The sequence below is a fragment of the Taudactylus pleione genome, unplaced genomic scaffold (assembly GCF_031769625.1).
Source record: "Taudactylus pleione unplaced genomic scaffold, aTauple2 ptg000016l, whole genome shotgun sequence".
Taxonomy (NCBI): Eukaryota; Metazoa; Chordata; class Amphibia; order Anura; family Myobatrachidae; genus Taudactylus; species Taudactylus pleione.
The window spans coordinates 19,575,753-19,647,841 of NW_028284418.1; positions in this window are offsets into that span (position 1 = coordinate 19,575,753).

Here is a 72,089-nt window from a genome sequence, read left to right on the forward strand (position 1 = left end):
ATAATAATAATAATAATAATAATAATAATAATAATAATAATAATAATAATACATTTTATCAATGTGTATAACTTTAAATGTTGCTCTTTGAGTTCTATATGAATAAAATGAAATTACGTTGCACCCTACAGCTGTGATAACTTTTCATTTGGGTCATTAAATGGCATGTAAGAACAGTATTAAATTGTTGCAGCTTATCCATAAGAAGTGACAGAATTGGAACAATTGAGAATTTTTAGTAATCAGCAGGTTAGTGTACAATTCATTTGGCCAGGACATATCAAGAAACATTTAATTTTTAAGATGAACAATACAATGTGATTAATGAATATGTTATTACTCTACCTGCTATATTTATCTCTTCTATTCTTACCAATCTTGTTAATCCCTGATATTTACACACTCTGACCTGAGACCATCTACTCTTCCTGTCAGTAACTACTTAGAAGTGAAAGGTATGAAATACTAATTTCACACCTGTTTCTTCTACCTCATGCTCATTTTATCTGTCTCATGCTCTACTATTCAACTGTCTCACTGAACAGTATATTCCCAAGATGTTTGTCACTTCCCATGTCACAGCTTTTATCTACAGTATCTGCTGTTCCCTTTCTACAGCTTACTTAACTTACTAAAATATCAATCACTTTAATCTGTCACAGCTTGTTTTACTATTGCCAGTAAACTTTTCAGCACTTCCGGGAGTAGAGTGATCTCCCATTTTTTAACTGGCCATCTTTAACTAAATCAAATAATCACTTATTAAATGTCTAAACTTATCACTAAGAAATTCTGTTCCCTCAGCACTTACATGCAAGAATAATCTTTGTAACAATGTCTTAAGCTTCCACAGTCTTGAATAAAAATGCATACTCGTTCTTTCTGCACATTTCCTATGCACTGTTCCAAAATCACTAGTAAATAAATCATTATTACCAAAACATTCAACATACTTCTTTTCTCCCCGACTCATGCACTTTCTACTGTATATTAGCAGTAGCTCCTGATAGGCACCTAACCTCACTAATACCATCATTAACAAACCCTAGATTGATATATTTTAAAATACTGTAGCATCCCTTATGACAAGTTACCTAGATACAATGTACAATTGTTGGGAAAGATCACTGCTACGATCAGATTATAATTAATGATTTAATCAAGCACATTTGTTAATTTGGCAATGAGTGGCTGCTTCATAATGTATTGCAATGTGCAACAACTTTAATTGGTGAAGTATGATGAGCTATGATTTGTGGACATGAAAAGCATTGCTAAAAGTGTCTCACGAGTTGAACCAAGGGGGGGGGAAGATAGAGAGAGAGATAGGATTCCCAATACTGTACAGAGCATTTATAGAACTGCACTGTGACCTCATGTATCATGTAGGAACCACATTGAGCCTCATTGTTTCCTCTTGGACTGTAAAGGGCCCCTATAGAGCAGCATTGTTTTCAATCTCATATAGTGCAGCCCAGGTATTTTATCACTATATATACCTCTTGTATTGTATATAGGTCCTCCATTATATTTCAGAACTGTACAGTCACTGCAATGCTCCTTGTATATGTCAGTCACTGCAATGCTCTCTGTATGATATGTCAGTCACTGCCATGCTCACTGCAATATATTTCAGTCACTGCGATGCTCTGTGATGGGTGAGGTAGTATAGAACAGTGAGCAATGTTACCTTGCAAAGTATAGATACCTCAGACCCACCAAATAAATGCAGCAGGTACTGGCACCTTAATGTTATGGCAACTGCATGTGGCTTGCAAGGTGCCTGGAATGGCCTCTTCGGTCCCTGTTTCCACATACCTTTCCTCCACGCGAATGACTGGGGCCCATGTTTGCCCAGTCTTTGCAGGAGCTGCCAGTCAGCCTTTCTACTCCATAGACTTCAATGGTGAGAAGTCTCCATTGTAGTCTATGGTGGGAACAGCGACATTGTATCCAATGATGTAACCACAAGGTTCACCTCAAGTAACCTTGTGTGCGTGTTGTGTTTTTATTTTTAAGTACTTCTTTGGCTATGGAACTACAGGTACCAGCAAGCATGCAATGCCCCGCATGCTGGTACTTGTGGTTCTCCAAGTACCAGCATGCAGGGGAGGCTTGCTGGGATGTGTAGTACCACAGCTAAAGACAATATTAACACTTCTATTTTACACAACACATTTACACTATCAGCCTGGCACCCAATGGGCAGGGTTGCATGGAATAGCCCCAGGCTATCAGCCTAGGCATGGGGTGCCCTGGATAGGGGAACCCCTTTATAGGGGGCTTCCCACCTCCCCAGAGATCCCCAGTCTGGTCTGACTAGCGGTCAGGGGTAATGCTTTGGCTGGGGAAACCGGTGAAAGATTTTACCTGGCTGTGGCATTACACCCTGCTAGAAAGAGTCCAGTGCTGGTTATGGAAATTACAGGGAACCCCTACTCACTGGCTCAGCAAAGCCCTGTGCTGGTACTTAATATACAGAGGCCCCGTACGCAATTCTAGAGAATGGGAAAACATCTGGATTTGAGATGTTTTTTGCAAATTATAGTAAAGACTGAAAATTGCAAGTTTTACTATAGTCGCACCCTATTACATTTGTGAATGAGTAAAAAATGCGAGTTTAGCACAAAACTCGCATTTTTTACAAATTCACAACTTATTACATTTACCCCTTTGTCTTTAGAATTTGGACTCTTTTATTATAAAGAAGCACTCCATTCATCCTACTACTTACCTTGTTTTGGTGAAGGATTTTCAGAGACAATATTGCACTATTGTGTTCTTTATGTGTTTCATTTACATGTGATTGGAGAAACGGATAAAAAGCACCACATTGAAGGACTATGCTGATAAGTATTTTGGTTTTGTATTCGATTGAACATTGGTTTTAGTGTATGCTCTAGTCATATTTTCTTTGTCTGGGATTCTAACCTGGGAACCTGGTGTAGATGGATCAGTGTCCTGACTTACCTTATGATTTGCACCCATCAATGTGCACCCATCAATGGGCTAACTATTACAGTAGATTTCAAACCATGTTGACAGCATTCCTGAATTGGTGGCTGGTTACTCTTTGTTCCAGACCTTGCTTATTTAACTTTTCACATTTATGGCCTTGGATAGAGATTGTATATTCTCCCTGTACTTGCATGGGTTTCTTCCAGGTACTCCGGTTTCCTCCCACACTCCAAAAATATACTGGTTATAGGTTAATTGGCCCCCAACAAAAATTAACCCTAGTGTGTATGTGTGCGAGCTTGTGGTAGGGAATATAGATTGCAAACTCCACTAGGGCAGGGACTGATGTGAATGGAAAAATATTCTCTGTAAAGCGCTGTGGAATATGTGTGTGCTACAGTATATAAAGAACTTGTAATAAAAAATAATAAATGAATCTGAGCTTATGACCCTGGCCATTCTCTATTAATGCAATTTTGGATGACACCATTTTACCTCTTATCCTCCCAGCTAGTAGATTCCACACCTCAACACTGCCTGAGTCAACCCTATACTAATGAACATAATCCTTCCATTCTGTTACTGCATGACATTATTAATCCATATCTCAATGCCCAAATATCTATTTTATACAGTTTGATATCCTCCCCAGAGAAGGGCTTGTGCAAAAATAATAAAAGGCACTGTAAATTCTTCCTTCTCTAACCTACACTAGTTAAAGTAAATAACTATAAAATATAGACAGCTTGGCTGTCGCAGTCCGGGTCTCGCGCATGCGCACGACAGAGTTCCCTCCATCGCGCGCATGAGCAGTGGGGCAACATCGACCCGTTTGCGAGCGTCCTTTGCTCGCGAACAGATCTGAATGACCCCCAATGACCTTCCCGCCCCCATGTTCTTAGCAGGTTGTAGGGTTGCCAAATCCTCCCTTTTAATAAGGGACACAGATAAATTATACAGGTTCTTTGACTGATTAAAACCAGGTGAAATGGAGATTTGAAGTCAGCCAGCCAAGGAATCTGTGTAATTCATATGTTTCCCTTATTAAAATGATAAGGTGGCAGCCCAAGGTACAGGCCATTCGACTTGAGAGTCTTCCTTACCTATATGGTGGTTCATCGGCAATGGAAACCTACAAAGAAATTGATCCTCCCTGGACAGGCAGTATCTTTAGTCAGTGATCACAATTCATGTAAGAAATTACATGGTCCGGATACTTCGTGTTTGCATAGGAATAAAGCCAGTGGGGCTTCTGTAATAGGGTGCGAGCTTGTGCCGCTGCAGGAATACATGCGAGTGATCACGTATTTTTAAAGTGGCAACAATTTTAAAGACAAAACCAATTTGGTTTTGTCTGTAAAAAAAAATTTCCGCTTAAAAAAGACAGGAACACTTGTATGTACTCCCATAGCGGCACAAGCTTGCACTCTATTACATAAGCCCCAATGTCATCATCATGCAACAGGTTCAACCAGATAATACTTAAAAATAGAAGTTTTTGGGGCATGGCAAAATGTAAGTTTCCCTGATCAAACTATTTTATATTAAGAAAATATATTTGTTAGTTTGGTACCATTTGTTGGTAATTGGTGTCTTACTGAAGATTACTGTCCCCCTGCCTTTTTTTAATCCTACCTGTGATCCTACCTGTGTGTCTCCTGTACCTTCCCCAGTTTCTCTGCACCACATCCCGCTTGTGTCTCTTTAGTGCCATCCCCTCTGTCCCCAGCACCATATCCTGTGTGTCCCCAGCACCATATCCTGTGTGTCCCCAGCACCATATCCTCTGTGTCCCCAGCACCATATCCTCTGTGTCCCCAGCACCATAATCTGTGTGTTCCCAGCACCATATCCTCTGGGTCCCCAGTGCCCTATTATATTACACTGTGACCCATAGTCACATTTCTCTGTCTCACCCTATTATACAGTAACCTATCCTCAGTATCACTACATTATATTGTGCTGCAACTCACTGTAATCTGTCCCTGTATCTCCCCAATTTATTACATTGTAACCTATGGTAATCTGCCCCTGTATCACCCACAGTAAGTTCCCCCCAGCCCTTATATCACCCACAGTAAGTGCCCACTGCCTATGTCACCCACAGTAAGTGCCCCATGTCACCTATAGTAAGTGCTCACTGCCCATGTCACCCACAGTAAATGCCCCATGTCACCTATGGTAAGTGCTCTCTTCCTCTATATCACCAGCAGGAGCTCTGCCCCTGTATCAATCACAGTAATTACCTCCTCAGGGGTCTGCAGGAGCTGCTTGTGCCAGTTGATGCCGAGAAAGTCACGGTCTGGCTTGTCTAGCTGGGGCATATTGAAGAAGTTAGCGCAGCTTGGTTCCTGAACCCTGGCTGGTCCCGCAGCTCCTCGCACTGCATTCTGGGAGATGTTGTGAAATCATGACATCTCTCCCCATATAGTGTGGGAGAGACGTCATGATGGGATGTGGAGCCAGGCGGGTAGGTGTCACAGAACGTGTCACACCGTTATCATAACAGCGGGGCATCTGTCAATAAGGATTGCCGCAGTGGGTGCCGTCCTGTGCAATGGCACCGGCAGCACCACCATCGTTGCAGCCCTGGGAAAGCCTCTGACAGCTGCCTGATTGGTAGCCACTTTGCAGTCTGGCCGGGCAGGCAGGCAGTTAGTATGAGCCAGCCCGGCAGAGGGGGACATGGGACCGGCCCAGCGGGAACCCTCCCGCTGTCCCGGTGGCCCAATCTGCCCCTGATGGTATTTCATTCTACCTACAGTATCTTCCTCTCTATGTTGCTAGTATCATATCATATCTACTTGCATGGAGATTTCTTATGATCTCACAGCAGTTTGAGGCCCAGATTTATCAATGAGTGTTATTCTTGTTATCATTCATTACTAATCTTAACTGGTGCACCAACCAATCAGCTCTTAACTGTCATGTGTTTTAAAAATGAAGGTTAAGAACTTATTGGTTGGAGCACCATTTAAGATCAGTATCAAGTTATAACAACAAAGAGGTTCTTTGCATAAAAATGGCCATTATAATGGGCCTGCCCACCATGTCCAGGTGACCTCTATCAGGCAGGTAGCTAACACTGGAACAAATATAGGGCACGGGACCCCCCAGGCCAACCCGTAGATATAGAATCACACTATTATGAGATTTAAAGTGAGGGATAAAGAATAATAAAGAAAGCCTATGTGTTAAGCCCTACATAAGTAGGAGGTTATAGTAAAAAGTGTATAAAGTGCTACATATATAAAAAAACAAACTAGAGAAGTGAAAAAGTGTACATTATGATGCCATGAAGGAGTCCATCCACACCAGCCCATAGAGCCCCTCACCCCAATACCAGTCCCAAAACTGAAACAGCATACATATAACAGGTCTTACCCCCAGTGTGCCTCATTAGATGTGCAGTATTGGAGTGCAAGGACTCCTTGCTAATCAAAAACACCCAGGAACCGGTAGGAGGGGTGCTAATCAAGGTGGAAGGAGTCTCATACATACACACAGAATAAAATACAAAGGGGGAGGGGCCCCAGATTGCACACAGTAAGCACAATGTGAGGTGCTACCTGCTGAGACTTGTAGTGCTACAAGCATAAAGAGACAAATGCAAGTGCACAATCTAACCATGCTGAACCTAATAATATAATTGCTAAATAGCATCAAATAGGTTCTTTGCATAATAATTGCCATAATTATGGGCCTGCCCACTGCGTCCAGGTGACCTCTATCAGGCAGGTCCCTAAAACTCCTTTGGATCAAATATAGGGCATGGGATCCGCCAGGCCAACCCAGCAGAACCACCACATGGCATCACACTATTGTGAGTTTTAAAGTGAGGGTTAAAGAACAATAAAGAAAGTCTATGTGTTAAGTCCCACATAAGTAGGAGGTTATAGTAAAAAGTGTATAAAGTGCTACATATGTAAAAAACAAACTAAAGAAGTAAAAAAGTGTACATTATGATGTCTGGAAGCAGTCCAGCCACACCAGGCCAGAGAGCCCCTCACCCCAATACCAGTCCCAAAACTGACACAGCATATATATAACAGGTCTTACCCCCAGTGTGCCTCATTAGATGTGCAATCATGGAGTGCAAGGACTCCTTGCTAATTAAAAATACCCAAGAACAGATGGGAGGGGTGCTAATCAAGGTGTTACATAGCAGTGTTAGTGACCTGCCTGATAGAGTTCAACTGGACATGGTGGGCAGGCCCATAATTATGGCCATTATTATGCAAAGAACCACTTTGATGCTATTTAGCAGTTATATTATTAGGTTCAGCATGGATAGAGGGCCTAATTCAGACCCGCTCGCGAGCGCTGAGCGCTCGCAAGCGGGTCGAAGTTAGCCCAGTGCGCATGCGCGAGACCCAGATAGTGATGGGCAAGCCATCGCTTTGGGTCTTGCTACAAAGGGGGCCTGATGTCGATGGTGAGTGGCTGGCCAGATGGAGGCATTCCCATGGGAACGCCTACCGTCTGGGGCCAGCCCCACTGACATCACAAGTGATGTCAGTGGGAGTGCTCTTGGCTCTGATAGAGCCGAAAGCACTCCAGGGCTTGCGGCAGATGAAACCCTACCACAAGAGTCTCGTCACAAGTCTGGTGGTCGTGATGGTCTTGACCATCGCGACCATCTTTTTGGCCGCTCGCTATAACTGTGGCTGGTCACACACAGCTATGCGAGCAGCCAGGAGGCCGCTCTAAAATCAGGAAGGACGGCCCTGATTAAGAGCAAGCACTCTGTCAGAGCATCCGGCTCTTAAATCAGGGCCAGAGTGTGCACTTGCAATTGTCTCTTTATGCTTGCAGCAATACAAGTCTTAGCAGGTAGCACCTCACATTGGGGTAGATGTATGACAGTGGCACTTAACGAGCTGCTATAATGCTTCCCTCTTCACCTCTTTACTGAGGCAAAGCAGGAAGCATTACCATTGAGATGTAATAACATCTCATTGGCCGGAGAGGGGGAGCATTAACTCCCCCCTCCGGCTCTACCCGTTAGAGACCACAGCACGTCAGCCTAGTGCTGATGCCCTGTGTCTCTGTCCCGGCTAGCTCCACTGAGAATGCCCGGGATCTTGCAAGTATCGCGAGATCCCCGCATGCAGCCTGGACCCGGCAGCAGAGACAGCGCTGTACCTGCTGTGGGTATAGGGCAGCACCAGGCTGTAGCTGTCGATAACGACAGCTACAGCAGGCCGAACAGTCAGGTGATCTCCATTCGTACATGGCCCAGGCTATCGGTGCTGCTGTCTTGTACATAGCAGCACCGATAATGACAGGGGTGCATAGCATCGGGGAGAAGCGATATAGCTTGCGCTGATACCATTTCTGGGCTTCATGCATCTCCCCCCATTGTGCTTAAGGTGTGCAATCTAGAGCCCATTCCCCTATGTGATAACAAGAATATCACTCATTGATAAATCTGGGCCTAACTTTGTGAAAATGTTAAGCAAGACAAACTTCCTAATCTTAAATATTACCTCCATTAATTGTATTTACAATTAAAATCTAGTGTAGCTTAACATTTTCACCTACTTTTATAGAAATGAAGTATCAGGGCCATTTATTATAAAGGTAATGCATGAAATATCATGAATATCTCCTACTTACCGGTAAGTCCTAATCTGACCTGCTGTCCCTATACTATTGTATGAGGAGCTAAATTTACCAAGCTAAAAAAAAATACAAAATTTTTGGAGCTTGACAGCAGGAGCCTTTCTCATCTGCAGAAGGCATTTGTTTCTTCACCCCTGCTCCTACCTAAGGGATAGAGGGACTGATTCAGACCTGGTCACAAGCGCTGAGCGCTCACAACCGAGTCGATGGTGGCCCAGAGCGCATGCACATGACGGCGCCTGCTCTGTCGTGTGAATGCGCGGGACCCAGATAGCGACAGACAATCCTTCGCTCTGGGTCTCGTACCAAAGGGAGCATGCTGTCGATGTTGAGTGACAGCACACCCCCTTTGGTGGGCAGGCCAGGGGGGTGGCTGCCCAGATGGAGGCATTCCCATGAGAATGCCTACCATCTGGGTGCAGCCCCACTGACATCACAAGTGATGTCAGTGGGAGTGCTTTCGGCTCTGTTTGAGCCGAAAGCTCTCTGGGGCTTGCGGCCACGAGACCCTACCACAAGGGTCTCGTCGCAAGCCTGATGGTCGCGATGGTCACTAACAGCTATGCGAATGGCTAGGATGCCGTTCTGAAAAAAAAAAAGACCGGCCCTGATTCAGAGCAAGCTCTCTGTCAGAGCTTCCGGCTCTGAACCAAGGTCAGAGTTCCCGGTTTACAAAGAGGTATCCAATCAAACAGCTGATCTTTGGATCAACTGTCTCTGCACCAGTATAATATTGCGTTGCTCTGGTATCTTAATATCCACAGTTGCTACTCGCAGCGAGTTGGATACTAATATTAACATCATGAATTTTCCCCCAAAAGTGATAAATCATAATTGGGAACGATAGATCACATTTAATTCTGGAAATAATATAATTTAATGATTTTCATGAATAATTAGCCATACGTAATCTGTATTGCTGGAATAAATACGTATTGTTGATCTTCTTGCTGTTGACAGTCAACATATCCACAGCACTATATCGATGGGACAACGCTGACACTATTGTTTTGTTTTTAAAGCAGTGTAACTGTGTTACCATTATAACTTTAAAAGCAAAAAGACAATTTTAGTAATAATTGTGCAATAAATTCAGAAGTGCAGCAGGTGGTGAAGACACAAAGGAGTAAACACCCAAAAACTCCAAGAACATACAGATTATCAATAATATGTGAGTCCACCTCTAGCGCTCCTCTGAACACAAATTCACATAGGTCAGTGTAGAAAATGTATTAAAAATAATCACCATAAATGATTCCACTTGATAATGGAGAAATGCATAATAAATCCAATAGGAACTTCTTATAGACAGATGGTTGATGGCATCTATATAGAAAAAAATCTCCTCCGTTTGTGTGTCTTTAAAAACAACACCAATAGGAAGAATAAGAAGAGAAACAAAAAAAGTGCAGATCAAACTTGGACACATAAATTTTAATGGCAAATTGCACGTACAAAGTGTAGGTTTAAACAAGCATTTGTTTAAAGTCATCAATGGTGGTAAGCTGACAGCACTCCCAAAGACTCCATCCTTCACCTCCTTGATGACAGTAGAGGAAGGCAATAACCCAGCTCCGGATACTTGGATATGCCAAACAGGAAGGGGTACATTAGACAGCGCTCCACCACTTAGCCCACGCTTAACACGTTTCAGACAATCAGTCCTTCATCAGAAGCGTGTATATGGCTAAACATACAAGGTATATATACCCTCCCTAATACATAAAACAGCTGCCCTTAATTGCCGTTAATCGGCATCTAATTAGTGACCGTGCATGCGTCAGTGATCGAGATCCTGGAAGCAAAATGGTCGTGTGTTCCACGGCTCCTGGAAGAAGATTCCACACACACATTATGCATTCCACCTGTATTTGTTTGCCGCTACTCGTGTGGCTGCATGTTACAGTCACATGGTCCCGCCGGCATAATGGATGTGCGTTACAGATACCACGAAGCCTTTATTTCTGGATAATCCTTACATTCCATTCAATAGTCATGACATCTAATGGGTCCAATTCCTCGCTGACATATCCATTATTTATCTCACGTCCATTATGTAGATTATAGCAGCAAATCAGAGCATCAAGTCCAAAATATATAGTCCATGCATATTACATAAAAACAAAGAAATAAAACATTTATTAATAATAAATATAATAAAAATACAAAAAGATAAAAAGATAAACATATAAATAGATAAAATGTGCTGGCAAAGCATAATCCCATAAGTAATTTATTCAAGTTAAAAAGCACTTCGATTCAAAATCCCCATTTAGTCCCCTGGGTACAAGGGTCCCTAATTGATGGATCCACCTCATCTCTGTTTGTGATAGACATTTATCTAAGTCTCTTGTTCTCCATTTTTGGTGAAATTACTTGTATACCTAAAAAATTATTTCTTTGTTTTTATAAAGGCTTCCGGGTATCTGGAACGCACATCCATTATGCCGGCGGAACCATGTGACTGTAACACGCAGCCACATGAGTAGCGGCAAACATATACAGGTGGAACGCATAATGCATGTGTGGAATCTTCTTCCGGGAGCCGTGGAACGCATGGCCATTTTGCTTCCGGGATCTCGATGACTGAGGCATGCGTGGTCACTAATTAGACGCTGATTAACGTTAATTAAGGGCAGATGTTTTATGTATTAGGGAGGGTCTATATACCTTGTATGTTTAGCCATATACATGCTTCTGATGAAGGATTGATTGTCTGAAACGCGTTAAGAATGGGATAAGTGGTGGAGCGATGTCTAAAGTACCCCTTCCTGTTTGGCATATCCGAGTATCCAGAGCTGGGTTATTGCCTTCCTCTACTGTCATCTAGGAGGTGAAGGACGGAGTCTTTGGGAGTGCTGTCAGCTTACCACCATTGATGATTTTAAACAAATGCTTGTTTAAACCTACACTTTGTATGTGCAATTTGCAATTAAAATTTATGTGTCCAAGTTTGATCCACACTACATTTTGTTTCTCTTCTTATTCTCCCTATTGGTGTTGCTTTTATTAACACACAAACGGAGGAGATTTTTTCTATATAGATGCCATCAACCATCTGTCTATAAGAAGTTCCTATTGGATTTATTATGCATTTCTCCATTATCAAGTGGAATCATTGTTAATATTAAAATGAACCCCTATATACCCCTGCCTGTACCTTCTAAAATCTTTCCTATAAACCTCTAATGATGACGCTAATTTGTGTACACAGTCATACAATAAATAGAGACTCCAGACTCAGAACATGTGGTTCTGAAGCACAAAGTATTATTCAAGTAAAAGTACAGTCAGTTACACGCTATGATCTGTGTACAATTTAGCGCAAAGGAATTATACAGACCCCAAGTACAGTATACATACGCATGCGCTCTGGACCAGATCCCAACTTTCAGAAAGAAAACCTCCGTCTATCAGCATTCAGCAAGAAGACTAAAATCCCAGCATTTGAGCACACATATTTATACCCCCCCAGAATAGACCGGACAATAGAGAAGTTTGTTGCTGATGTCATTGGTTCCCAGGGGAGAAGCATATGTTACAGTGCATTTAACAGGCTGGTTCAAATAGACTTTTCCTGCCTCTAACAGCTGAGTGTCTTTCCCCTCCCCCGCCCCCATGCTACATCCTAACAGTTGTTCCTTAAATATAAATTTTGTTGCTTGTAGTCTCTGCGATCCATAACTCGAGTTTGCATTATGCGACCTCCCCACCGATAACACCGGAATACTGTAAAAAGAATATGCATCAGTACAAAACCAAACATGACTTGTTTAGCATGTATAATACCTTAGTTATCAAATATCTTCATTTCTCAGCATTTAAACTAACAGAACCAACTTAAATCATACACCTTAAAACTTATTGAACCTTATGTGTGAATATGTAATTTGTGGGTATTCAGGGTTTGATATAAGGACGCTAGTTAACTTGGGGCAGATGTGTGTGCATAAAGCTAATAAAACAGCGGTTTCATACAAAGTCCTATGCATTCGCTAATATGCGACTAGTTAACAGCGCAATTGTGCGTAATGTGCGATGTTTATGCATGAGATTCCATCTATGATGGACTTAACATATATATATATATATATACATACATACATACACACACATATCATTCCTCACTCACAGTTTCAGACTGCAATGCAAATGTGACTTCCAGCTGTGAGACTAAAACTAAAACCTGTTTGGATTAAGACAAATCCAATTGTGTAGATCAATGCCTGGATTATATTACAATTGCCAACAGGGATTCCCAATTTGAATGTAGAACACTCACAGTTTCTGGTGCATTGTCTATTCTATTTAGATTATCAAAAACATTGCCATCTGTTCTTAGCTCGTGAGTTGTAACTTAAAGTGACGCTGGTCGCAAAATGGCATCTTTCAGATCCTTGTTTCTAAAATGGAGTCTAGCTGCCATTCGCAAGATAGCATCGCGCACGCTTCAATTTTAAACTGATCTTGTCTCAGCCAATTATCCAGCTTTGACAGCCCACCCTTTGATAGCGAACAACATGCTATCACAATCTGCTATTAGAATTTAATTTAGGCTTACATTTACATATTATTTAGTGTTATTATGGGATGGCACAAGGTGGTTCTTAATCCATCAATAATGTGTCTCTGGATGGGGACATAAAACTACTATTATATGTACACTGCGGATCTTGGAAGATCATGTGAAAGGTGTGGGGATGTACCAGTCTTATAAAAGCAGTCTTGAAGGGTAATGTAGACTTGACATTATCTGAGGTGTTTTAAAAATAACATTTCAATAATACATTCTATGCATGGCTAGATATAATACATTAAATGATGGTATTTCCTAGCTCAGGGTTGTAATGCAGTTCTGTATCTACCTCGATATTCATACTGGCCACCATCATGATTTCATTCTTTCGTTTTACTCTATTTTTACATTTTCCACACTTCAACATAATAGGAACACACCGGACGCATATGCCAACTATTATGATGACAATCAGTATAAGGATCAAGAATTTGCCTATGCTGGCGATCATTTCCTGGACCCATTCCCCTAGACCTGAGAACCATTTCACTGGGTTCAGCCATGACACCCATCCTTCTATCTTCTCTCCTATTTCAGCCACTGAAGCTTTATGGTTCTTGTGAAATTCCAACTTTAGCTGCAGAATTTCATCCATCTTCCGGTCTATCACCTCCTTACGGTCGCTGGTATCATTGGTGACATAGGTGCAACATTTTACTCCAAATTGGGTGGCCAATGTTACGCAATACCCTCCAGTAACAGCAGTTCAATAATTCAACACTAGCCTGTGCTGCACCAGTTCTTTCTTGTACATTTGCAATTCTCTCCCTGTATACCTGAATGTGTCATTGTACATCTCGGTGATATTATCTATCAATTTGGCAAGTTCCTGGATATATCTAAAATTTAATGTACCCCCAGCAATCCTGGTGGGGTCCAATGCGACTAGAACTTGAAAGCCAGTTGTCTCACTGATTAGCTGAGTGGCTTTGTGTATGTCACCAGGTACCATATTTCTCTTGCCCCTGTGTTCATATTGTGTGTGAAGATATGGTGACGGTGTGTTTTTATGTATACCCAGCATTTCAACATGTGTGAGGGTCATAACTTCTGGGACTACTCTTCCCAGTAACACAAACCTTTGGAACACGAGTAGAGCCATTTATACGCTTTACTTCCACAGATGAAATATACATTATCGGGAGAACATAAGGAATGATATGCATCATTATCATTAAGCATATTTCCCTTGCAAACAATCCTATTTCTGGTTCTTCCATCTGGTACATGCAAGTTTCCAGCTGTATTATTTTAGCACAATAACCATTTGGCACCTTACCAATAATTTCTTTGGTGGAACTCAATGTATACCGATACCTAAAATGTTTCCCACCAGACTTAATGGAGCGCAGCAGATCATGGTTTATGGACTCATTATCAGCTCTTTGTGAGAAGGTCATCGTCTGATTATTCCCTGTCACTTCCCAACTCCCAGGTTTATTGGGGTTGGTTATGTTTAAACACAAAAGTGATCTATCTACTTGGAATTGATAGAGTTTCAAATGAGGTGGTTTGGATGAGAGGAATTTTCCATCCAATGTTTTCCCTTTTTGCGATTCTTAAATTTCCATGATATTCAGTGGAAATGGCACCAACCCTACGTTATGCTGTCCCTGTGGCACATGTGGACACACCCAGCAATCAGTTTAATTTAACACTTTGCCTACCATGCTATGATAATCCTCTAGAGGATACCCATGCCAGTACAGATTATATTTAGGTTGGCACCGTTGGATACAGTTCTCATCAACTAGGGACCCACAAAGCTCACAAATTCAGGAATCTTCAGACGATAAACCACCACACCTTCCCCGAGTATCCGGTATGACAGCTCTCTTAACAATAACAGTAGTCAGATTGGTCAGACAGTCCCGGGATTGGCATTGCACTGCTCCTGACTCCACTTCATCGGCACTGCCATCAGCTCACATTTCCTTTATCGGTACTCCATCACAGACACTGAGTATCCCCAAACAGATCATCATGACAAAAACTCTGGAAAAAAAAAACTAGGATGACCACAGCAGACCACTCCATTGCTGGAAGCACTGATCTACACATTTCTTTAGCTCAGATATCTCACCATCACCTTTTTAATCCTTCTGGCACAAACTCGCAATCGACAGGTCCACGTTATCGGCCTTGTCTCTGCCTTGTATCTCCAATGGTTGGTTAACCCTAACCCTCCCTATAGTGAGTGGAATGGACCCACGTATCTTCCTTGGTTACCCTTTGTGGATGTAGTATCATTAGATATGGTAGTATCATTAGATACGGACCTTTCCACCGATCGGTCAAACAACCTGAGCTAAAAAATTTTTGGATCATAACAAATTCTCCAGATTTGACATCATGGCAGTTTGCATTAAATATGTTAGTTAATAACACTTTCAATTTCTGTTATTCGCTTTCATCTTCGTGAGACCCTTTACAGTAACCTCATTATCATATTTTCACATGAGGCTGCCTGTTTGAACAGTATCTCAAAGGGGGGGCAAATAAAGGAAAAGACAGTCTGGGATAATCTTAGTGTTGTTACCCATCACCTTACACATGTTCTTGGAAATGTCACCTGTAAAATAAGTCCCCCTATCATTTTTAATAATTCTAGAGATAGAGTATCTGCATACAGGTTCCTGCAATTAAATCTTGTTATTAATAGCTACTACTCTAAATAATGCCTGGGCCACTGGGTTGAATAGTATTCCGAGTAGTCGACCTCAGCCTGGCATGGCTGCCATTTATCCTTAGCAACCTTGTGTCCTATGAGTGGGAGATAATGCACAACAGTTTAATATCAATTAAACATGACCTAAAATACAACAATAAATCGTCCACATTTTACATTAGAACAGATACATTGGCAGGTTGAAAAGATTGTAAACAGTCATATAGGGCCTGGGAGAAGATACTGGGGTTACCTATGAACCCTTGGGAAAACCGTGTTCCTGTGTGGTGTTCTTCACTTTGCAGTTCTTACTCACGTGTCCCACTTGGTGACAGTTAAAACATAATTTTGAACGGAGTGGATGAAAAGATTGTTGTGGGATTTGAGCAAGAGGGAAAGGTGGTGGGTATGGGTAAGGATAGGGAGGGTAAGGATATTATGGGGGATATGAGTATGGGACCTGTGGTTGTGTATGATATGTGGGGTAAGGATGTGTTTGCTGTGGTGTGGGATTGGTGGACGTGTAATTGTTCAGGTGCAGGTGTGTGTGTGGGTGCAGGTGTGTCGGTTGGCTTTGATGTTATTGTCATTCCTTCCAGAGCTTGGATACTGACAGCCATTAGTTTTTCGCTCTGGGTCTCTCTCTTTTTTGTGATATTTTTATCATGTTCTATGGCAGACTCTATGAGGTTATCTATTGTAAGTCCCCTCCAGCCAGGCTGTGAGGTCTGAGCCCTAGTCTTTAAGTCATCTCTCAGACCGTCCATGAGTACCATGACTATCATTCCCCTGTGGTGAGTGCTGTCTTTAATATCTTCTATTCCAGTGTACTGGGTGATAGCCTGCAGAGCCCGATCACAATAATCCTCTGCAGATTCACTCTCCTTTTACTTAATTGTGAAAATTTTGTTCCAGTTAACTACTACTGGAAAATCTATACCCAATTGAGTTACAATGTGGGAAATGTTACCTTGGTTTACTTGGTTGATCAATACCATCCAATACACAATCCGTGATAAATTTTGTCACGTCAGTATTGCGTGGCAGACAGGCCCTTAACACCACACGCCAATCTTTATTAGTTGGCTCATGAGAACTACCCAAATTTCTCAAAATTCTTTGACATTTGGCTAGTTCCTTTTTGGGATTGGGGAAATCATTTATGATGGAATTTAGTGCTGCTCTTGTCCAGGGACAATGCATTACTACTTCCCTCATGGGCACTACACCATTCGCATCTGCATTTCCATTCGGAACAGTTATCGTCCGAATGGGATGCAGACCGGTAGCGTTGCTACCTCTGACCTGGTTATCTGGCTGGGGGTTTAATCTGCTGCTGCTACGTATGGTATTTACAAATTCCTCTACGGGTGCAGAGTGTGTTAACACTTCCCTTGCTGTTACAGATGGAGATGGCGGCACCATCAATGATTGTGGTGATGCAGCATCTATCATTTGCACAGCATGGGAAATGGCAGACATTACAATAGGCTCATCATCCATATCATAAACATTTTCTTTATGGTTGCTTAAGAGAGGGTGCAAAATGCTTGTTACATTTTTATGGGTATTTTTGGTAACTGTACTTGCATCTCCATCCACATAAGGTGGGGGTGGTGAGCGTGAACTGCTGGCAATACTCCCCACAATGCTACCTTGCCACCCTGTGAGACAATTTGCGGCTCACCCATATTGCAAATTAGCGTCGCGGATGTGATCAGTAAGGCAGCAAAGACGTAGGCTGCAACAGATTCAAAGTGTTAGATTATAAGTGTAATTACAATTTAATAACTAAGACGCAGTTACGTTGGAGATCTTATTAACCATATGCACACCATGCAAAGACTGATCTGATTTCTCCCTTTCACTGGATTTCAGGTAATCTGCTACTACAGTCCTCATCAGATGCTGTTACCTTGATTGCTATTGCACAGCTTTAAAGATTTTACTCTAGGTAATCTGCTACTACAGTCCTCATCAGATGCTGTTACCTTGATTGCTATTGCCCAGCTTTAAAGATTTTACTCTAGGTAATCTGCTACTACAGTCCTCATCAGATGCTGTTACCTTGATTGTTATTGCACAGCTTTAAACATTTTACTCTAGGTAATCTGCTACTACAGTCCTCATCAGATGCTGTTACCTTGATTGCTATTGCACAGCTTTAAAGATTTTACTCTTGGCAATCTGCTGCTACAGTCCTCATCAGATGCTGTTACCTTGATTGCTATTGCACAGTTTTAAAGATTTTACTCTAGGTAATCTGCTACTACAGTCCTCATCAGATGCTGTTACCTTGATTGTTATTGCACAGCTTTAAACATATTTCTCTAGGTAATCTGCTACTACAGTCCTCATCAGATGCTTTTACCTTGATTGCTATTGCACAGCTTTAAAGATTTTACTCTTGGCAATCTGCTACTACAGTCCTCATCAGATGCTGTTACCTTGATTGCTATTGCACAGCTTTAAAGATTTGACTCTAGGTAATCTGCTACTACAGTCCTCATCAGATGCTGTTACCTTGATTGCTATTGCACAGCTTTAAAGATTTTACTCGAAGTAATCTGCTACTACAGTCCTCATCAGATGCTGTTACCTTGATTGCTATTGCACAGCTTTAAAGATTTTACACTAGGTAATTGGCTACTACAGTCCTCATCAGATGCTGTTACCTTGATTGTTATTGCACAGCTTTAAAGATTTTACTCTAGGTAATCTGCTACTACAGTCCTCATCAGATGTTGTTACCTTGATTGCTATTGCACAGCATTAAAGATTTTACTCTAGGTAATCTGCTACTACAGTCCTCATCAGATGCTGTTACTTTGATTGCTATTGCACATCTTTAAAATTTTTACTCTAGGTAATCTGCTACTACAGTCCTCATCAGATGCTGTTACCTTCATTGCTATTGCACAGCTTTAAAGATTTTACTCTAGGTAATCTGCTACTACAGTCCTCATCAGATGCTGTTACCTTGATAGCTATTGCACAGCTTTAAAGATTTTACTCTAGGTAATCTGCTACTACAGTCCTCATCAGATGTTGTTACCTTGATTGTTATTGCACAGCTTTAAAGATTTGACTCTAGGTAATCTGCTACTACAGTCCTCATCAGATGCTGTTACCTTGATTGCTATTGCACAGCTTTAAAGATTTTACTCTAGGTAATCTGCTACTACAGTCCTCATCAGATGTTGTTACCTTGATTGATATTGTACAGCTTTAAAGATTTGACTCTAGGTAATCTGCTACTACAGTCCTCATCAGATGCTGTTACCTTTATTGCTATTGCACAGCTTTACAGATTTTACTCTAGGTAATCTGCTACTACAGTCCTCATCAGATGCTGTTACCTTGATTGCTATTGCACAGCTTTAAAGATTTTACTCTAGGTAATCTGCTACTACTGTCCTCATCAGATTTTGTTACCTTGATTGCTATTGCACAGCTTTAAAGATTTTACTCTTGGCAATCTGCTGCTACAGTCCTCATCAGATGCTGTTACCTTGATTGCTATTGCACAGTTTTAAAGATTTTACTCTAGGTAATCTGCTACTACAGTCCTCATCAGATGCTGTTACCTTGATTGTTATTGCACAGCTTTAAACATATTTCTCTAGGTAATCTGCTACTACAGTCCTCATCAGATGCTTTTACCTTGATTGCTATTGCACAGCTTTAAAGATTTTACTCTTGGCAATCTGCTACTACAGTCCTCATCAGATGCTGTTACCTTGATTGCTATTGCACAGCTTTAAAGATTTGACTCTAGGTAATCTGCTACTACAGTCCTCATCAGATGCTGTTACCTTGATTGCTATTGCACAGCTTTAAAGATTTTACTCGAAGTAATCTGCTACTACAGTCCTCATCAGATGCTGTTACCTTGATTGCTATTGCACAGCTTTAAAGATTTTACACTAGGTAATTGGCTACTACAGTCCTCATCAGATGCTGTTACCTTGATTGCTATTGCACAGCTTTAAAGATTTTACTCTAGGTAATCTGCTACTACAGTCCTCATCAGATGTTGTTACCTTGATTGCTATTGCACAGCATTAAAGATTTTACTCTAGGTAATCTGCTACTACAGTCCTCATCAGATGCTGTTACCTTGATTGCTATTGCACATCTTTAAAATTTTTACTCTAGGTAATCTGCTACTACAGTCCTCATCAGATGCTGTTACCTTCATTGCTATTGCACAGCTTTAAAGATTTTACTCTAGGTAATCTGCTACTACAGTCCTCATCAGATGCTGTTACCTTGATTGCTATTGCACAGCTTTAAAGATTTTACTCTAGGTAATCTGCTACTACAGTCCTCATCAGATGTTGTTACCTTGATTGTTATTGCACAGCTTTAAAGATTTGACTCTAGGTAATCTGCTACTACAGTCCTCATCAGATGCTGTTACCTTGATTGCTATTGCACAGCTTTAAAGATTTTACTCTAGGTAATCTGCTACTACAGTCCTCATCAGATGTTGTTACCTTGATTGCTATTGTACAGCTTTAAAGATTTGACTCTAGGTAATCTGCTACTACAGTCCTCATCAGATGCTGTTACCTTTATTGCTATTGCACAGCTTTACAGATTTTACTCTAGGTAATCTGCTACTACAGTCCTCATCAGATGCTGTTACCTTGATTGCTATTGCACAGCTTTAAAGATTTGACTCTAGGTAATCTGCTACTACAGTCCTCATCAGATGCTGTTACCTTGATTGCTATTGCACAGCTTTAAAGATTTTACTCTAGGTAATCTGCTACTACAGTCCTCATCAGATGCTGTTACCTTGATTGCTATTGTACAGCTTTAAAGATTTGACTCTAGGTAATCTGCTTCTACAGTCCTCATCAGATGCTGTTACCTTGATTGCTATTGCACAGCTTTAAAGATTTTACTCTAGGTAAATTATCACTACTGCTGTATTAGGAGCAATTTCTATAGAGGAAGTTAGGAATATTTTGTGAATATGTGATGGTCTACTCCCTTCTCACAAAATGTTTATCTAAGACTTTATTGCATCCCAATTTAGTGTGTTGAGCTCTGGGGGGGGGGTCCCAATCAGTGAACACACAGACACATGTTTGAATCTTTAGGTATTAGTGATCAGTAAGGCTGCAAAGACGTAGACTGCATTAAATTCCAAGTGTTAGATTATAAGTGTAATTTCAATTTAATAACTAAGACGCAGTTATGCTGGAGTTAAGCTGGAGAGAAACTAAGGGAAAACATCTTCAAAGCCAGAACACCTTCTGACCGACATCAAGCAACATATTTATGTGAGTTTCCAAATTCACCATCTGCCATTGTATGAATACCTAGGACTCTCCTTGCTGCACTCACTGCTTGGACATCATAAGTACCATCTATTTGCGTGCTGCTCCTATTGATTGATCTTTGTTGTTCATAACATTTCTGACTGGATGGTCTCTGTACATTTTAATTTTTCCCCTCATACTACAAAAAATCTCGTTTGTATTGCCTTTTTCCTTTGCATCACATTTGTTCACTTAATAATTCTTTTAATAACTAATTCCTGCACCCACTACTCACACACCTCTTTATATATCTCTTTTGTAGCTGCATTAATACATTAGCAGCACTATTCTTTTACCTGTATTTCTGAACATTTAACTCCAGTTTTCATCTCACTTATTACATCGTCCACAGCATGAACACCCTTACTTCAAACACCCCCAATATTCAGTGCCCACATAATCCTCTGCTTTATCCATCTCTATCTTCCCCCTCTTGTCTCCTCCACTTTTTTCTCTCATCACTCTGCCTTCCAATCCTCTGCTCCTTTCCCCCACCTTTCCTGTTCCTCCACTCTCAGCCACCTCCCTCCCTCCATGGTCTTGTTACCCCACCACTAAGCCCTATGCCCTCCTGGTTCTGCCTGTCACCTCCAGGCTGCCAAGAGAAATTCTGGGCCCAGGCACAACAACAACCTGTGGGACCACAACATGTTGGGCATGGCTGCACCCATTTGTGGGTGGGTCTAGCATGTGAGATGCACCCACTGATAGGAGCATGGCATAGCACCCAGCAGCTGGGATTAAAGTAGTCACTTCTGTATTAGGATGGCGGGACAGTCCCATAGAGATAGATGAATGAAGGACTTAAGTTTGACATAACATCAGTTCATCTTATACCACACATTCCGCAGCACACACAACCTAACTCCATGCTACTTCCTCACTATCTACCCCATCTGTGTCACCCCTGTCTGTCTACCCCTCCCCTTTAGAATGTAAGCTCTCACGAGCAGGGCCGTTGTCCCTAATGTGCTTCTCCTCCCCCTACATATAGTATAATTTACTCCTAACTCCCCACAACAGCACCTAACACTTTTTTGCTTATGTCCTGCTGCTTGTGTTATGCAGCTATGTCTATAAACCATGTCCTTGTCCTGCCTTGTATTGTACGGCTAATAACTGTTTTTCTTGTGTGCTCATTTATGTACTGTGTAAGGCGCTGCGGGACCTTTGTGGTGTCATATAAATAAAGGATGATGATGTATTTTCTGGCAATGCGCTTGCGATGCTAGTTTGCATTGCTTGCACATTTTTAAGCCACGCATACCCCTCATGCTGCCACAATTTTAAACATTCAAAATATTTAACCTTTTTCTCTCGGGAGCGCACCAAACTGATGTGATCCCGGACATTGTCTAACACATTTTTATCAAAACTACCAATTCTGGGAAATGGTGTAACACTCTTCCTCGTCATATTAAACCATAAATCACAATACCTTATTGCATAAGTACCGTACTTGGTATGCATGATAAGACAGGCTGATCCGATCGGCGCCTTCATTAGCAGCACATCATTGCCTAACATCTCTACTGTTTGCGTGGCTCCCATTCTGAGACAACTCCTACGCTTTTCAATAAAGATTTAAACCGGTGAAAGACAATCAAGATCCTTTCACTTACCTGTGGACAATTTAAGTCGGCGGCGCCCACACACCTGGATAAGATTTAGTAAGGCAACTTCCACACCTGGAAAAGATTTGAAAAAAGCAACTTCCAAACCCGGATAAGATTTAGTAAGGCAACTTCCACATCTATGAGAGTTTATATGTCGGCTACTCTCACGCACCTCTCTACAACAAAGACAACATGTACACCTGCTACTGTGTATAGAATGGTAAAGCTGCTTACCGAGTGGCTAGACTAACCCTTGCACCTAGCCCTTAAGGATCATACGATACCCTTAACTTTGTTCAACAAATATTCACTGTTACACACTTTTTTCCTGCGCAGAAAAATACACGTTAACCCAGATATTGGTAATAGAAATTTTTTTAAACCTCAACGGCTTTGTTTAAACACCATGGCAGCACAACCAGAAGTACGTATACGCTATTGTGCGACCAGCAACATAAAAAATATAATGCGACTACCACACAACCGTATAATGACTTTTTAACTGCGTATGCAAAAGTGCGTCTTTTCTGTGCACAAAACTGCGACTCAGCTGCATACTCTATACTGTGTCACCCCATTAAATGCTAGGCTCTATCAACAAAGGAAAACAAACTTTTTCCTTTCTTATCCCTGGACTCTAGTCAGCTTCCTTTGCTCACACGAAAATGGATAGCGATTTTTCAGCACAAAAAGGTTGCAGGAAAACCCTGCATTTGGCCACTCCACCCTTTGCTGAGACATTGATAGCCGTATGTGCCGTGTGAGTAGGTAAGTGACTTCACTCGATGAGCCCCCATCTGTTAATATTAAAATGAACCTCTATATACCCCTGCCTGTACCTTCTAAAATCCTTCCTATAAACCTCTAAGGATGACGCTAATTTGCGTACGCAGTCATACAATAAATAGAGACTCCAGACTCAGAACATGTGGTTCTGAAGCACAAAGTATTATTCAAGTAAAAGTACAGTCAGTTACACGCTATGATCTGTGTACAATTTAGCGCAAATGAATTATACAGACCCCAAGTACAATATACTTACGCATGCGCTCTGTACCAGATCCCGGCATTCAGAAAGAAAACTTCCGTCTATCAGCATTCAGCAAAAAGACTAAAATCCCAGCATTTGAGCACACATATTTATACCCCCCCCAGAATAGACCGGACAATAGAGAAGTTTGTTGCTGATGTCATTGGTTCCCAGGGGAGAAGCATATGTTACAGTGCATTTAACAGGCTGGTTCAAAAAGACTCTTCCTACCTCTAACAGCTGAGGGTCTTTCCCCTCCCCGCCCAAATGCTACATCCTAACAGTTGTTCCTAAAATATACATTTTGTTGCTTGTAGTCTCTGCGATCCATAACTCAAGTTTTCATGATGCAACCTCCCCACCGATAACACCAAAAGAGTATGTATCAGTACAAAACCAAACACGACTTGTTTAGCATGTATAATACCTTAGTTATCAAATATCTTAATTTCTCAGCATTTAAACTAACAGAACCAACTTAAATCATACACTTTAAAGCTTATTGAACCTTATGTGTGAATATGTAATGTGAGGGTATTCAGGTTTTGATATAAGGATGCTAGTTAACTTTGGGCAGATGCGTTCGCATAAAGCTAATAAAACAGCGGTTTCATACAAAGTCCTATGCATTCGCTAATATGCGACTAGTTAACAGCGCAATTGTGCATAATGTGCGATGTTTATGCATGAGATTCCTTCCATGATGGACTTAACATATATATATATATTGTGACACAGTCATGTTAGGGGTTCCCTCTCCTGGGTAGAAGGACTCCTTTCTTACACACACCCACAGCAGCAGGGAAGCAGCACACCAGTCTGGATGCAAGTACAAGCTGGTCGGCGCCAGTCTTTATTGTACAATGTCAGAAATAACATAAAGAAAACATAAACATAAATCCTAGCCCTGTCGGGGCACTAACTTCACAGGTAGTTCCCTCACTACCTGAACCTGGCAGGGCCTAATGCCCTCACCAGCAACAAATGCACAGCACAACACTCACAGTTAGGTTTTCCAAGTGTCTCTGAGCAAACTCCCTGCCTGCTCTCCCAGGTGAGACACTCAGCCCTAAACACACTAGGCTTATATTGGCCACTCTCAGGTGGAAACCCTAACAAGCCTGTTAGCAGGCTTCGAGAACCAAAACCTGGAGTGGCCATGGGTGGAGCTCTCCCTCACCTCTCACCCACAACCCCCAGGTCCCAAACCGGCTTTTCAAAAAGCCGAGACTCAAGCCTGCTACACTGCAGACTTTCTCCTGGGGGTTTAGAACACATAAGACAGGAATCTGGGACAAATGTACCTGCCACAGACTACTTTACCAGTGATCCTATCACATATCCCCCCCCCTTTGTTTCAACCTGTGGGGCGGAACAACTGAAGCCCCCAAACAATGAACGCGTGACAACGCATCTGCATTGGCCAGCTGGCTTCCTGGCCTGTGTGCCACTGCAAATTTAAAAGTTTGTAACACCAAGAACCATCTCATAATTCTCGCATTACTGTCCTTATTTTCAGACATCCACTTCAAAGGGGCATGGTCAGTGATCAATTTGAACTTTCTTCCAACCAAGTAGTACCTGAGAGCCTCTAACACCCACTTTATGGCCAACGCCTCCTTCTCCACTGTGGCATAGTTTCTCTCATGTACATTCAACTTTCTGCTAAGATAGAAAATAGGGTGTTCCTCACCCTCCTTGTTCTGGGACAGGACCACTCCTATACCTACTTCTGATGCATCGGTTTGTACTATGAATTCCCTTTCAAAATTAGGAGTAATCAGGACTGGTTGGGAACACAACGCTACTTTCAACTGCTGGAAAGCTTTCTCTGCCTCAGGGCTCCATTCTACCATGACTTTTTGTTTGCCTTTGGTCAGGTCAGTCAGTGGGACTGCCATGGTTGCAAAGTTGGGTATAAACCTCCTGTACTACCCCATGATTTCCAAGAAGGCTCTCACCTGCTTCTTATTCAGAGGCCGTGGCCAGTTTTGTATGGCATCAACTTTATTGAGCTGAGGCTTTATCAGGCCTCTGCCAATGGTGTATCCCAGATATTTTACTTCCTCCATGCCTAGACAACACTTTTTTGGGTTGGCTGTCAAACCTGCCTTATAGATGGAGTCCAAAACTGCTTGTACCCTGGGTAAGTGAGACTGCCAATCAGGACTATGAATGATCACGTCATCCAGATAAGCAGCCGCATACCGTCTATGGGGCCTTAGAATCCTGTCCATCATTCTTTGGAAGATAGCAGGTGCCCCATGTAGCCCGAAGGGCAACATCTTGTACTGAAACAAGCCCTCTGGCACTGAAAAAGCTGTCTTTTGTTTGGCGCTCTCGGTTAACGGTACTTGCCAATACCCTTTAGTTAGGTCAACAGTGGTTAAATACCTTGCCGTCCCTAGTCTCTCAATCAGTTCATCCACTCTTGGCATCGGGTAGGCATCGAATTTTGAAACACTGTTCAACTTTCGGAAGTCATTGCAGAAACGCACACTCCCGTCGGGCTTTGGAATCAACACAATGGGACTTGACCATTCACTATGTGATTCTTCAATAACCCCTAACTCTAGCATATTTTTAATTTCTTTCGACACCGATTCTCTTTGTGCTTCTGGTAACCTATAGGGCTTTAGATTAACTTTAACCCCTGGGTTAGTGATGATTTCATGTTTAATGACTGAGGTTTTCCCAGGTACGTCAGAGAACAGCACCCTATTTCTGATCAGAAACTCCTTGACCTCTCGTTGTTGAATTGCCGACAGGGTTTTTGCCACTGTCACTTCGGGAACTAAGGGCCCTGGATTTACTGGAGGGGCTCGGACGGCCGACAGTACCGTTCTATCTTTCCAGGGCTTTAACAGATTTGTATGGTATATCTGTTCCGGCTTTCTTTTCCCCGGCTGGTAAACTTTGTAATTGACCTGCCCCACTGTTTCAAAGATTTCAAAGGGCCCTTGCCATTTAGCCAAAAGTTTATTTTCCACAGTGGGAACCAACACTAACACTCTGTCCCCAGGAGCAAAGCTGCGTAACCGGGCATTGTGGTTGTATACCCTCTGCTGTGCCTGTTGAGCCTGTTCCAGGTGCTCTCTCACTATCGGCACTACCGCAGCAATTCTCTCCTGCATTTGAGAAACATACTCATTCACCGTTTTGTAAGGACTAGAATGCCCCTCCCATGTCTCTTTGGCAATGTCTAGTAACCCCCTTGGGTGTCTCCCATACAACAAGTCGAAGGGTGAAAACCCGGTGGAGGACTGGGGAACTTCTCTTATGGCCAACAATAAATACAGTAATAAGTAATCCCAATCCCTACAATCCTTGTCGACCACTTTCCTAAGCATGTTTTTTAATGTCTTGTTAAACCTCTCGACCAACCCATCGGTTTGGGGGTGATAAACCGAAGTTCTTAACTGTTCAATTTTGAACAGGGAGCATAACTTTTTCTTGACTTTTGACATAAACGGTGTACCCTGGTCAGTTAGTATCTCCTTAGGTATACCCAGCCTGCTAAAGACATGAACTAGCTCTCTGGCAATGGTCTTGGTTGACTTTTTGCACAACGGGATCGCTTCTGGGTACCTGGTAGCGTAATCCATTATGACCAGAGTAAACTGGTGTCCCCTGGCAGACTTCATCAAGGGTCCAACCAAATCCATCGCTATTCTTTCAAACGGCACCTCTATAATAGGCAATGGAACTAGTGGACCCTTAAAATGTGGCCTGGGAGCATGATACTGACACTCAGGGCAGGATGCGCAAAAGTCAGACACCTCTTTATGAAGCCCGGGCCAGAAAAACCTTTGCATTATTCACTCAGTGGTTTTCTCTACCCCTAGATTGCCTGCCATTATATGACCATGGGTCAGATCCAACACTGTTCTTCTGTAGGCTTTGGGAATTATAAGTTGTTCCACAATATCTTCCCCCTTCTTAGTCACCTGATATAACAAATCCTGACACATTGCCATGTGGGGATAGGACAAAGGACTATCAGGGTCTATGGGTTTACCATCAACTACTTTTACATTCTCCCTGGCTTTTACCAAAGTAGAGTCATTCAACTGCTCCACGGCAAAGACCTCTCTTCTGACCTCTAAATCAGGCAGATGATCACCTGGCCCAACAACACTTCCCACCTCAATGGGAGGCACATCAGTTGGCGGGCCACCGTCATGCTCCGCATTCTCTAGTTCACCAATCATAGTAGAAAAAGGGAATACCTCTGACTCAGAAAAAACTCCCTCCTCCACTACATCGACAACATTCTCAAATGGATCGGGGTTGTTCACCTCTGGAACAAAACGGCTTTCCCACAACTTCCAGAAGTGAGCAAAGACTCTCCCCAATATTGCATCGTACACCAGACCATGCACCAAACCCACAGAAAATATAGCAGAGCCACTTGGTGTCTCGATGTTCACCTCGGCAGTAACATAATATTGAGTATTCCCATGTATGCAGGTCACACCAACAGTTTTCCCCTTATGCCTCAAGGGGTTCACCAGCTCAGCTTTTATAAGTGTCACCAAGCTACCAGAGTCTAACAGTGCCTCTACTCGGTTGCCATCTACAGTGAGTACACACATGTGCTTATCAGTCTCAGCCTGCTGGTCAGCCGTACAGGCTGTCTGCGCAAAGAAAGACCCCCTGCGGTAGACATGAGCAGTATCACATTGCATAGGTTCAGTTGTAAGTGAACAATTAGCGGCAATATGGCCGAAGCCACCACATCGGAAACACTGAGTCATATTAATGTCTAGTCATTTACGGGGCAAGAACCTTCCTGGCCTAGCAGGCCTGTCTCCAGGTTCTACACCCTCAGTCTTCGGTACATTCAACTGCCCAGCACCCTTCTCCCCTGGAACAGTCTTACCAGTGTCTGTGGGAGATCGCCGGTGTGCCATCGGGGCTCGGTGGGGCATACTCATCAGCTCCACAGCCGCCACGTACCTCTCCACCAGCTGGACCAACTGGTCCGCGGACTTAGGGTCTGCATGGCTCACCCACTTGTGCAGGGTCACAGGTAATGATCGCAGGTACCTGTCCATTATGACCCTTTCCACGATCTGTGGTCCCATCAGTGTCTCGAGCTGTAGCCATTTTGAGGACAGATGGACGAGGTCATGCATCTGTGAATGTGGAGGCTTGTCCCTATGGAATTCACAGCGGTGGACCCATTGGGCACGAACAAAGGTGGTGACTCCCAAGCGAGTTAGGATCTCCTGTTTTAGTTTTTTATAGTCCTTGGCATCAGCCAGGCATAAGTCGAAATAGGCCTTTTGTGGCTCTCCAGACAAAAAAGGTGCCACCAGACTTGCCCACTGCACCTTGGGCCAACTCTCCCTTTCGGCCGTTCTTTCAAACGCGGTGAGATAGGCCTCCACATCATCACCTGAAGTCATCTTTTGGAGGAAGTGACTAGCTCGTACGGAGAGAGTGGTGGTGGGAGGACCAGTAGTAACATCTCTGGGCCGGGCAACCAGGTGCTGTACCACCTCTCTTATGGCCTGGCTGTTTTCCACTAAGGCCTGGTGGGTTTCCTCGATGGCAACCTGTTGTTGCCTCTGGGCTGTCTCCAAGGCCAACAGTTGCACCCTGGTGGATTCCTGCTGAGCCCTGGTAGATTCCTGCTGAGCTGCTGTAGCTTCCTGCTGAGCTCTGGTAAATTCCTGCTGAAGTTTGTTTGTCTCCTGCTGAGCTGCTGTAGCTTGGAGCAAGGCATTAATAATGTCCTCCATTTTGTCCTGGGGTGTAGGTTGGAAGCTGAACCTTGCCTCTCTGAGCATTGGCTGACGCCTCCTCTATGGGACTCCAAGGACACAGTGTTATTTCCACACTCACCAATTGGGTGTCTGTCCCTTTAATTTTTAAACGGAAAGTTTTCCTCTTGCTGCAACTTCAGTGTGTGTGGGTGCCCGCATTCTCCACCATATTGTGACACAGTCAGGTTAGGGGTTCCCTCTCCTGGGTAGAAGGACTCCTTTCTTACACACACCCACAGCAGCAGGGAAGCAGCACACCAGTCTGGATGCAAGTACAAGCTGGTTGGCGCCAGTCTTTATTGTACAATGTCAGAAATAACATAAAGAAAACATAAACATAAATCCTAGCCCTGTCGGGGCACTAACTTCACAAGTAGTTCCCTCACTACCAGAACCTGGCAGGGCCTAATGCCCTCACCAGCAACAAAGGCACAGCACAACACTCACAGTTAGGTTTTCCAAGTGTCTCTGAGCAAACTCCCTGCCTGCTCTCCCAGGTGAGACACTCAGCCCTAAACACACTAGGCTTATATTGGCCACTCTCAGGTGGAAACCCTAACAAGCCTGTTACCAGGTTGCGAGAACCAAAACCTGGAGTGGCCATGGGTGGAGCCCTCCCTCTCCTCTCACCCACAACCCCCATGTCCCAAACCGGCTTTTCAAAAAGCCGAGACTCAAGCCTGCTACACTGCAGACTTTCTCCTGGGGGTTTAGAACACATAAGACAGGAATCTGGGACAAATGTACCTGCCACAGACCACTTTACCAGTGATCCTATCACAATATATATATATATATATATATATACATACATACATACATACATACATACATACACACACATATCATTCCTCACTCACAGTTTCAGACTGCAATACAAATGTGACTTCCAGCTGTGAGACTAAAACTAAAACCTGTTTGGATTCAGACAAATCCAATTGTGTAGATCAATGCCTGGATTATATTACAATTGCCAACAGGGATTCCCAATTTGGAAGTAGAACACTCACAGTTTCTGGTGCATTGTCTATTCTATTTAGATTATCAAAAACATCGTCATCTGTTCTTAGCTCGTGAGTTGTAACTTAAAGTGATGCTGGTCGCAAAATGGCGTCTTTCAGATCCTTGTTTCTAAAATGGAGTCTAGCTGCCTTTCGCAAGATGGCGTCGCGCACGCTTCAATTTTAAACTGATCTTGTCTCAGCCAATTATCCAGCTTTGACATCATTTATGGTGATTATTTTTAATACATTTTCTACATTGACCTATGTGAATTTGTGTTCAGTGGAGCGCTAGAGGAGGACTCACATATTATTGATAATCAGCATTATAACTGTTGACACAGTTAAACTGCTTTAAATAGCATTACAGTTGTTTCAACATTGTCCTATAAATATAAAATGCTGGCAACATGCTGACTGTCTACAGCATTAAAATTGACAAATGAACTACTTCCTGTGTTTTCCTTTATATCAATGGTATCTACAAAGTGCAGAGAATACTCTCTCAAATATTCCACTTTGCCATATTCCTTTTTCCTCCCCCATTTTCCCTTTAGTCTTTAATATTTTTATCAATATCCTTTATATTAATATTAGAAACCTATAGTTCAAGAAAATGCACGGAGAATAATTATTTACTGAAAATTGTTCCAACTATTTGTAATAATTTTATAACTAAACAAACTAGTCATGTTGTTGATATGCTATTTTAAAATAAAATGTATTGTTTATTGTGTCATTTTGTTTAAAAGGAATATTTCAATGACAGGTGGTAAATAAGTACATCCAGTATTACTATTTGCAATACAGTTCCATTGGATTTGGTTAATACATAATTGTTGAACCATTATCAAATGGCCTTACTGTATCTCTTCTTAATATCTAAAAGATCAGAGGCTATTGGGGTGTAATCTAACTATGCAGTTAGCTCATACATTTAGTTTAAATAATCACTTGAAAGATCTAAGAGAAGTAGGCAACACAATATTCAGCAAAATATGCTATAAAGAAAACAGAGCTACAGTAATTACTTGAACTTAAAATGTCAAGTACTATATTTGGGTCATTATTGTGCTTTTTGTACATTAATGGTACTGTACTAAACTTTTGTCATTGCAAATTAAGGAAATAAGCTGTTGCATACAGAATTGAAGTATAGCAAAATAAGTCATGAATTGCTAATAGCACAGTTTGATTCTAAAGTTAGGCTATAAATCAACAATACTGGGAAAGGCTACATTAATCTAAAAGCCAGATAGCATGCTTCTTATTTTTCCACAATAAGTCATACAATTTTAGTGGGATAACACACACTCAGTCTTAAAAGAATAAAGAAATTACAGTATTCAAGAGGACCACAGCATATGTTGTGAAACCTTAAAATGTAACAATAACAATTAAAATTCACTCTTCTCTAATGAGGCCAAAAAGCAATTTGCAGTTTACAAGCTCATACAGAAAATATAATATCAAGACATGACATTAACCATTCTATGACTAGAAGTGGTTTATACCTCATTTATTAGATCCATTTTCAAGCTTTCACACTAAATCAAGGTAGCAACATAATATATTATATATTATATTTCACCCATTTTTTATATGTATATTTGCTAACCCAGATGACATACAGTAGGATTATTTTTCCCAATTTTTTGTTTAAATACATATATAATAAATAAAATAAAGGAAACTGCAGCTAATGTGTTTGTTACTTAAGGTTTGCATATAATCCAAACATTATTTTAAACCTGTATGTATGAGAAATTATAGCGCCAAAGAGAAATGACATTCCTTTAATTAAAGTTAAAACCCGTTATTCAGGTGATAAGTTTTTTTCCAACAAAGCACTCTCCATAGGTGTGGGTGTCAGCTTATCAGTAAAAATATTAACAATGGTGATTTGTTAAAAGAAAAGTATATAAATAATAAAACTGATGTAAAGCGCACTGTGCTAAGTAAACACAACCAAAGTGTAAATGATAAACTGAGCAATATCAATATATAAACGTAATGTGCAATTATCGCAATATAAAGTGTATAACGTGCATATAGAATAAAGTGAAAATCAAGTTCTTATAATCATAAAAAATATATATAAATTTAATTACAAAAAAACTCTGAATATACAAGGCAACAACATACAATAGAAATAAAAATGCCACTGGCAGATGTTAAAAAACAGTTAGCATAAGAGAATAAAAAGGGGGGGAGAGAGGAAATAAATAGGGAATGGCTTATCTGGATATTAAAAGTAAGTTCATAGAAGGCGGAATCAGGAGTCTCCAACGCGTTTCGTCCGATTGTTGGACTTCTTCAAGGGATGTGTAACTCCTGTGGAGTATCTGGTATAAATACCCACATGCTGGGACTAGCTGAGCAGAGATTTCTGATTGGAAGTGACCTCTCTTCCGGTTTATGTTAATTAGATATTTGTTATATTATATAAGACCAATAACTAACCATGTAGTTGTAATATTGCTGGATAGCAGAATCGCTCTTACAAAGAGTAGATTCTGTTTATGTCCGTAATGTTTTATAATATTTCCCGGGCATCACGTGGTATTAGCCCATCTCTTCATTTCCTGTGAGCTTACTTCCGCCCACACGAGCGCTGTTTTCGGGATCTGATGAGGTATTTCCGCCCTTACGTCTTGGTCAGCTGGCCTGGAGGTCAGGTGTCTCGATATCCCCTTCCGGTATGTTGGTGGCCATCTTGGTACTCATTTTACAAGCGGCGGACATCTTGGTGCTCATGTGAGGCTACGGACTCCATCTTGATATTAAATGAAAATAGCACTACAACGGAGGCCATCTTAGTACTCAAATTGAGCAACGGTGTCCATCTTGCTTTTCAAAAGTGATCAACATTGGCCATCTTGGTACTCCTATTTCTTATCATTAACGATGGTCCAAATGATTCAAAGTTTAGCAGTCAGGTGTCTTTAAGTGTCCATCTTGGTACTCTCATGGTACTGTATAGAACTTCCTTATGGTTGTTATACCCAGACCTATGGAAATCAATATGTTAAAAACATCTGTTTTGAGTTTCATATATAGTTGCTCCTAAATATATATAATATATATAATATATATATAATATCCACATATAGAAATATAACTATATGCACGTTATACACTTTATATTGCGATAATTGCAGATTACGTTTATATATTGATATTGCTCAGTTTATCATTTACACTTTGGTTGTGTTTACTTAGCACAGTGCGTTTTACATCAGTTTTATTATTTATATATTATTTTAAACCTACTCAATTTATTTTAAGAGTTTTTCACTATTATTTATGATCTGTACACAAATATGTCATGACATGCTGGTTGAGAATCACTGAGCTAGGTTTCACAGTATTTTGTACATGACCAACATTTTCATAAATTAAGAATAAATTAATGGAAATTGAAGACTACAAATCCTTAAACTACATTCAATATATTTTAAGTGAAAATTTAAGATCTCTTATCTGGAAAAGCTTTAGCCAGAATGCAGCAAAGTACAGTATATCATTGCTGCTGAAGTTTTATCAGAAATGCAGACATGGGGCAACATGTATTAAGCAGGGGCAGAACTGTGGGAGACAATGGAGGCGCCTGCCGCTGGGCTCCAGCTCTGAAGGGGCACCTCCTCCATTGTCAATAACATAGTCACCCCACTTAGGGCTGTAACAATGTACCCGGAGTGTACTGTCATGGCCGCCCAAAACATGGCACCCCTTCCCAGCACCTGAGAAGCCACCATACACTAGTGGAGAGCTCCATGTCCGACCATCAGCTGCTGCCTTTGTCTATCTATAGTCTGTCTGCATGCAAATTGCTACATGACAGTGTCAGCGGCATGACGGGGGGCACCAAATTATAACTTGCCTCTGGGCATCAGGGTAGAACTTACACCACTGTATTAAGATTCCACTTACCATTGAATAAATGCAGGTTCTTCTGCACCTATTACAGCACTGTACTAAAAAGTGCTGAACCAAAAAAGGGTGAAAGAAAAGTGTGATTTCAGCAGAGAAGCATTGCACTTCTTGAAAGACATCTGCACATGTGTGGTATTTTTAGCTGCAGTGAGCATGGCTCATGTCTCAATCTTTATTGGGAAATGGAAAAACTGACAGGGATCACTCCCTGCTTTTGTCTCTCCACTTGAGGAGAAGCAGTTATCAGTGTCTATGGTGCCACTTTTAATCTAGCACTCTATAGTGCTTGCAGGCAGAAGATAGAGAACCTTTGGTACAGATTCTTGTTCTTACTGTACTTCATGTACTGTATGGTTCATATTATGCTTTTATGTATTTCCAGTATTTTTTAAATTATTTTAGAATTTAATTTGCTGTTTAACTGTTTTATGTTTAATTCTTCACTGCAATGCACTGTGGAAAATTATAGTATTCTATAAATAAAAATTAATAATAATTGAAATGATTATTTTATTCCTAAAGCTCAGAATTAATGAATAATAGAGATGTGAGGTTTGGTCTTCCTAAAGTATGAACACACCCAAAACATAGGGGTTCCGAGTTGAATCGAGTCAAAGTTCAGAATCACTTTGGGGTTCTGAGTCGAACCATGTTCCAGTTCGGTTCTGCAGTCAGCTAGGAACTCTGATTTAGAAACTGAACTCAGGGTTTAGATTGCATTTAAGTCCCTCCCCAGGCACCATGGCTTGGGAGGAGCAGGAGTTAGGGAGAAGAATACATAGATCACTATGATCAGTGCATGCTTCTTAGGTTTTTTTTTAAACCTTTTAAGGACTAATTATTTTTTAAAACTAAATGACATGGGGTCCCTCTTCCAGAGGCATCACCAGGTCTGCTGACACACAGTGCAGAATCCATATTCACCTCATGTGGCTCCAAGTGCATGGCCAAAGAGGGGGCATGACCTAATGAAAAGAAGCATGGCCTCATGGGAAATGCTTCTGGGGGCGTGTTGCAGCATCCCTGGAGATGCTTGGCTGGCCCCAGGGACTAGTTCCTGCACTGTCAGCTCTTGGCCAGGCTTCAATACCTGGGGTAATGCCATAGCCAGGGTACACACTTGACAGAGTCCTCTGGCCAAACAATTCATCCCCTACTAGTCATTCCAGTAGGAATCCCAGACAAAGGTCTTCTTATCCAGAAGTAATCCTTGGGTAAGAAAATAAACCACAACTTATACCAGACAGACATAGCAACGCTATATGCAGTGGCATAACTTGGGTATTTGTAGCCCAGGGCATGGTCACATTGGGCATGGCCACTTAAAGATGGGGCATGTCAGCATGACACACACCCCTTTCTCATCACTCTGAACATTCCCTTCCATATGCACCTTAACCCGAGTAGTGCCCCTTATACAGTACCCCCAGTAGTGGTCCCCCTTAGTGGTCCTCCATTAGTTCCCCTTATACAGTACCCCCAGTATGCAATGCCCCCAGTAGTGGTCTCCCTTATGCAGCCCCCATTAGTTCCCCTTATATAGCGCCCCCCTTATGCAGCTCCCCATGTAGTGGTCCCCTATATGCAGTACCACCAGTAGTGGTCCCCCTTAGGCAGTGTCCCTTATATAGTGCCCCCAGTAGTAGTCCCCCCATGCATTGCCCCAGTAGTGGTACCCCCATGCAGTGCCCTTTATATAGTGCCCCCAGTAGTAGTCCCCCCTATGCAGTGCCCCCAGTAGTGGTACCCCTATGCAGTTCCCTTTATATAGTGCTCCCAGCAGTAGTCCCCCCAAGCAGTGTCCCCAGTAGTGGTTCCCCTTATGCAGGCCCCCAGTTGTGATCCTCCCTATCCAGTGACCCTTAAACAGTGCCCCCTGTAGTGGTCCTCACTATTTAGTGCCCCCAGTAGTGGTTCCCACAGTGCAGTGCCCCTTGTGCCCCTAGTAGTAAGCCCCTTATATAGTTCCCCCACTAGAATCCCCCCAGTATTAGTCCCCAGTAGAGGTCCCCCCTCCTGATGTAGTGCCCCGAGTAGCAGCCCCCCAGTAGTGCCCCCAGTAGAGGTCCCCCCTGTAGTCATGCTCCCAGTAGTAGCTCTCCCCAGTAGTAGTCCCCAGTAGACTTCCCCCCTGTAGTGCCCTAGTAGTGGTGCCTGCAGTAGTGGTCCCCCTGATGCAGTGCCCCCCATTGTAGCCTCCCCCAGTAGTAGTCCCCAGAAGAGGTCCCCCCTAGTAGTGCCCCCAGTAGAGGTCCCCCCAGTAGTGCCCCCAGTAGCAGTCCCCCCTGATGCATTGCCCTAGTAGTAGTCTGCCCCAGTAGAGGTGCTCTCCTCAAATGCAGTGCAGACACATACAAGTAAAAAAAAGAAAAAAATACACTTACCTGAATCCATGCTCCAGCCACTGCTCCTGCCGCCACCGCACATCAGTCCTCCCGGGTTGGCACACTCTGCATTATGGGAAAGACACCATGACGTCTCTCCCATTGCCCACTGCAGGATCCAGAAGGCAGAGCTCATGAGTGAGCTCCAGCCCGGCTCTTGCAGAGGGTGCAGCAGCCAATGAGAGGAAAATGTTTGGCTGTGCAGCACAGGATGGAGCTGGGTGCAGGGAAGCCTAGCGCTGATCCTGTGTAAATGTGTAGTGCTGATCATACTCACTGTGGTCTGTACTACACTGGCTAAAAAGGATGGGCTGGTTCCATGGCCGGCGGAACATTCCCCCCATGCCGCCAGTCCTACATTGCCCATGACATGTGCCCTGGTGGCCCTGCCCTAGTTACACCACTGGCTAAATGTGCATACTGCACATACAGTGCTGCTTATGAATGTGACATGACCAATGTGTGTTCCTGCACTTGAAGCCCTGCCAACCAATCAGCGGCCACTACTGTGGGAACAGGCCACTGATTGGCTAAGTGACAGAGCACTCACAGCCAATCAGCTGGCTGGCTGCTGATTGGCTAAGAGACAACACTCATAGCCAATTAGTGGCCTGTTCCTATAATAACAGCTGCTGATTAGCTGGCAGGGAATGAAGTTCAGGAACATATATAGGTCCTGTTAGATTTGTGAGCAGCACTGTACGTACAGTATGTACATATAGCGCTGCAATCTCCAGATGGTATGGGTATGTTGTGTAAGTGCAGATGTGGGAATGAGAGAGTGCATGTATAAACAAAGAATAAATATCCATATTGATGCACAAGGTGAAAAAAAAATTGTTAATTGTGAGGAAGAACCTGTTATTTGTGTCCCTTTTACACCAGAATGGACTATACTATGGGTATTTGATCCTAGCCAGCGAATATCTCTAGAGGGTAAGAAATTGTTAATTGCATTCAATGCAGTGGGAGAGAGAATTATCTTATAGTGTTGGATACTAAATACAGTCAGGTGCATAAATATTGGGACATTAACATAATTCTCATATTTTGGCCTCTATTCACCACCACAATGGCTTTGAAATGAAACAAACAAGGTGTGCTTTTACTGCAGACTTTCAGATTTAATTTGAGGGTAATTACATCCAAATCAGGTGAATGGTGTCTATATGTGCCTCCCACTTTTTAAGGGGCCAAAAATAATGGGACTATCAACTCAAAAGCTATTTCATGGACAGGTGTGGGCTATTCCCTTGTTATTTCATTATCAATTAAGCAGGTAAAAGGTCTGGAGTTGATTCTAGATGTGACATTTGCATTTGGAATCAGTTGCTGTCGACTCTCAATATAAGATCCAAAGAACTGTCACTATCAGTGAAGCAAGCCATCATTAGGCTTAAAAATCAAAACAAACCCATCATAGAGATAGCAAAAACATTAGGTGTGACCAAATCAACTGTTTTAAACATTCTTAAAGAGAAAGAAAGCACTGAAGAGCTCAGCAACACCAAAAGACCAGGAAGACCACGGAAAACAACTGTAGTGGATAACAGAAGAATTATTTCCCTGATGAAGAAAAACCCCTTCACAACAGTTGGCTAAATCAAGAACACTCTCCAGGAGGTAGGTGTATATGTGTCAAAGTCAACAATCAAGAGAAGACTTCACAAGAATGAATATAGAGGGTTCACCACAAGATATAAACCATTGGTGAGCCACAAAAACAGGAAGAGTTTGCCAAACAACATCTAAAAAAGCCTTTACAGTTCTGGAACAACATCCTATGGACAGATGAGACAAAGATCAATTTGTACCAGAATTACGGGAAGAGAAGAGTATGGAGAAGGAAAGGAACTGCTCATGATACAATACATACCACCTCATCAGTGAAGCATGGTGGTCGTAGTGTCATGGCGTGGGCATGTATGGCTGCCAATGGAACTGGTTCCCATATATATTTACTGTTGATGTGACTGCTGACAAAAGCAGCAGAATTAATTCTGAAGTGTTTCGGGCAATATTATATGCTCATATTCAGTCAAATGCTTCAGAACTCATTGAACGGCACTTCACAGTGCAGATGGACAATGACCCGAAGCATACTGCAAAAGCAGCCAAAGAGTTTTTAAGGCTAATATGTGGAATGTTATGAAATGGCCAAGTCATTCCCCTGACCTGAATCCGATTGAGCATGCATTTCACATGATGAAGACAAAACTGAAGGGAAAATGCCCCAAGAACAAGCAGGAATTGAAAACATTTGCAGTAGAAGCCTGGCAGAGCATCACCAGGGATGAAACCCAGCATCTGGTGATTCTATGCATTCCAGACTTCAGGCTGTAATTGCCTGCAAAGGATTTGCAACAAAGTATTAAAAAGTGAAAGTTAGATTTAGGATTGTTTAGTTTATCCCATTACTTTTGGCCCCTTAAAAAGTGGGGGGCACAAATAGAAACCGTTGTAATTCCTACACCGTTCACCTGATTTGGATGTAATTACCCTTAAATTAAATCTGAAAGTCTGCAGTTAAAGCACATGTTGTTTGTTTCATTTCAAAGCCATTGTGGTGGTGAATAGAGGCCAAAATATGAAAATTTTGTCAATGTCCCAATATTTATGCACCTGACTGTATATCACCCCAGTTACCCTTGTTTTTTAACAAATTGCATTTCCTTTTTCAAATGGTTTGGGTGAAAACATTGTGTAACATAGAGAGGGATACTTTACCGCTTACAACTAGAAAGCAAATCCATGAGAGTTTGCATCAGACCACCTGGTACCATACTTGGGTTGCTGCACAGGAACCACCTGTCCACTTTTAATTGTTTGTATTTTATTTGTTGACTGATGCCTTCCATCTGGATTATAAGGCCATACTTTTTAATTGTACTTCTATGTATAAATATATGTCTGTACCTTAAATCTGAATGTCTTAATTGTTAATTATCAAGATTGTGCATATCTATTTGTTATTCTTTTATTGACTATGCAATACTTTATTGCCTTGTATTATAATTTTTCCTGAATGTAAATAAAAATATATATATAATTTTCTTCTTTTTGATTTATTATAGTGCAAATGTATATCCCCCATTCTCACCCCCCCAAAAAAAGTTAAATCAGACAAATGATCCAACTTCACACCGCTACCATCCAATGCTAAATGATTAAAATTAGACATTCCTGCATCTGCCATTAACTGGTCAGCTAATTAGCTAGCATATCCCCATACTGCCTGCTTGTGGTTAGCAGCCCTGGGCTTGCCAGCCCAAGCCAGCCATTTTGATTTTGCATGCTGCAATGCAGTATAAAAGGGAAATGTTTGACTGTGGATGACAATCTTGTGTAAAAGTTTTTTCATCACCAAGAAGTTATTTCCCCCTCACATACACAAACACACAAACACACACACACAAAATCCTTGTCAGGAGAAAAACAGAATAATTAAATTAATTGGGGGCAATAAGGCAACAATAGTGGGGTGTGGGAGCTGGATCTGCTTGTGATTTTTATACCTCACCACACACCAAGACACTATTTTAATTTGAGTAGGTATTTTATATAGTAAGTATAGAGAGATTACAATTGATTATTGTCTGTTGACTACTGTCATTAATGGCCAAATTCTGAGTCAAATAGAGGTTGGAATGTGGCCATATCTAGTGAGTTTTAGAAAACTAAGCAATAGTGCTGTAGTGAACTTATCTCTGGATGATTCTGAGTCAGACATTTCTCTCCATCCATGAAAAGGGCATTTCTGGAAGTCAACTAGGTGGCAACTGGGGGTACACACAGAAAATAACCATTTTGTACAAAAAAGCCTGTTCTGCCATGAAATAAAGTTTTTGCAAACTTTTGCAGCAGTTTTGCTCATAGAGAACATTTGACAAACATGCATTTATATGCAGTGACTTTTAAATGAAAAGAGTTGGTAGACAATACTTGCTAGACTATGTGCAGGTTAATGGAGTCATTCTCAGCGCATTAAAAACATGTTTTTAGCACATAAAAGTGTGTGTTTTTGATCCACATTTCACATTTGTCCTCTTAGTAATAATTTACAACTATAAGTAATCATAGTTTACTGATCACTGTAGTTTTATAATCAACACTGTATACATATCGTAGTCTAGCATCAATATGCAGCAACCTTAATGTTGAAAGTGTCCAATAATGTTGGCTGGTATTTAGCAGTGGATTTTTCCCCCTTGTTAATTATGTTTTCCAGATGTAGACTAAGATTGGTCAAGAGAATAGAGAATATTGCTTTTCAAAATGTATCACTTTTCAACAACAGATTAAGGATGGTATCCAATTATCCCCGAACATTGTTCAGGCGCTAATGGATCTCTGTGATCGGCGAAAAACTGTGATTTTTCACCGATTATCCCCATTTTTTGCATTTGTTTTGTTAACCCAATCCTATTATTTCAAACAAAATAATAGGATATATCTCATGAAAATACATAGGTCCCGGAGCTAATTGCGAACCCTCTGTGTTTTGCCTTTTTTCGGGGTGAATAAATGGAACTTATCATGGATTATTTTTTGGGACACAGGTCCCAAGAAATATCCACGATAAGTGTCAGCATCAGAAAGAACTTCGGGGCTAATAGGATAGCCCCACCGCAATCAATTAGCAGCTCTAATTTAGCACTGCTAATTGGATACCCCCCATAAGAATATAATGAGGGTCAATAAATACATTTGGGGTCTAATAAGTTGTGCTTTTAATGTGAGGATATTTATAGTGCTTATTTATTGTTATTTTATGTATTCACTTTAAACTAGGCTTAAGCCACCATTGGCTCATAAAATGTTATAGGGCTTTCGATCTCACCATCTGGCTCTCAATTCTACATTTACTTGGCACTTGTTAATAGGCTGTGTTTCAATATTCATCTCTGCTCCATCTGGCATCAGAGAAAATCAGTAGGTGTTCTGGGACAGCTATAACAATGAATACAACAGAATTTAATTAAATAGTTAATATGCCACCTATAAGGTGATGCTTTCCAATCATCTGTGTTTAGCTGTGGTGTCTTAGCCAGAGATATTATTTTGGTAAAATGTCATGTCATGCTGACATTGCATTTCAGTGTTTAAGGTTTATCTGTAAAACAGTGAAAACTTATTTTAATGAAGCTTAATACAAACATACCACATAATTACTGCAATATTGCTTGGGGTAACACATCACAAGTTAACTGCACAAGTGAGGTTGAAAATGAATAATATACTGTATGTCCAGGAAATCTCAAGCTTCAGATCAAATGTGTAAGTGTTGACATCCTACAGGGAAATTTAATGGTTATCAAAAAGGGTGGTAGCATCGGGGTACAACACCCGGGGTTACTGAATTAGAGCCCCTTTTTTACCCAAGACCTTTTTTAACAATCATCAAATTAACATGTTAACGGGTGCATAAACACATAGGGAAATTTAATGAATGTAAAAAAGGATTGTAGCTTCGGGGTTTAATACCCGGGGTTATTGAATTAGAGCCCCTTTTTACCCAAGACCCTTTTAACAACCATTAAATGAACATGTTAATTGGTGTAAACACATAGAATCCATGATAAATTCAAGGACCTATGCGTTAATGGGGTCTTAATACTTATTAACAGGAAATGTATCCCTCAAAAAATCACTGTGAAGTGCAAACTAGTTTTTCCATTAAAATGATTGCAACTTTACAAATATGGAAATACTCGCATGAATCCCTGCAGTGACTGCAGCTCACAACCTTTTATATAAGCCCCTCTATCTCAATTGCCAGTCAGTAAAATAGCCCAGGACTGCACTCCACAAAAGAAACATGAAGAGAAAAAATTCTATTTGATTGCAGAATTTAAAACAGAAATACTATTAAGTGCAAAATGAAATGTATTGCTGTTTTAACTCCTATAAGCAAAAACTCAGATAACTGGCAGTTTTGAAAATTTCTAGATTTGGCTATTTGCTTCTCCTGCACAAGATAATAAATATATTAGGATATTGAGATAAATATGAGAACCAACTTATAAGTCAAGGGTATAGGCCAGAATGTAGCCCAAAATAGATATAGTTGGTAGTGATTCCCTTGTTAAATAAAAGTAAAATTAAACACTAAGAAAAGTGTTGGTGCAAAAGTGTTACTAAGACAAAAAAGGAAGAACCCTTGGGCGGGTGAACTGTTTATTGTGAAAAAAATGCAATAATAAAATATAATGTTTAGTGTATCAATTAAAATATAAAAAATATAAATAATGAACACATTATTAGACCAACACAATAATTATAAAATAGTGTGGCTTATACATAGAGACACAGACAGTGTGTGCAATAATAGCGTGTGTTCCTTAGGGGGAATGTGGCAACATTTGTGCCTTTTCCTGGCTGGGTGAAAATGTTTAAACTGCTCTTAGCCCCTCAGGGTCTTTATGAGAACAGACAGGTGGAGAGAAAGTTTAAGAGTCTGATGTTCCTTTTATTTGGTATCAAATAATAATATCAGTTTGACTAAGCAGTAGGCAAAAGTAGAAAAGCAAATATAAAATGGTGCAAATATGTCACATCAATTCATGATAACTGTTTAGTCAAACAGTGAGCAAAGAATGAAAAAAATGATGCAGATAAATTACATCAATAAATGATCTAAAGCTCTATATATAGAGTCTATATTCAACATGGAATTATCAGGAATCTGGAAGGTAGTGTAAGTAAATTGTTAAACTGACAAAATGTAGGTCACTGAGAACTATAATCCAAATTTGGAAAAATTGTCATTTAGGTAATATGCCCCAAATAGTGCAATTATTATTTAATTAATTAGCCAATGATTTTTGTAGCTTTAGATTTCAGTTGCATAAACTTGGTAATATTGAATGGATTTATATGATTTTTAACAAAATGTTTAAAAAACTGATTAGTACTACTCTTGTTTTTTAAGAAAACCATATGTGTTCATTTACATATCTCCTATGTTAAGTCTCTTTCATTATTTCTTTGATGCAGAAACTGTTGTGTTGCATCCTCAGCATTAGCCTGTACTAAATCTTTAATTCAAAAGATGAAGTACCTGTTGAAAGAATTCCAGTAAACATCAGAGCAATCAGGCTTGTGGAAATAGCCACAAAGCCCCCCCCCCCCCGTCACTCCATCTACATCAACACAAAAGGTCAACCACATGCTTCTATAGCAACAAAGTCTGCAGATCAATCACATATCCCAAATCTTCTTTGCAGCCAGGAAACTGAACTGTGCATTTCTCAGACATACATTAACTTTCGGCAACCTGTTCTGGTACCACAACTATACTCTATACTGTATGTATTAAATATTTTTTCTCAGTCAATTCAGGTAGTAACAATGAATTACGGAATGGCCTCATTTACATTATGAACAGGAAATCAACAGAAAGTGTTAATATCCCATGTAAATGAATGTCTTATTTTGTCCCATTTGTTTTCTTTCAATAATTTTAGAGATTCAAAAAAATAATACTAAATAATATTTGTTAATGTTTTTTGCACAGATTTGTCAAAATAAAAAATAATTAAATTGCCTATTAATTTGGACAAATTAAAAATGCTACTATTACTAAAAATAACACTATTAATATTAATATTATTATTGTTATTATTTTATGATTTCTTTATTTAATAACATCTTCTTAAAACTTGAATGTGTAACTCAATGTTTTCAATTCTGAATATATTTAAATAATTTTGATCATTTATGAATAGTAAGACACAGCGCAGTACATGCATATGTACTTAATTATACATACAGTACTTTTATTAGTCAGTACATATATTCAAGACCAGCATGGTCATAAAAAACATTATGAAAGAAATCATTGCAGTTTAAAATGTAATCTTGCCCAAATAAACTTGACTCTATTAGGAAAAACTTAATGTCACGGTTGACTAGGCCCTCATCATTAATATCAATCTTTCTGTTAACATATCATCATACTGCTTATATCACTCTCATTCATGTTTCTATTATTTCTCATAATAAGGTGACATCAGGACTGTCTTTATTTTAAATATTTCAATATACTTTTTAAAGGTAATCTGTCATATAGTGTAAAACTGATTTTTGTGTGGGCTATGCATGATGCGGGAATACACAGTCCTTATAATCTGTCCCCTTCACCTTTTAGAGAACATCAGCATATGTTGTACTGTATGTCAATAAACTGACTTGCCTTTGAGTCCTGCAACATGCTGTATGTTGTTTTCATGTTCAAACAGTTGCTTCACACAGTTCCTTTGCCTTGGAAGTGGCTTTGAGGTTGAGCAAAATACAACAGAAAAGAAAGTTAGAAATACAATTTTGTTTTGTTGCTTTGAATTTGTATTTTTTTATATGCAAGTGTAGTTAGTATAGTGATCTTGCATAAGTTTTCTATGCACATACTCAGAAAGTGAACTCATGCAAACATGCAAATTTGGTTCCCAACCTTGCAAGTGGAGAGGTAGAAATGGGACTGAAAAACATCTGGCATGGGCTTGTTTTTGCAAATTTGACTAATGCAGACAAGAAATCATATACAAATACATTGGTTAGGAGGCATATCTTTTGCATCTCCAACAGGACAGGTGTAAATACGCACTAGTGATTATAACTTGTAAACTAGTTGCACATACTGTAGAGGATAAGAACTGATAATGGCCCTCATTCAGAGCCACTCGCTAGCGGCAGTACGCTCGTTCCGAGCGATGTTCGCACATCTGCGCATGCGTACGGATCGTTATACGCATGCGCGAACCAGTCAGTGCGGCTGAAATTCATGTGCTCGCAATATAGCGAATGCCTGCTATTTTGAGTGACAGAATGAGGCATATGTGGGTGGTAACAGGGGAAGGTGCTTGAAAATGGGGAGTGGAGATCCGAACGCAGGCGTGCTTAAAGGTCAAAACGGGCGTTTTAAGGGTGTGCATAATTAATACAGCAGCGTCATTGACCACGTCACTGGGTTATTTTAAAGCCAGAACTGCTTGCAAGATTGTGGTAGCAAAAACCAACCACAAGAATAGAGAGCAGTTCATACGCTGGTCGATGTACTCGATTAATCTAATAAATAGCGGACATGACGTATGGTGCGTGCGGCCAGGGGGCGTTTTTAACAAATAAACGAGCGTATGTTTTGCTCGCTCATTCAGACTTAGAGGTGTGAACAGACTGCAATTTGCGAACTGATCATTTGAATAGCCACCCCTTGTTTTTGAACGAACGACCACAAGCAAATAGCGAACGGCTCTGAATCAGGCCCAATATTTACTGTCCTCCTGTTTTTGGCAGGTTCATAATGAATGTAAAGACATGGAGACTTTAATATATTCAAAGGCATGTTTCTGTACCAGTCTTTGTAGGTATAGTGACTCTAAGTAAGCACTGCCCTCAGAGCATCTGCTCTGCAATGCTTTGTGTCTTTTAAAACCCCCTTGCATATTTTCAGTTACCAGGATTCATTTGCAGGCATCCTGCATATTGTGACTCTAGCATGTCTGCTAAAGCAGGAAGCGATTAGGTTGGATGCCTTCAGTCTGTGTATAGATGCAACAGCAAGGAGGTATATTGTAGTATACAAACACATGACATATTTTCACAGTAAATGCCACCTTACCTGGTTTACATTTAAGAAGTGGACAATCGGCAGAACATACATATATATACATTGTTATCACAATACAATACATGTAAAGTTAAATGCAGTTGCACAAGAAGGAGTTTTCAGATAGCTATATCCCTACTTTTAAGATCCTGATACTCCAATCTCATCAATTGTATAATAATTTCAATCCTTTTATATAGAAATAAAAAATACTTAGAACAATTTCAAATATTATATACAACACATTGACTGAGTTTATGGAATGAAAATGCTTGAATACTTACCAATTTTTAAAAATAATACTTTATGACACAGACAATTCATATGCAGAGTATTCGAATAGCAGTATGTGTGGACATGATGTTTGGTTATGTACATTTTCACCAATTACAACAACCCAACATCACAGATTTTCCTATGCACCTCTATGGGGAGCAAGGAAAAATCTGCAATGTTGGTGGTCATGAGGTGCCCAGTAAAATAGCTGAATGCCAGTACCTCACAGCTATCATGCAAAAGTGAATTGTACCCATATAATTTTCTTAAAAAAGAAGCATCTTTCATTTTTTGTAATGGAACAGACCACAAGATATGAAAAGCCTACTCATACTGGAAATATAAAGTACTTCAACAAAATACTGCACAAATACAACCTTTGCCAACATTTTTATTCAAACAAATGCTGGACTTTCCTTGTTGGGCAAAGATGGAGGCAACTAATAAGTCAGATATGGAGGATTATTATATGTGAGTAAATAAATGCAGTGGCAAAATCAGGAAGAAAGAATACTACTTGGAAATGGGAACAGATTAGCTATACATACAGGCTCTCTAAAGTCTAAAAGAATACATGTAACATAAATGCCATGAGGTGAATGTTTCTTTAGTGCTGGACCATAAAAATAGCGCAAACATTTCAATCTAGAAAAGATAAGCCACACAGTCTTTTGTTATATCACTAGTTCAATTTCAACTACTTTGCCTAAGGCTCGGTACACACTTTGATGATGGATCGGTCAACAGACCGATCCACCGTCAGAGCGGACAATTGATAAACAATACACACATACCAATCAGCCACTCTATGTGTTTGGGCTGACATCACAACTAGACGGGCATTTAGATTTGCCCACCCAGTTTAGATGTCAGTGGTCCCTGCAGCAAGTGTACAGGCAGTTGGTGGACCACCCATACACACACCCAGATACATGATATATCTTTCAGATATTTTGGCATTGGCTGTGCTGCAGGGCCGATCTGATATGCCTGTGAACAATGTAATTCACAGACATATTGGGTGAACACTCCCACCAATGCACTGGCGGTATACAGTTTTACTCATCAATAGAACTAGCGACATATCACCATGTGTGTACCCAGCCTAAGACATTGCACAACTGTTATATAGGCTGAAGAAACCATAACAATTTAAAACTTGCACACACTCACTAGGAAATTTATTTGCAAATCCAACAGAGCATGGATATTTAATCATGTGGGATGGCACCCCTTGACTTATATATAGAAAACAACCAGCATTTCAAAGGAGAAATAGACTAACTTTGAAGTAATAGGGAGCTCAAACAGGCAAGCTGTATACTTTTTACTGGCTTTAGCAAATAAAACACCAAGGGATGCACTCTAAAATGAGTCTAGTTACAAATACTGCAAATATATTTATTTGTTTGGAATTTATGCTAAGATTCTTATTTCTGTTTATGTGTATTAGTTCAGATAAGAAATTGTTTTTTAAGTTTGCTATTTTCCTGCAGATAATATAGGACATTATCTGGTTAAATAGAGCCTTCGAATTGAATTCAGCAGATGTGTTGGTGCAAAATATATCAAGATGCTGTGTACCGGCACAGTGCACCAGAGGGCACAATAAAACTGACTGCCTCTACACTGCTCACAGATGATTTTTCCATTTATGTCTTTCTCTTTGCCCATTTTAGCTATGACAATTTTAGCATCAATCGTAGGCAAAGCTTATTAAGCTAGTAATGCAGTATCTCTACTTTCAACAAAGAACCAAAGCAGCCTAACAGCTACAGAGCCCTCAAGGCTCAGTAAAGTTGAAGGATCATCAGAGAGAACTAAAGCAAAAAGATCTTAAATAGCCACAATGAGTAGTTACCGGTTACCTCTAGAGGACACTAACCATATGGTAGATCAATTTTGTTTCCTTTCCAAGTCTTAGCCTGAAGACTTAGCAACAGATACAAGATAAAACATATTTAAAGAATGTCTTTGCATTCAGAGAATAAAAGTACAGTAACTGCATAAAAGTTGTGGTTCTCACTTTATCAGTAGCCTAGAGTATATTAAGAACTATAAAATTTACATTGATTATCTCACACCCTTTGATGTTTGGTTTGCTTCAAAATATACAAGCACCAAACTAATGTTAATGTACATATTAACACTATGTATTTGTGCATCTTTTTACATGGTCTGCAATTTCAATCAGGATCAAATTGCACAATCCTATCAGGGACGTAGTTTGGATCCCAGAGCACAGAATGCAAATGCAGGGTTCCTGCACCTACAAGTTTAGGTTTAGGAGTTAGGGTTAGGCACTAGGGGGAGGGTTAGGGCTAGGCTGTGCGGAGGGAGGGTTAGGCTGCAGGAGAGGAGAGTTAGGGTTAGGCTATGGGAAAATTGGGTTACAGTTAAGGGGATGTTTAGGGGTTAGTGTAAAGGTACTTACATTTGGGAGTTGGGATTCTGACTGTCTGAATGCCGCTGTTGGCATTTGGATTGCCAGCGTCCCGACCACCGGAATCCCATACCTAACTTGCCTATCCCATACATTCATATAGCCAATTCATTAGCACATAGAAACCTCATTAAAGTAAATGGGATTTTTATATGATTGCTTTAAGCTCTAATTGTTAATAAATAAATTAATTTATATTTTTAAAGCATAGTCCAATGAAACACAAATAACTGATCTATGGTTGTAGATCAACAAATTGCGCTCAGACCTATAACTGGATATTGTGTATTAGTTGTTAATATGTGAAATATTAATAATGGCGGAACTAGATAAGTTATTATAAATCTTTATTTGGGTATAAGTAGAAGTTAATATACTAAAAGGATGATAATCTGTATGACTGAATACTGACAGTCAATATATGGCAATGTTCAGTCTCTAAAGAAAAGAGGGGGGTGGATTAAAATAAGAAAAACCAAAAAAAAATATAAAATCAATCAAAACTTGATGCAATGAAGCAAAGGTGTTTCAGTGGAAATGCAGGGACCGGAGACCATAAAGTTCACATACAGTTGTGTGGTCCAATAGAGTGTTAGTGCGGTGTCCCGCAATTGTCAACAGATAACACAATTTATAAAAACTGGGCTGCTGATATATAGGTGATCCTCGGCTGGCTATTACTTGGGTCTTCCATGGGTAAGTAGTACGGACCCTAATCCGAGTGTTTGGAGGTGTGTATCCAAACCTATATATGGCCACAGTGCACGCCCGCAGCCTGCGTGCCCTGTGGCCATACATAGGTTTGGATACACACCTCCAAACACTCGGATTAGGGTCCGTACTACTTACCCAGGGAAGACCCAAGTAATAGCCAGCCGAGGATCACCTATATATCAGCAGCCCAGTTTTTATATATTGTGTTATCTGTTGACAATTGCGGGACACCGCACTAACACTCTATTGGACCACACAACTGTATGTGAACTTTATGGTCTCCGGTCCCTGCATTTCCACTGAAACACCTTTGCTTCATTGCATCAAGTTTTGATTGATTTTATATTTTTTTTTTGTTTTTCTTATTTTAATCCACCCCCCTCTTTTCTTTAGAGACTGAACATTGCCATATATTGTCTGTCAGTATTCAGTCATACGGATTATCATCCTTTTAGTATATTAACTTCTACTTATACCCAAATAAAGATTTGTAATAACTTATCTAGTTCCGCCATTATTAATATTTCACATATTAACAACTAATACACAATATCCAGTTATAGGTCTGAGCGCAATTTGTTGATCTACGACCATAGATCAGTTATTTGTATTTAACAAAGGAGGTCAGACACCCATCCTAAAAAGTGCAGCTCACCTCTAACAGCCTTCTCATAATCCAGTGCGCAATATCCTTTTACCATAGTCCAATGAAAGACTGAAAAGCAAAATCAGTGCTATACAGCCTTTGGTGGTCCCCACATAAATAGGGGTGTCTAATAGTGTGGATCCCCCTGCTTAAATCAAAATTAGCACTGGTCTAGCAATTACAGGGGAAACTCTAGTATACTGTAGGCTTTCACTCTCATAGTGTGAACCAGTACCAGCCATGTCAACATGAAATTGGAGTCTCCATGGTAGGAGGAAGAGGGGAGACTAGGATTGCAAGTCCTGCATTGATAAATGCTGGGTTACCACCAAGGACATCTGTGCTGTCATTTTCATGGTAATGAAAAAAAAATTGAGACAGAGTGATAACTTTTCCATAAAGTGATCCCAGTATATGGGAATTGGTTTTCTAAGGTCTCTGCCTATTAAGTAGATGTACTGTAGTGCAAAAAATGTAAAAGTGACACAAAATTGTAAAATAGAGAGTAGTTATTTAATATGCCCCCCAATAGTCTTCTTCATCACTTTATTACACCAGCATAATCCTTTGGAATTTCTTGCAGATTTTAATCCAATCAGAAATGTCTTCAATTTGTTTTCCAAAATGGAAAGCAAAAAGCAGATTCAATTATTTTAATCCAAAGGGAATGTATTTAGTAATCTATAATTGAAAGCCAAACCAGATTTTAAAACAATGGGTAACCCACGTAAAAATCTTATTTTTTCTCTGAAGTGATATTTTTAAAAAGCAAAAAAGAAAACATGTGCTAATTGTCTATAAATCCACTGCAGAATTAGAGTAGACTTTATTGACAAGGACATCATGCTCAATACATACTGTAAGAAGCACTGTATTGGAGTACTGCTTAACACACATCAATACATTTAACAATTCCCAGTTGACACTGCTGTGTGGCACTGTTTATTCTGATGGACAATTAATTTCTATAGACAATTCATTTAAATGAAACTTCTGCATGTAGCGAACAACTTTGTTAAAATAAATGGGACATAAGGAAATGTGGGCCATAGAAAACTACAGTATAAGTAAAAAATACAGCAACTCTGGTTATCCTGCTTATGCTAATGTATATGTACTCAGCAAACTTCCTTGGAGAACAAGGTACTTTTTCCAATGAAATTGCAAAAAATAACAATAAACTTAAGTATAATAATCCATTGGTGTATGGTATATGTGAGTCAATTTTAAAAAACACTTTCCAAAAATAAGCAAAATACTGTATGGGCTTTTCAAAATAAATGTAATCTCATTTAATCCGCTCATACTGTTTATTTTGTAAATATAAATCCGTCACAGCAACTACTGAAATTAATAAAGATCAAAATGTTATTTCACATTTAAATAAATTTAGGAAAATTGTGTCTACTGTGCCAACTGATTACTGTACTTTCTCCCACTCATGCCTCCAAGATTTTGCCCATACTGCTCCCTACCTCTGGAAATTTATCCCTATCACACTCTCCACCTCTCTACTAAGTTTCAAACAGGCTCTTAAGACCCATGTCTTCACCATAGTCATCCAGCTCTCATCCTAACCCACTGCCCCATGCTCCTTACTCACGGTCTCGCCTGTCTGTGTCACCCCTATCTGTCTGACTGCCCCTCCACTTTAGAATGTAAGCTCTCATGAGCAGGGCCCTCTTACCTAATTTGCTTTTTCTTTTCCTTCCCTTACGTTTACTATCATCTATTCCAGACTGCTTATAATGACACCTACCCCTTAGTTTCTGCCGACCTGCTGTTTACTTGAGTAATATGACTGCTGATGCAACAATGTTTCTAAACCATGTCCTTTGCTCATTCTGTTTATGTACTAATGGAGACTCCTATTGGTGCCAAATAAATAAAGGATAATAATAATAATAATAATAATAATAATAATAATAATAATAATAATAATAATATTTTGAAACCAATAAACGTAATTCCACTCAAAATGAGATACAGCCAAGGAAAGCTTTAAAGTGTTGTATCACTTATCCTGGTATCAAAGTTATCCTGTTAATCCTGATGTAGATGATAGTTATTCACTTAACAGTTCACAATGCAACACTAATTCTTCTATGAGGTTTCATTATCATTATCAAGGTCCTGCACCAATATGCAGTATGCAGACATGTATGATAGCCTGCTTTGCAGAAAGACATATTATATGCTATGTACCTGGAATCTCACCAAGCAAACAAAGCTGCAATGCCATATGTAATTTAAATTGTAAATCTACTGCATAATCAAATGTATAGACAAGTGGTTCCAAAACTTAGTCCTCAAGGTCTAAAAGTATATGTTTTAAGGATATCAATGGTTAAGTATAGATGGTTAAATCAAATTTACTGAGGTACTAATTAATTCACCATTGTGAATTATAGTACATCTTCCTCATAGGTCATATATCTCACTTTTCTTTAATGAATTTACAGGTAATGGAAACAGTTGTTGCAATATTGCTAGCAAATGAAGGATGCTCAACAGTTGGATAAAAAGGGAAGGGCAGAGTCATGTGATTAATTCACTTACTTAGCCCATGACACCCACTTTGATTAAATATGTCCCACTGCTGTCACTAATTATGATAAATAATATAAAGTAGGATAGTATGCTTTTTGATAAACATCAATTTTGTATTTTATCACAATATTGTATAGTCTCTATTTGATCAGAATGATTATATTTCATCCTATTCTAGTGTTTCTCATTAAGTATATTGTAAACTTCAATTGTATCTAGTTGTAGGCATTAAAACAATGTATCTTCATAGCATTCAAGATTAAATTGTTAAATGGAAAATCATTTCAAGTTGAATGTAAGTAGTTGAAATATTCATAATACATTTTAATTATTTGACAATTAAATAATTTGATGGTATCAGCATTTCTTTTAGCAGTTAGCTAAATGCTTTCAGTAATTAGTTAGGTCACTAGGCTTTTAAATATTGCATGTAATTAATGTATAGTTGTATTCAAACTTTTCATTATTTTATTATGAATTAAATCTGACACTACTTTGTTCCCTTCGGTTATTAATTGTTATAGTACAGCATTGCTAGGAGATAAAGGGAAAATGTTAAAAGTAAAAAGATCTTATTTTCCTGGGCAAGCAACGAAATATGCTGCGCTGTATAAGAAACTGTTAATAAATAAATTAATAAATAATAAAGTAAGTAGGATGTTTTAGTAACCTGATTCCTGTTTACATTTATAATTGGTATATAATATAAAATGGAATAAAGAAATGCATTAGTACACATAAATGGTGCTCAAATGTTCCTAACAAATCACATATATATACACTGTGTGTTCAACTATTTAATTATTGATCAACAAAATATTTGGTTATTGGTGTTTTCAAATTGTATTTTTCAATGTACAATGTGAATTTTCCTGCGCCAGCTACACCACTCAAGGGAGGGTGTCACACACACTGGGGTGACAAATAGGTCAATCACATATGGATGGTTTAAGGCAGGGGTTCACAAACTTGGTCCTCATGGCAACATTACAGTCCAGGTTTTGAGGATATCCATGCTTGTGAATGGATAATCAAACTGATACTGGTTAAGTCAACTGTGCATAGGTATGGATAGTCTGAAAACTTGGATGGTTACAGTGCATTGAGGATGAACTTGGGAAAAACTGGTATATGGAATATAAACTAAACACCCAAAAAATGGTGTAATACAATTAATAAATCTGCAAATCCAATATGCACACACTCAACTGAATAAAAGGGTGTTTAAGTAACCTCCCCTCCATCTTGTCACTGGGAAACAGGCTGCTGGTAGTCCTAGGGGCTTTTGTGAGGCTCCAGGGGCTGCAGGGAGTTGTAAGGGCTGCTGGGAGATGTAGTTCTCTCAGCACCAGCTACACCATTTAAGGGAGGTGTCACAAATACTGGGGTAACTCACAGACAACATTAGGTCAATCACAGATGGATGGTTTATAGCAGGAGTTCCCAAATGTGGTCCTCAAAGTATCCTGACAGTTCAGGTTTTGAGGATATCCCTGCATGTGCATAGATGGTATAATCAAACTGACTGAGGTACTGGTTAAGTCACCTATGCTTAGGTATGGAAAGTCTGAAAAACTGGATGGTTAGAGTGCCTTGATGACCGAGTTTGGGAAAAACTGGTATATGGAATGTAAACTAAAAAAATGGTTCAATATCATCAATAAATCTGCAAATTCCATGTGCACACACTGAACTGAATGAAAGGATGTAACCACAACAAAACAACTACACATATAGGTAGGAGAAGAGAAAAAAAACCTGCTCCATTTCACCTTTGGGTAACATGCTTACAAGATAGAATCTTCATATAAATTGTATTCCTCAGAAATTACCAACATCATATCCCCTCAAGGTGATTTGGGTACAAGATAATGTTGATATAAAGCACATAGCAAGTTCTTTTACTTCAGAGATAAGTATATTGTATTCTCATTCATAATAGGATATATTAAAAAAAGAATAAAGTAATATAGAGCAGTATATCGTTACAATATTTAATAAACACAATGGTTAAAATCTAAAAACATACAAACAACTACTTAAATTTTGGCAGCTCATATCTTATACAGGACACCGGTACAGCCATGGGTACCAGGTTTTCCACCAGAACCTTATGTCTAGGTGGGAGAATGAAGTAGGCTGGCATGCTCATGGATAATGAGAAAACCTAGTCAAATGGTGGTGTTACATTTACAAAGTCCTGTTCATTTAGAAAAGCACTAGAGAAGACCTCAACAATTTCTGTATATTTCTAAATACTAATGATATGTGTTTTAGCTTCACAGGTAACATCAGCAAGATTTCTGTGCATTTTTGGCAAGTCACAATATATATGTGCATAAAAATAAAATTGAGACCCACAGAATCAAATATTTACGTATATTGATTTACTGAGTAGTCATTTACTGTAGCTCTATGGTTTGAAAATGTACCTGAAAGCCAGTTTCTACATTTCCAGATAAGTTGTTCTTCGAAAGAGACATATCTTAATCAGGCCCATATAATGAAAAATAGGTTTCTTGAAAAAGTAAATAAACCAACCAAATAATAGAAGAGCTAGGTAAATTGGACCAAGGTCATTTACTCCAGCTAAAAGAAGAAAGTATGGGTTTAAGTTGGTATTTAATATGCAATTTACTGGATCTTAAAGACATATAGGGGCAAGGTTTAAAGAGGTAGAAACCCTTGCACCCAATTTTGGATTACCATGAGTATGCGTGCTCCCAATACTCATGGTACCCAATTAAAAAAAGTGGTTGCTGGGTTTTTCAGAGCTGAAAATCCTGCAGGACATAAAACATATATTAAATAAATAGTACTCACATGTCCAATGGCCTACAGTGGTCTTTGCAGCTCCTGGAGTCCTGCCCTCCATCTTGTCATTGTAGAAAGGGCTGCTGGGTGTCCTGTGAGCTGCTGGGAGATGTAGTTCTTCCAGCACCAGATACACCAATCAAGGGGAGTGTCACACACATTGGGGTCACTCACACACTCATGCACACACACACTCACTCATACACACTTACAAACGCTCTCACATACTCACTCTGCTGCAGAAGACAAGGATCCTGACACTGGAGGTAGACCTCCTATACAGAAATGTATAAATAGAAAGGCCTCTTGCAAGATATGTTACTTTCTAGCATTTTCCATATTGAAGATAAACATTTTTTTCAAGCAGTTTATAGGTGTGATAGTTGCTTTATGTAGAAATCTTTCCATTATAATATCAACAAAATTACTTAATTTGATATTAAAGATAAGAATTAAAATATAACAGAATGTATAACATGTCACACAAGAGATGTAATATATCCTATTAATGGTTACTTTGGTCTCCTTTATTTGCACAGACCAATAAAAGTGAAATTAGCGGAACATACTGGTAACATTAAAAAGAGTGTTGATAATCATTTGTTTTCAGTGGATTTTAAAGAGCAACATAACTGTCTGTTAAAAATATTAGGGACTTCTGGGCTATTACAACTGTCAATGATAATCAAAGGATCAATAATGACATTAGATTAGTCAGATGTGAAATGTGCTGTACAGTATGACCTTAATACACTCTGTCCTCATATAGCGTCTTCTAGTTCCTGACCAGAATAACATGATGGAGCCATGGATTCAGTGTTGGGCTACTCTCAGAGGCATCACATGACATGCGTACTGTATTCATGCTCCCTGGCAGTGATTTAGACAAACTTTATTGTTCATTGATTAATGTCACAGAAAGTTGGAGATTTAACTTCCTGTTAGGAAAGGATTTAAAGCTGTTTTTTTATCATGTTGCCACCAGTGATGTGCAGTGGGGTCAATGGCTGGGGAAGCACACATGGAGATGGGTCAGAGTGCTGGGAGTCTGTCTCACCTCCCTACTCACTGTAACTCTTCCTCACTACACTAAGCTTCAGTGTCCATGGATTCTCCTACCTGCATCACAGTGTCCTCTCTTGCTGCTGCTGCTGCTGACTGAGCTCCAATCTATAAACACTGCAGTGTACTTCCTGGTCACATGACACATCTAAGGTGTCCATCAGTACTCAAGGCATGCCCCCCATACTCAGAGGCATGCCTCTATTTGTTCTCTTCTGTGCAGCTTACTGCCTGTGGTGTGGCTAAGTCCCCAGCTCTGTAAGCAGTATCTGACTATACATAAGCAATGCTGAGCTGTTGCTGCCTCATCTCTTGTCTCCCTGCAGTCCCAGGGAGTTTCACAATACTGGTGAGTGGTTAACTATGAAAATGATTACAATAGACAAAGAAGACGTTTAGAACTTCAAAATTACTTCTTTGTATTATTCTAAAAATGTTATATCAAATCTCAGAAATATGATAGGGGAGGCTTTTCCTCCCCTGCCTACCCTGACTGCACATCCCTGGTTGCCACTCACCTTGAAAAAATTGTCTATGATATTGAAATGCATCAGTTTAGTGGCAGTGAGTTCTACATGCCGTTCTGACAATCTAGGTGAATAGTTTCCTTTCTTGGGATCCACCTACAGCTTGCACTTACCTAGAAGTGCTTCATACCATCTGTAGTGGATATGCAGTGACTCCTGATATTTTATATAGTATGTTTTCAGATTTTAATAATTGCATTTATTAAATGTTGTGAGAATATACTGCACAATCAGTTTGGTTATTTTTTGATATATCCTATGTTGGAGACAAGTAAGGACACAATATGTTTACCCCTGAAGAAAAAATACTTTGCTATGTGCCTTATTTGTATAAAACCTGTATTTTGTAAGCAAGTCACCTTGAGGGGATATAATATTGGTGATTTCTGAAGGTAATGTACTCATTATGGCCCTCATTCAGAGCCACTCGCTATTTGTGGTTGTTCGTTCTAAAACAAGGGGTGGCTATTCAAATGAACCGTTCGCTGTTTGCGGTCTGTTCACGCCTCTATGTCTGAACGAGCGAACAAAACTTGCGTTCATTTTTTGGAAAGATACGCCCCCTGGCCGCTCGCATCCTACGTCATGTCCGCTATTTATTAGATTAATCGAGTACATCGACAAGGGTATGAACTGCTCGCTATTCTTGGGGTTGGTGTTTGCTACCACAATTTTGCGAGCAGTTCTGACTATAAAATAACCCAGTGACGTGGTCAATGATGCTGCTGTTTTAAATATGCACACCCATAAAACGCCCGTTTTGACCTTTAAGCACGCCTGCGTTCTGATTTCCACTCCACATTTTCAAGCACCTTCCCCTGTTACCACCCACATACGCCTCTTTCTGTCACTCAAAATAGCAGGCATTCGCTATTTTGCGAGCACATGAATTTCAGCCGCACTGACTGGTTAGCGCATGCGTATAATGATCCGTACGCATACGCAGTTGGGCTAACATCGCTCGGAACGAACGAGCGGCCGCTTACGAGCAGCTCTGAATCAGGCCCTATGTGCCTTATTTCAAGACTATCTTGTAAGCAAGATTTCAGAAGGGGATATGGTGCAGGGGATTTTTGTTTTTTTTCTGACATATCAGTGGATTTGTTTTTTTATGGCTACAGTACTTAAACAACCTTTCAGTAAATTAAGTTTATGCACATTAGAGTTGCAGATTTATTGATTGTAATACACTATATTTTTTTGGATATATTCTATGCAGGGCTGTAGAGAGGTGGCCTGGGGGAAGGGGGCATGGACTAATTGCAGGAGGAGTGGCCATGCTCCCTTAGAAAAAAAAACTTTGTGGCACTGTGCACTGGGGGGGATGCTGTGAGCCCCCCAGCCAAGCACAAAACCAGTAGGGGGCACGATTAGTGTGATTGCTTACCCCCACAGACAGAGGAGACTGATGCTGCTGCTGCTCAGCAGCAGCGAGCAGACTCCCACTGCAGCCCAACACACCTTAGTGTGTGCTTGGCTGCTTCCAGGTAAGGGTGGGCATTGGACTTGGCCCCCCACAGGACCCCTCCAGCAAGCTCAGGCTTGGGTAATTTGTACCTGCCCCCCCTTCCTCTTGGCGCCCCTGATTCTAAATAACATCCAAGTGTGAGAAACCTATTTGTCAGGAAGCAAAGTTGCTGGATTCACACTGTATATTTGTGAATATGATTTGGAAATATCAAGAATATAAGAGTTAGACTCACAATGTGTATCAGGGACAAATTGTCTCTTACCTTAAGCAGGAAGAATTCCAGTGGGCCAATTGGTATGTGGGGCTGCTTTTCTACTGTGGCCCTGGAACCCAAATTGTATCACCTGGCTGTTACTGTTTTTAGCATGAAAGGCAGCCAAGCTGCCTGTCACATCTGGTAGAGCTCTCAAGATTCAATATGGTGTGAGATAACCAGGCGGTCATGTGTTGACCATATTACAACCTCAGGATTTTCCCATCAGAGGATAACCTTGTCCATTGGCCAGGCAGTAGGAGATACCAATAACGGCTACACCTCTTCAGGATATACAGGTGGATTATATGTGTGCTTCGAATTAGCATGGAGTCCTTGTTTCCTAAATAACATTGTATTGTTTAAACCTTTTTAAAACATTCCAGCGCAACCCCTTGTCAAAACCCGGAGGTAAAATCAAAGGGGTTATTAGGACTCTCATATGTGGACTTTGATTGGGGGAGAACTATCAGATTAAGATTGGTCACAGTTTACATGCAATACACAATTTATTCAAATTTTTTTTATATTTTTTTATATTTTTATGTTTTCTTTAGTAAACCTGTCAGTTATGCAGGTTTCTATTAGGAATCAAGAGGTTTCATGGTAATATATGATAGTCTGTACAGACTTTTACAATATTAAGGTGATTGTTATATGTCATTTGTATACCATTACTGATATGCTTATTGTGTATTTAATAAATTCAAGGTAGATTTATTTGGTGACTTGAATTCATTTCTGCCACGTTAAGTATTTATTTGTAATTACAAATCCAATTAGCGCAACACCATCAGTGTATTATCTTTGTTTGGTATCATCAGCAGGTGATCTTTTATTGGGTTTACACAGACCCATAGGTGTTTGCAGCTGTGGTCTATTATTCAATTGTAGTTTATTAGGGCCAGGCTGTTATTTGGTGGGACATATTCTGTGATAAGGGAAGATTATCTGTGTGTGGGAGTGGAGACTATTATGTGCTAAGGGAATATGATCTGTGTGTGGGGAAGAGGGCTATTCTGTGCTAAGGGTAGATGATCTATGGGGGAGGTGGCTATTCTGTGCTATGGGGAGATGATTTGTGGTTGGGGGAGGGGAGCTTTTCTGTTCTAAGGAAGATGATCTGTGTGTGGAGGAGGGGAATATTTTGTGCTAAGGGAATATGATCTGTGTGTGGGGGAGGGGGCTATTCTGTGCTATTGGTTGATGATCTGTCTTTGGGGGAGAGGGGCTATTCTGTGCTAAGGGAAGATCTGTGTGTGAGGGAGGGGGCTATTCTGAGCTAACGGAAAATGATCTGTGTGTGGGGAGCTGTCAGTGGAGGAGGGGGTCTATTCTGTGCTAGGGCAGCAGGATGGTGCTGGGGAGATGCAGGATGTTGGTGCTGGGGAGACATAGGATGATGGCATTGGGGAGACACATGATGATGGCACTAGGTAGATGCAGAACTATGGTACTGGAAAGAAGCAGGGGGTTGCACTGAAGAGACACATGGGGGGTGGGCTGTAGGCACACATAGAGGATGGTAGAACCACTGGTAATATTAGAAGAGACTGCAGGAGAGTAAACTTCAGTAAGACAACAATTCTAATGAAACAGTGTTTCTGATGCAAATAGTACGAAATAAGCAAATATATTTTATTAATATAAAATTGTTTAATATGGGAAACCCACATTTAGTCCTGCCCCAAATCTTCTGTTACTATGTGGTTGAACCTCTGTTGTGTGATGATGACATTGGCTTTATTGCTACACAAACAGGTGGCTTCCAGACCATGTGAACTACTGCATGAATAAATAATACCAACTTAATACACTGCCTGTCCAAGGAGAATCAATTTCTTCAGAGGTTTCCCGTTCAGCTTCTGGAGCAGTGGGCATACCCCCAGCATGATAAAAACAGGGGGAGTGGCTTGTGGGCATAGCATTTCACATTCGGCCAAACCCCTTGTCACAAGGCAACACCCACTTTTTGGGGTGCACATACTGTAGTGCCGCTTTTAGAATTTTTCCACGGCCACTTTAATTACCAATCTTGCCCTGTTGTGTATAGACAGTTTGTGATATGTTTGGAACATACCAAGTGCCATTTATGTGTACTATTCATTTATTCCATATTGTTGTTTAAGAGCCAAGTGTCCTTAATGTACACATTTTGGCTGCCAGGTTTTGGTTGCACATCTGTGAATATATAAGTTATTATTGGTGTATAATGTAAGCCAATTGAGTTAGAGGTAACAGACATTGCTGCAGATTTTGTTTGGTTGTGAAAACTTTGTAGATACAGCAATATGATCTTCAAGTTCCAATTGCATAATCATTCAATGGTATGATTATTCCATAACTGTTTTTTCAAATACACATTTTTCAGAATCTATCATTTATACAGAACTGTACATTACAGTATATAGAGAGAGGATGACAATTGTGTGCACTTTTTGTGCTCTGGGCTATGGTTGGGAGAGTTCTGTGCAGAACAATTATGATAAAGGGATTTTCCCACTGATTTTGGAGAACACAGTGCTTTTGAAGAAACATGCCGTATGTGTCCAACTGCTTAGTGAGGCAAATACTTTAAATATTTTTGGAATATTTTGTCATCTCTAGAGTTAATGTTCTTGGACCAAATGCATAGGCTTAAATGCAGGCCAATTATATTTCAATGATATTAAAACAGTTATATAAACCATATTAAGTATTGTGTGATATATATTCCGTATAGAATAGTATGAGTAGACTACTTACTGTCAGTTATACGTACTATGTAAATGGCTTGTTCTGATTTTTATTTATAAATCAGCATGTACAGTATGTATTATGGGATAAAAAGTACTTTATTTACTTATAAACAAACATAAAATAAGTATATTGTATTATGCATTTCTACAAGACAGTCTATTTCCTCCTCCAATACTGTGACTATGGAGCCGTACCCCAATTTTCAGTGTTCACTGACATACTATTAGTTAAAAAGTAAAAAAAAAAATTTAATCTGTTTTGCAGTGTGTGTATTTGTCAAGCTTATGTAATAGGATGGCACATTCAACACACACATGCCACAGATATCATTTAAACATAAATTAGCATGGAGCCATTTCATTCAAACTAGATTACATTTATAGCAATTGTAACACCTTTAACCTGTCTTGTCACAATGTTATTAATGGCAATTTAATATTTAATAACTTTGAATATGTAAATATTCCATAATTCGGAATAATATATGCTGTATTTGAAATATGACAGTGATATTATGCACTTGAATATTTATATAAAAATGTACATAACAAAAACAAATACATTGTTTTGGAGTTTATATTGTTGCTAGATATTTCCTGATATATGATGTTTAACATAAGTGCATTGGTCAACATGCCAATATTTTGTTTTGCCAACATTACATTATTTTTAATGTTACTTTACTTTTTACTAGAGAATCCAATTAAATATCATTCAAAAATATAATGTACTTGTGGGTCTTAGTGTTATGCTTTATTCAAACACCAGGCATAATACAAATTTGCATTGATCATGTAAATGACTATTGGTGGTACATTTACTAAGAATAGTGTCTGATCAAAATGCCATTCACGGAAAAGTTTAGCATGTTTTTCTGACGCTGAGATTTACTAAAGGCAAACTTGGGAGTAAAAAGATGATTCAAACTGCAAAACACTCGTATAAAGATAGAATTAAATACACCATCGGCCAAACTGAGAATTACTTTCCAAAGGAAACAATACTTCACAGGAATTCACCTATCTCAGTAAAATCCCTAGAGTTGGGTCAAAACACACTTTTTAAACACACTACCCTGTGAGCAGCGTGATTGCAGAAGCCTGCACAGATCAGTAAGATCTGTGCAGGCTTCTGTCTGTATCAAGGTAAAAAATAGATAAAAGAAACAGTGTGGGATCTCTCTCAAAAACATAATCAGCATCAGGCTTTTAGAGATATTCCTCATTCCAGGAATACAGGGGAAAAATGGTGTGGGGGTCCCCCACATTTCAATGAACCAGCACTGGGTTCCTGAGCTTGTCCTGGTTTAGGAAATATGGAGGAAAAGTGCATGGGGTTCCCCCATGTTTCCTTCAATCAGTATCAGGCTCTTACTAGCAGAGGGTAATGCCACAGCCAGTGTAAACACTTGAAGGGTTCCCCCAGCCAAAGCACTAACCTCCCTAACTAGTCAGCAGAGACTAGGGATTCCTATGGAAGTGGAGACCCCCCAATAAAGGGATCCCCCTCTCCAGTTAACTGCAGGCCAGGGATGAAGTCCGAGGCTATGCCCCACACCCTTGGGAGGTGGGTGCTTGGTAAATATCAGTTTTGATACAGTTTGATTTTATGTAATATTGTCCTTTACATGGGGACTATAGGTCTCAGAAAACCTCCCCATATCCCTGTATTTGGAGAACCACAAATACCAGCATGCTGTCATTAGAGGGCCACTGGTATACACAGTCTTTCTGTAAAGGAAGTATTAAATTAATGACAGTACATGCACACCATAGAAAGTAAAAAATTAATACATACTCACAATCTACTGACTTTGCTCCCAGTGCTGGTCGGTCCTCTTCTCCAGTACAATCCCACTATATGGTTAAAAGAAAATAACATTCTCACCTATACCTTGATTCAGGTTAGTGCTCTTTTCCAGTAGCATCCCTGGGCCAGTAAAAATAAAAATAACACAATCCCAAACCATCCGGACACATCCAGTTCTTCTCTGCAAGTGACAGGACCCATGAGTTTCCTGCACTTGGGGGGCTGCCAGTCAATCAGCAGCCGCTACTATAGTAACCAGCCATTGATTGGCTGTGATTGGCCAGGCTGTCAATTAACAGCCAGGCCACTGATTTGCTAACAGACAGGGCTCACCTCTCTCAGCCAAAGAATGGTCAGCCCATACATTTCTATCGGAAATACCATGGCTAACTGGTCATTCAGAAAGTACTGTATTTAGAGGAAAGTACTGTATCCATGGACTCCATTTAATATTTTTTTTATTTTACAAAGACCTACATGGACCAAAGAAGACCTGACCAAAGGGTGGGTATACTTTTAGACCTATCTACTAGGGCAACTACAGCCAGCTATCAGTAAATCTACTGGACAAGAGGATAGATCGGCACAAGGGACAAGGTAAGTATGTACGGTGTGCGCGAGTGAATGAGTGAGTGTATGTGTAACAAAATAATACAACCTACAGTGTGTGTCTAGTCATTATTTTAATATTTCTTTTGCAGGGGCACTAGAGGTACCAGAAGACCCTTAATGCCCCACATGCTGATACTTGTGGATCTCTAAGTACCGGCATGCATGGTTGGCTTAATGGAACCTCTAGTCATCCTGTATAAGACAATATTAGTTTATAACTATTATTTTAATCAATCAATCCTGCATTCACCAGCCAGGGATGAGGGGTATAGTACTGGGTTTCAGCCCTGGCCTTGGGTACCCTGGATACAGGGACCCATTTATTTGGGGGGTCCCCATCCCCACCCCAGGGATCCCCAGCCTGGGCTGACTAGTGGGGGGTAATTAATGCTTTGGCCGAGGGACCCCGTGAAGCATGTCACCTGGCTGCAGCATTACACACCCACTGTAGGTTGAATTGTCTTGCTGGACATGTAAATAGGGTCTTAAACTCTAATTAAGCAGGTATGAATGCAATTGAATGCTAATTGCTAGTTAATTGTTAACTTAGTAGTGGAGCAATAGAAAGAATGATAGATCAAGAGAGGATCAAGAAAATACATTAGAAAAATAAACTGATAAATAAATAAACTTAAGAAATGTGTTGACCTCCATATTGTGATAAATTTATATTTATACACAAATTATAAAAATAAACCTATTTCAAGTATATTATTTTCAAATGTACCTAGTTTTTGAAGAATTTATTTGATTTAAATTTGTTATATAATTACTATTTTTAATATGGTAATTGCATTGTTACTAAGAATTGAAGGATATATTTTTAAATTCAACCACATACTACTATCAGTACCATAAGAAGAAAACTATTCTTCAAATTATTTTTATGTATAATTTGGTGCTTCCCTTGTTATTTGGAACACCTAAGCCCTAATAATAACAAATTACAAACAATGAGATATGATTAATTACACTAAGAAATTGTAGATAGCCAATTAACAGTAATCAGACACCCTTTTATAAACTGATTAAACATAGCAACATCAAGGACATAGAGTCACTGTATCTACAAACAGTCATGGTCAGTAATCGAGAATCAGAGCACTAAACAGCAGGTTCAGCAAGACAGGCAAATACATTTTTTGCCCTTTAGGAAGATAGGTGGATATTGTTATACTGTACATACATTTAAGCATGAGTATACTAATCACATTTTTCAAAGACATTCGTTGATCTGTTTGACACTATAGGCTTCATTAATTAATGCATAGACAGATCTTGTACACTTTACTTTATTACTTATGCAGAGAGGACCTTAGAGACCTCATGGGTCACCAAGAATTATGGAGATGGGATGTGCTATAGGAGGGAGCAGTGCAACAAACCACTTGCAAATTTTAATTATCATTAAAATACATTCACACCCTAGCCCTGCACAATTCCTCATCCTCCCATGTAGCTGATGGATAGCTAATATGGAGAAAAGTATGGGAATGCCGTACTTTTAAGCTGGGTACACACTTAGCAAATTTTTGAACTATTTGCCCAATTCTGATGGATGTTGGCTGTGCTAGCTCCCCTGGGGTTATCAGCTGGCATTGTCAAGTCACCTTAAATGCAGCTCAATCTGATGTTGTGGCTGATGAACCCATGCAACAGGATGTGGCCGGTGACAACTGTTTAAGTTACCTTTAACCAGGTGTTGTTCCATAATAAGTAATATAGACTCCAATCCAGTATACTTAAGAACTTGTCATTTTATTAATTAATTAAATAAATAGATCTAGCCCTTTTAACTGGAAAATATTCTAATAGTAAATCAATAAAGAAAAAGAAAACTCCTTTATGGGGGCACTCCTTTGCATAATAATGGATATTGTTAAAAATTAACTTTTATCACTATACTATTAAAAAGATTTACTTAACAGACAGACATACACAAAACACATATTCAACCCTAATTAAGGGAACAAATCTATATTGCAATAAAATAGCCTATATAGAATTAATTAAATTATTAGGCATCTTATTATAAGTAAAGAGATCTCTCAGTGCGGTTTAATTGACCACAAGCATAATAGCAATAATGTATACAATAGCGCCACAGAGAAAACAACAAAAATAAAGCTGGAATCATTGATAATTGTCTCTCATGAATCAATAAGTTAGCAACAGGATATACAAATCATTCAATCAGAGATTGCGATTCATCTGACCACGGGATTTTAGCTATCTCAAGTCAGGCTTCAGAACAAAATATACATATTGATACACACATGTGTGTTAACACATATAAAGAGTCACCTATTTAGACAAATGACATAACTGTCTTAATTGTGTCCTGAATATAAGACCAAAGCTATTCCAAATCCATCTATATGGTCTTGATTGAGAAATAGACTGCTATACCTTAAGTAATAACTCTCTGCCTTTGATACATAAGAAGAAACAAGTCAATTAATACTTCAGTATTGCATATGTAAAATATTGCCCATTCGATCATAGGACATTAAGAATCTCAAAAATGTCCAAACAATGTTTAGTTGGAAACAACAACTATTTCCTTAGTACAACATATTATTTAATTAGTATATTGTCAATACAACACTTACGTATATGATATAAATAAATGATCTAAGCGATAGCAATACCAATTCATGCACATAGTGTTGGATATGTACATATGCACACAAATCTCCTCACTATAATTGCATATTAAAAGTTTAGCTTTTAAAAGCACATATGACATTTGCTTCTCATCTGATATTCCATGACACCACATTTGCTGAGAGTGAGGGAATGGGGTATAGAATAATGTATCAAGGCAGACGCATGACTTATCTTATGCTGGCTTCATGAGGTTATCCCTTAGGTAATCTGTTGTTCCCAAGGGAGGAAGTGGCTATGAACGCGCACAGAGGGCACAGGCTTCGGGGAGGATGGCAGCGACAGCGGGAATCCCCCACCACGCGGCTTCACAGGATGGTGCCTGGCCATACTAGCAGTCTCAGCTGTGGCAGCAGGAATCCCCTTCCATGCTTCCACACAGGATGGTGCCTGACTGCTCCGACAGCATGCCTCGTAACACCTTGGATGACGTATGTTTCGCTGGGGGTGGGGCTTGGTCACATCAGAGTCTGTTGTGACCAAGCCCCGCCCCCGGCAAAACGTACGTCATCCATGGTGTTACGAGGCAGGCTGTCGGAGCAGTCAGGCACCATCCTGTGTGGAAGCATGGATGGGGATTCCTGCAGCCACAGCTGAGACTGCTAGTATGGCCAGGCACCATCATGGACGTACAAATGCTCTATTGTATCTCCTGAACTGCTTCATTATACAGCATAAAGCATATGTAAATATGGAATTCTGTAAATTAGTCTTTGACAGCTACACCCTTAGATAAGCACATTAATTACATGTGCTATATCTCATCTTCATTTCTTGTATGTTTTCATTCATTTTTTAAAGCAGCCATCTGAATACAGCATAGGCCAATTACAAAAAAAAATCAGGATTAAGATTTCAAGAATAAACTTTGTCTGTACATAAAATATGTTAAAAAAACATTTCTAAACCTGAAAATCAAAACTAGTATCTAGTCATGATCATCATAAATGACTTTAGAGTCTTTATCATAATGTATTCATAGAAATTCTTCTTTTATAGTATAAACCTAATTTATGTAATTGATAATAATGGCTTCTTCATCTGTAGTATCATTGGTCAAATAACTTCAACATTGAATTTCAATATTTGCATAAAAAGTTCGACAATATCCTCCAGTCTGTACATTAAGCAATCAATTATGTTGTAGTAACGGTATTGTAGTAACAGTTCATTCAAGAATATTTTTAATGAATGTCCAACATATATGAATGTCTTATCATATAAAGTCCAGTATCATTGCCAATAAATTTGTTCAGTTCAATAATTTCATGTTGATTATCCAAATATCCCCAATTATCATATGTAAGGATGTTAGCAAAGGTACAGTATTTCCAACATGATGTCTCACTGAAGTGTCAATCAGGGAAATATATTTTTATTCACTGGATCAATATCTCTTGTAAAATATCTGGCATCCTGCAAAATAACTTATCACAAATTATTATGAGTTATAACATAAAATTGTAGTATCATTTTGCTTAAAAAGGAAATATCTTCTGAATTAATTGGCAATAATTTGTAAGCTTACTCTCCTCATAGGTAATAAAGATCATCTGGTAACAAGAAAATAACATCAAACCCAAATATCATGGTAGTAACTAACATTCCTAATATGTCTGAACTATTTGATTTGTATCACTATTTGGAACACTCACTATTGGAACTAATCCCTAGCAGTGTATAATCAAATGCCTCATTGTAAAAATACATTGTACATAGTAAGCATTTAGTCCTTTTAAAATCTTCCTTACATTGTTCAGTATAGCAAGGAATTTAAGGTTTGTACACAGTAAAGATTTTATTACAATATTCTGATTCTACATTTTTTACTTGTATTGGATTATTAACCATTCCTGCAGTTATTCAGATCTGAAGTGTAGTCTGCTTCATTTCATATACTTCCATATTAAAACAAAATGGAATGCGTACACTTACATATGAGAATAACACAATTACTAGTGGTTTTGTCAAGTTATAGTTATCAGTAACCCCTTTTCTTTTTTACAACTTTTAATTACATCATTCTCACATGGTTTTATGTTAGTTATCTTAGTATTTTCACTATATTTCAACTCAAGAATGGTTCTGGCACAAATTCAACAATTAGCATTTAATACTTTACCCATCAATGAATATTTTTGAAGAATTGGATAATGTTTTGAATAATATCCATACACCATAGTATACACCTTTCTTCTGGTTTAGTACAGTAAATGCAAATGCACTTTTCAATAGATGATAAATCAGATTTCTGATACCGATCATTTAACCTGCTTAGAAAAGAGGAAGGAAAGGACTTATTAGAATAACCCCATCATCCACACTACTGGATGTGTAGTCATACCAGACCATGAACCCTTGCTCACCCTCTCTCCAAAAAAAAAAAAAAAATCTCAATGTTCCAATAAACACAATTGTTTCCATCAAGCAGCTAAGAAAAATTAAGGTTTTCTTTGTTTTCTTTGTCATCAGTGGTGTCTATATCATAGTCTATTGTAAACAATAATCTCCATCTTGATTGAAGAGTTCTCATAAATGCAACTTAGTCTTATATCACAGTCTTTATATCAGCATTTGAGTCTGAGAATAAGTCCCCTTTAAGCTCGGATCTCTCTCTGACCTTTTTCAATGCAAGCCATGGTTCCAGATGTCCTTCTCGGCAATCTTTATAGCTGTATCTGTTGTCAGCATTACTTTGCCATGCCAAGGACCATTCCATTGATCTGCAAGGGAACCAGAATGTAACAAACTTCTCATCATACCATCATAGTCTCTAGACTGTATTTTGTCTTCTGCATCAAATGCTGATGTTGGTTGAATATCCTGTTGAGCTTCCCCGAAAGTCTTCTTGTTGTAGCTGCTTAGACAATTGTATAAAATATTGAACTGTCAAATTATGTTGTAATCTCAAATCAGTCTTTCGTTTAGTAACACATCTTGAATGTAGTAAAAAAAAAACAATTAATAAGGAGAGATTGAGACAAGGTTCAGATGTGATTCTATTACTATGAAGCACCAAATGTAGGCCTTCAAACAATGCCATTCCTGTCTCTTTTGTAAGTTTAACTAATTTATTTTTTTATAACACCATTGTGTGTAACTTTATTTCTATTCCCATCATCTCACTTATTTGAAAAACTTCCCCTGTAACTTTCAATAACACTTACAGTAAGCAAACTATACCTTACACACAAATTCCTCCAAAATCTCTTCTCTTAGCATTACGGAGCTATAAATTCAGTAAACTCCAAAAACATGCTAACACTATATTTTAAAACATCCTGAAACCTTAACAAGAACATGCTTCAGTCCTTTTTTAATTGACATACTTCAATCCTTTTTTTTCTTCATTGGTAACTGAATAAAATAAATTATCAATAGTACTTTGAAAATGTTTTAGTAGGTATAATTTTCTCTACATTATTTATCAACCAAATTACATAAACATTCACATTTTCACTTTATCTCTGGCTCGAGCATACCAGTAAGATTATACAATGCGATTCATATTGTCTGCTCTTAAATGTACTAACCCATGAACAACCCCTATAAGGCTTGTAATAATTTAAATTCTACTGAAATACCCATTATCATCCTCTCTTGTAACAATGCTTTAATTTCCAGACATTGACCTCATTGTGAGAAATATTTTCCTGATATTGCCTTAATTGGTCAAATTGTGATATTCTTAAACAACATCAACTGAGTTTCTATAACTGGTTCATCATATGTACTTAAAATTACCTCTCATACTAGCCTGTCAGCTAATATGTTACCCATGGAAATAATATCAGTTTAGTATGTACCTGACACTTAATTACTACAACTTATTTTGTAAACATATTGCTTCTTTCAGTTCTTAACTGTTTGTACATGTAAAATTGTAGTTCCCAGAAGCTATGCGGTAACCCCTATGCTATAATCAATACTGTACATTACATTCAGCTAACTACGTTGGATATGGTAGTTACTGTAATGCATACCCAATAACAAAAAACATTATGTATCTGTCTGAAACAGTTATGATCAGTAAACAGAACTAAGTCATGATTATCTAATGAAACTTTCCATTACTGAAAAATATTTTTATATTTCATTATTGCAAACATATTCATTGTCTTCCTTTTACCTCACCATTAACTATAATCAACCATATTCCCCCCTGTTGAGGATAAAGAAGATCAATGTAGCACAATTGAAAATATGACATCTGTAAGATTGATATGAGTCTAAAATATTATCCCCCCGTCGAGAAAATCTGGCTGTAGGAACATGTTTATTTGAGCATTACTAAATATCTGAATAACAATATGTAAAACCAATAGATGCAAATGTATATTTAAAATTATCAGAATACAGTTGGATTTTGTCCCATTAATCTTTTAACTTGCTTCTGCAAAATAAATAGAGTAATTGTTAATATTTCTTTTTAAAGTTTAAAATAACTTTGAATATAACCATAGCGCAATGTTAGATAAGGACTGAGTCATCTGTAAGAACAAAAAATTTGCAGATTATTTTGCAAATATTAAAAATGTTTGTAGACTTTTTCAGAATATATCCTTTTGCTTTATCAAAACATTATATAGATACTGTGTATCTACTAAAAAGTATGTTTCATAAACTTCTTTTATTAGTACCCTGGCTAAGGTACCAAAGAAACCTATACCTATTGTGCAAGAATACAGACACAGTCTCATGCTCTGAGATAGTTAAAGCATTTCCTTGAAACAAAAAAATTTTTTTTTCTTCTCCTCGGTGCAGCTCTTTCGATCTGGGAGGGGTATACAGAGAGAGTTAAACTCACACTGACACACAAAGTATACTGACAGACAGTTTCTCACTCCAAAAATATTGAAAGATTAAGTTCAACAGTTTATCCTTACAAAAGTTTGCAATCCTGCTCTGAACATAGGAAGTATATAGGATGATATTTATTTGACTTCATTATCTACACTCTTCTCATCTCATTCCCAATATTCCACAGAAACAGCATTCTCTTCC